The sequence below is a fragment of the Ictalurus punctatus genome, chromosome 9, assembly GCF_001660625.3.
Source record: "Ictalurus punctatus breed USDA103 chromosome 9, Coco_2.0, whole genome shotgun sequence".
NCBI lineage: Eukaryota > Metazoa > Chordata > Actinopteri > Siluriformes > Ictaluridae > Ictalurus > Ictalurus punctatus.
In genome coordinates, this window is record NC_030424.2 from 29,965,491 (window position 1) to 30,037,579 (window position 72,089).

The window sequence follows — 72,089 nt, forward strand, 5'->3', positions numbered from 1 at the left end:
GTCACAAGCCTGAATCGGATCATTACTCGGTTCCACTTTTTTTTTTTTTAATGACTCAGTTAGCCAGTTTAGCTGACCTGCAATACAATACGACTTTAATATTAATTTCAGAACGCGGTTGCTAAGCTAACGAACGTTGCTGTTTGTAAACATTAGCCGGCTACGCAAGCTAGCTAGCTAGCTGACTAGCCGCTAACACGACGCGCTCAACTGCAGAAATAAATAAATAAATAAATAAAAATGACGCACGGCTTTCCTGTTCTACAGAATTCGGACATATAGAGAAGCAGGAAATGAATTAAGGGGAATAAAAATAAAATAAAATAAAATAACGATCAGCCAGCAGCACGAGTATTTACCTTCCAAGAGTCGAGAGATGAGGCTGTCTACGTTCAGTTCTCCCTCCGCCATCTTCTCTACTGAACTTTAGCGCTGCAATACGACACCGAACGTTAGAGGGCGCTGACAGTGCAACATTTATCTGTTTTATTTTTTTATTATTCAGTGACCGCTAGAGGGCGCCGTTAACGCAATCATGCAATGCAATGTAATGTAATGCAATATACGTGATATAATCAGTGGTGGACAAAGTACTGAGAAACATTTATACTTTAAGTAAAAAAAGAAAAGAAAAAAAGACAAAAGTACTGAAGTGAAAGTAAAAAAAAGTGCTACTTTTGAATACCCAAGTGAAAAGTAAAGCTGCGTTCAAGGCGCGTTCACACCTACAGCGACTTGCAGCAACAGTGCGACCGGATTTGGGCGTGTCCAACGACTTGGAAAGTTTAACTTTATGCAAATTTGGAGCGACTCAGTGCAGCGACTACCAATGGGAGTGAAGACGGTAGAGCGAACGTCATCCGTGGCCACCTTCGTTCTTGCTAACGGAAGCAGCGCCATTGTGGCAGAAGCCAATTAGTTTAGCTTAGGATCTTAGCGGGTTTAAAGCAAAAAATATATATAAATTAAATAAATAAATAAATAAACAATATTACTGGCACCCTGTCCAGGGTGTACCCCGCCTTGTGCCCGATGCTCCCTGGGATAGTCTCCAGGTTCCCCGTGACCCTGAAAACGAGTAAGCGGTAGAAGATGGATGGATGGATGTATAAACAATATTGAAACACTCACTTTTTGTTGCAACTGAGCAAAATCCCAGTGTAGCGCCTATCTCGGGTGAAGTGTCCGGCTTGTCGCTGCTTTGCCTGGGAACAAGCAGCACTGAGCCGGACAATTTACCCAGAAAACATGGAAGCCGTGGCCGAAGTGCTGCAGTCTGGCTCCCGGTCACCATCGACCATATAGTGAATGACACAAGTCAAAAGCGGAATGCTTGTTGCACCACCCATGTTACTATGGCAACCGGTAGTAGGAACGCTTACAGCGACTGGCGACTTGCATCAATAAAATCGCCGTAAGTGTGAACGTAGCATCAATGTAGTACAACGAGTTTATCGCCGCCAGTCGCTGTACCACGAAGTCGCAGATAGGCGTTCCACTTTTGACAACAAACCAAATCTCTTGCAGCTAAAATGAAACATTCTGGACAGAGAGCGTTTATATAAAAATTCACCAGTGTATATTTGGATCATATCATACAAGATAAAGGAGAAGCAGTGTGTGGTCTTTGCTGAAGCTGAAGCTCTTTGCACGAAACAATTCAGACCAATTCAGGCAGCATGACGGATCGCGGATCACCGTCTTCACTCTCCCATTGGCTACACCAAGTGGCTCCAAATATGCATAAAGTTAAACTATTCTCAGCTTTTCCACATCACTGGACACGCCAAAGTCTAGTCGCTAACAGTCGCTCACGTCGCTGGAAGTCGCCAGCTCTGACTGAAAAGAAACCGTCTCCGGTCCGGTTCTATTGATATATAGCATATGGTCATTGGCTGTATAAAAAACGAAGAGTTTCAGCAGAGAGGTTTTTTTTTTTAATGATGATGAGATCGTTTCTGGGCAATGACAGTCTAAGCAGTGTTTTATTTTTATTATTATTCTCTTTTCTCCTTCATACTATATCCTTTTGGCTAAGCAAATTCAGAAATTTAATATTCACTGACCAAAAAGAGACGTTCATTTTAGTCTTTACCCATTAAAAAAATGTAATCCATTACATAATGAAAGGCATGAAATTCATGGTATTTAATGAAATTCGTCATAATTTACATTATAATTAATATTAATTTCCTTTAATTTTCTGTCCAAGTGTACATTAATGTAACTTACACCAACAACTCCTTCAGTAATGTCGAAGTTGTTTGAATTTACTGACACCTACTGGTCAAAACATGAAATTACAGCAGATCTCACATTCCTGTTTTGGCCAGGTCTCTGAGGCTCAATTCTGGACTCCATTGTTCATATTTTTCTTCTCTTCCAGTGTTTAACACACCTTAAACACACAGGTAAGGTAACGGAATACCTGATACAGGTGCGTCAGGTGCTGGGAACGAGAATAAAAAAAAACAACAACACTCAAAACCAGCTGTGGCTTTTGAGGACTGGTTTGAGAAAGCCATTTAGAGAAACTGACCAAGATGACAATCATCACAATAAACACACAGAGAGAGAAGACTAGGCTAGCTCACTTTAATAAACAACAAATCATTTTATAATTAAATAAAATTTTTTTTCCATTTTATACATAATAAACCACGTGGGTATTTTTCATTTCGAGAATTGTCTTTGTACTTGAATAGAATTGGGTGCCGGTTTTAAAATTTAAAATTTGCTTTCGGAACCCTGTATCTGAACAGAGCTGAGTTTGTCGCTGCTCTTCTTCTTCCTCCGCTCGCTACAGGACAGAATAAACCAGGCAAAGACTCCGCCCACCACAGCTCCAGCCATCATCAACAGAGCAGCTACCCACGATGCCACTGAGCCGTGGGGGAAGATGGAAGATGGAATAGACACCGTTGGGTCAACAGGCTCAGAGTTAAAACTGTTTAATCGGGTAAAGATGAAGGGATGATCCTGAGAGAGAGAGAGAGAGAGAGAGAGAGAGAGAGAGAGTAAATGCATATACTTTACTGGGTTGCTATTTTCTCTATCTATCTATCTATCTATCTATCTATCTATCTATCTATCTATCTATCTGTCTGTCTGTCTGTGTGTCTGTCTGTGTGTCTATCTGTCTTTCTGCAACTGTCTGGCTATCGCTCTGTATTTGTGTATGTATGTATGTGTGTGTGTGTGTGTGTGTGTGTGTTTACCTGTGAGGGACAGTGTATCTTGCTGCGGTCGAAGGTGAAGTTGTTGTACGTCTGTTTGCTGCCCACTGGCTCCAACTGGCACAGAAGGGAAAAGACAATATGACAATATTAAAGGTGCAATCAGCAAAAATAATAACACGGACTAATAACAATTTATATGGACCAGTGACTAGACATCGAGACAGGGAGTCAAAAGCGAAGCCAAAATGTCTCTGAGGGCCTCTAGTGGCTGGCTGCGGTACAATTTCTAACCCCACCCATTCCATTCTCATGCTAGTGAATGGAGACTGAGCCAAACTTCCATCTTCATTTACGCCTCCACAAATTATTTCCAGGAATAGTGTCCTGTTCAGTTGATTCTCCCCCCAATGTCTTCCCTTACGATAAATGCGTTAGCTCCGTGCTAAATAAAAGGGCGTGGTTAATGAGGTGATCGATGGCTTCGGATCCTCACGCACGCGCGTACACGGACCTCATGAAAGCCGTGTCTCGGGATTAGATGAAAATCACGGAGAGAAGTGACCCCCCTCCCCCCGCCCCCCCCAAATAAGTCGTGTTAAGTGTAAATATCGACTGCTGTATTTATTACGTTCGTTACTTACATTACCGTAAAACAGATAATAATAATAATACAAAAATAATACACCAGCACAACAAATGCTAGACAAAGACCGCTACAAATGTCAGAACGTAAATATTAACGCTCCTTAGCACTAATCATACGTGTCTCGGGTGAGCTCTGGTGATGTGCAGGGGCTGATGGGTAAAATACTGTATTCCAGTGCTGACATAACAGAAGTCGCTTCAGAAACATGTCCTAGTGGCGGATTCTTTCTGACTTCATGTCTGGCCTGAAGTGTGTTTACGTGTTTCTGTGCTCGACATTTGTTCCACGGCGTGAAAGCCATCTCAGCATGGTCTTGTTCTCAGAAGAGTGTGTGTCCGTTTGCGTCGGTGTGTATTTGTGTGTGTGTGAGTGTGTGTGCACTCAGCAGATTGTTCCACTGAGGAAAGGCCATCTCAGCATGGCGACACTGTCAGCAGAATTGTGGGAGTGTTTGTGCAAGTGTGCGTGTGTGTGTGTGTGTGTGTGTGCTCACCATATTGTTCCACAGTGCAATGGCCATCTCAGCATGACCACGATCAGTGAAGTGGAAACAGTCCACTGAGAAGAAGCTCAGGTCTGGCTGCCGGTCCTGCAGGAAACACACACGGGTGTGAGTCCATTTTAGTGTGTGTGTGTGTGTGGATATTGACTAAGATTACTACACTCTTATTGGCTTCTCATAACCTTTTGTCAATGTAGAGTAGTACAGTGTAATAACGTATAGTAATAGAGTAGATACTATACCCTCTTTAGGGGAATTCAAAGCATGTAGCACAAAGCTTTCCTCCCACCATTTACCATGCGCTACCACATGGGAATAAGGCAAGTTTTTAATAAAGTACATTTTTATCTGGATTTAAATAAATAAATAAATAAATAAAGCTAGCACTCCCAATGTTCGATGGAGCACTATTTCAGACCGCAGGGGTGACGTAAGGATGGCCGATTTGGCCACTGATCCTCCAAAACCAAGCTGGAACTTGTCTTTCGAACCCAACTCTGTGTTCAAGCCTGTTTGTTAAAATATTACAGCCAAGACTGGAGTCCAAACAGAACAGATCCAAGCAGCAGGTCATTTACCACTTTAACCAGCGCTAATTCTTTAAGATGCTTCTGAGAACACACCATCGCTCGGTATGCGCGTCAACTCTTTTCCAAACCTTGTGAGGATGGAGGTTTTAAGCGTGTGGATTTATCCCTATTGAGCGAGACGGTGGTGATGGCGGTGAGGGGAAAAACTCCCCGAGATGATACGAGGAAGAAACCTCGAGAGGAACCGGACTCAGAAGGGAACCCGTCGTCATCTGGGGAACGACGGATAGTGTGAAAGTAAAGGAAAGATCGTTATGGTTTAATATGAAGTCTGTGTGTTGAACTAGTCCACTGTTCACTAAAGGAGACCCGAGTGTAGAACTGCATGTGGGGATCGCAGTCCCAAGGCCGTCGCAGCAACCGTAACCACAGCAACAACAGCTGGTATTACTAAAAGTAAGATAAACGGTGTTGAGTCAGGATCGCAGCTAGCTAGAGGACAGCGTCGAGGGATAGCGCTTGTTAAACCCAGTAAGATTCTTGGATTACGGCACCTAGATTACGGGTTAAACGATGAAGTAGCGCGTAATGAACTGCTGCTGAATTTTAAACGTCTACTCTGTCTGTGTTTTTCATAAAGATTGAAAAATACTTCCTGGTCCCGTCTGGAGGAATTTGAGAATCACGGACAGGGTTGAAAAGAATCGAATCCTGTTATTATTAATCTTGTTATTGCTTCCCATCAGCTTTGGTAAGTACGCTGTTCTAGACTGAGACCATGGCCTGAGGGCAGTTGTAGCCAGATTCCCCGTACGCCTTTCCGAAGAACATCTCGTTTTTGCTTATTTTTCCAGCGTATGCGCAGGAGATTTGCTTTGACTGGTAGGCTAGCGATAGATGTTCGGTACGTGTCCGTCCGTGTGCCGGCCAGTTTTCAGACTCACCTCTCCCATCGGAACCACCGTACTTTGGAAGAAAGGCTGCAGAACTACAGCAAAGTCGTCTCTGCTCTCATATTGTCCTCCAAACACCAGCCACTCGGTCTCCGTCTAACCGCAACGACAAGACAACACAGTGTTTTTGTGCCGGAAAGACACCAACCAAGGACGGGTAATGATCATCAAATTCACGGTCAGGTTCATATCCAGAGCTTCGCACAGGCGCACCATCACGTTACTCGCGTCAGGTGTGCATCGAAATACCACCAGAGGACACGTGTTAGACTTGCCGAAGCGCAGTCCTGGCGATTTAAGGCTAAATTATACCCGTTATGCTTTAGTATGTCAAAATAATATGAAAGTCGTGTCTTCATTGCTGTTGTGTTTTTTTTTTGTAATTACACGGACGTATGTTTCATTTCGTTTTTCAAACCTGTATTTGCCGATTGATCCTCTTCATCTCGACCAGCTCGACGGAGTTCTCTTCAGGACGCAGGAAGCACGGACACAGGGTCCTGAATCACACACACACACACACACACACACACACACACACACACACACACACGGTCAATGTGGACAAATAAAACAAAACAATTCTCAATATATTATTTAACAGAAGGAGTGACGTGAGTCATTTACGGTTGTAAGATGGTGCATCCTGTGGCGTTTGACTTTATCTTACGCAGGTCCTCAATCTGGAGGATCTCTACTAAATTGACCAGCACTCTGGGTACCTACACACACACACACACACACACACACACACTCTTCTCACAAACCTGTTTCTTTAGTTCATATTATGAGAATACAGCCTTTTCACGTACTCACCTCGTGATACAGGACGTCCAGAGCTTCCCTGATGTATCCGATGTACTTTTTAGGAGAAAGAGAGGTCTGGATGGACACACACACACACACACACACACACACTATTTAGAAAAAGAAGAATATGCTTTAGCTATATCTTTTTAAACCACAGCACTGGTCAGAAGGTGTTGATTAATTCTCTAGAACCGCGCAGGTTTATATCATCGTTACCGTTTCCATAGTAACAGCCCGTTCACAGGGACGTGTATAGGGACGCTCTAGATTATGAAGTCTGCTCCCCTACTGTAATAGCACATCCCCATCAAGGTTTATTCTTCTTACACAGAGAACTTCACTCTATCAGAGATTTTTTTTTTAAAACGATCTTTTTAAAACCGCGATCGAAGCGTTACTATAGAAACGCTAACCTATGAGAACGAGCGCGGCGATGTGCAGCTGCTCTACTGTCAGAGCTGCTGTTATAGCAGATTAATCAACACCTTCTGACCCAATCACGATCCAGAACTCAGCAGCGCCGTGGTGTAAAGAACATTATTAGTCCTTCTTCTCTGTTTTTCCCCCCTCAGATTTTCAATTCCTGTTTCAAAGAAGGCCATCTTAGTATAAAACGTCAATACTTTTTCCGATTTATTAAAGCGCACCTATTATGCTTTTTCAAATATTCCCTTTCATGTAGTGTGTGATATACGTAGCTCTTTGTGAATGTAAAAAGTCTGCAAAGAGTCAAAAATCAAAGCGCACGACAAACGGAGTTATCGACTCCCAAAAGAAGGAATCGATTCTGAACAGCTGAAACGAGTCGTTAGTGATTCCAGACTTTACTTCCTGTATTAACCCACGTAGGTTTGTCACAAAAAGCCCCGCCTCTGGTCTTCATCGGCTGCTCGCTGACAGCGGTAGACCGATCACGACAGACAGGGACGTCTGACCGATCAGAGCAGCGTATGCGCTCTGAAAGGAGGAATTTAGAACGAATCGTTTAGAACGAATCATTTAATGAATCGTTTGTGACACTGGGGGAGAAAAGGTAACGCTGCTGTTTAAATTATGAGCACGTTGAAGTGTTTTTTGACCTCGGATGCGTGTAAATCTATCGCACGAGAGCTTTAAAACAAAATTAGGCACGTTTCAAATCCTTAATAGGTGCGCTTTAAGTGTTATCGTACAGCATGTGACGTAGTCACGCATGAACAAAACGAATCGTCTTCCGCTCACCGGGTTTTCGCAGTACTGGCACAGGTCGTTACCGCCGACAAACACAGTCACCAACTTCCAGTCCTGCTCAAAGTCCACGCTCTGAGACGAAGAGAACACGTAAAGATAAAACCAGAATGGTTTTAATGTTAGTAAAAATACAGAGAAGTGAAATGAGAGGACAAGTCAGAAGCTCACCGTGCTGTTCTTTAACGCCTTCACCAAGTCCCTGACCTGGCCCGGGATATCACTGTAAACACAGATTAGACACAAAACGTGAACTGTGAGTGCGTCTGTGTACCATGTGAGTGAGTGAGTGTGTGTGTGTGTGTATACGTGCGTGTCTCACATTGCTTTAGCTCCGCTCACGGCCATATTGAAACCGTTGGGCCTCTTGCTGCGTCCTTGCGAGAAGCCGAACACATTCGGGTTGAACTTTTTCAGGATGTCTGCACGAGAGCAAGGATTTCACTCTATGAATTATCATCAGAACCGTACTACAGGATTCCCGCCCTCACGCTTCAATTCAAACTCTATTCTTCGCGACATTCATGGTTCTAAACGCGAGTCGTTCCACCCGTAACCGCTTCCTCCGCGTCTGTTTCACGACCCCGTCACTACCACTGCTCGGATGTCGTACTCGTACTCTGCTCAACGACAGTAACGTTGAATCTAATCTGATCGAATCCGATCCGATCCGAAATCGTACCAAAGACGACGTCGTTCGATAAACAATCAATTATAATCTATTATTTCCTTTCGAGATTTAAAAAAAAACAAACAAACAAAAAAAAACGTAATTTTTATTCAAGAGAGTCCTTCTTCACGTAGCCTAAATCGTCGTCTGATACGCAAACGATCACCGTGAGTCGATCAATATGCAAATTAGTCGATGACATCATCTCGCGGATTCTACTCTACTCCGAGAGCGGTATAAACACGTATTTACTACTTAACAGTATCGATTATTTATTAAGTCTGAAAGGGAAAAGAAATGCTCACGAAAGTCCGACACGATTTTTCAAATTTGTTGTCACGAAGGAGCCGAGAAACGTACGGGGGGGAGGGGCCCAGATTAAGGCTAGTTTAACATCAGCTTTAATCCGAATCTCTCAAATGTTAGCTTGAACGATATTAACACAATGGGCATACAAACTAGCCGAATGCTAAATAGGTAAGGTATGACCGTATACTCACTCGGTAGCGTGGTGACTGTTTCCAGAGTCTCATCGCCTCCGATGCTGTCAATCAAATCACACAGAAGGTTAGAAACCGAAACAGAGATGAGCGATGATTCGTCGTTGTATAACTCACCTCCAGGACACGCCCCTTTCCTCGTTCAGCAGCTGCAGGATGTTTTCCGCTTTGGCGCCAAAACCAGCCTGATAGAAATACGGTGTGTGTTCAGTCTGTCATGTTAACAATGTAATACATACAAATTTGTGTATAAATTTGCATAAACACACACACACACACACACACACACACACACACACACTTACGGTTATCGAGTCTCCGACAGCAGCGACTACGCTGATGTCTCCGGGTCGTAACCTGTGAACTGAGAAGGAGAGACAGATGTGTCACTGGACTGCTCAAAGCTACTGTAGTTAGCATGTAAGGGACGCCAGTTTAGCATCGTACACACACACACACACACACACACACACACACACACACACACACGGTCTCACCTGAGGAAGGCACAGTGTCGGAGGGACCGGTGTGCGTGCATGAGAAGTCACTGCCCCAGTTCTACACACACACACACACACACACACACACACACACACACACACACACACACACAGACAAAAATAAGGAGTAAGTAAGTTGTGCTGCTATAGGAAACTAATCAGAGACGGGGCGGGGCGACGATGCGGAATTACTTTTATCACCTGGACGTTGATTATTTTATTTCTCTTCCACCACAGAAATTTGCTAACAAGCACAAATGAAAGAATATCTATGAACAAATGACACATCATAGTGAGATATTTTTTATCCATTTATAGTTACAGCTGTGCCCTCACTAGGTCACTAGAGAAACCACAAAGCGTAAACTCCTCTGTTCCTGAAGATGTCCCGACGCTACGGCTTTACCTCGGGACACTGGAGACTCCTTCCATGAATAGTAAATAAACTCTTGACTTCCTTACAGAGAACATCACCACGGTGATGATTACACGCGCGTTTTAAGACCGGTTTACGCGGACCGCCGTCTGTACACGTCCCTGTGGACGAGCTGTTACCATAGAAACGATATTAGACCGAGCGCATTAATATACAGTAAACCTGTGCTGCTAACAGAGCCGCTGTTATATAAAACAAACAAACAAACAAACAAATCAACACCTTCTGCCCAATCAGAATCCAGAGTTATATACGTATACAGCGCTGTGATATTGTCATAATACTGATTCATCGAGTCGACAGCCGGATGGTGTGGAGGTTATGGTCCTTACTCACCGCAACCTTGGGCGTGGCTACGTATGCCAGCGCTTTGTTCCCAGTGGTCGGGAAATAAGGGGTGCTCTAAAGTGAAAACGTTACAGAAATCAAGAAATGTAAATACAGCATTTGTTATAATATTACAACAATAGCACACAAGGACAAAGCTCAATCGGTCGACGTCACGGTAACGCCGTTACCATGGAGTGACGCTGTCTGTAGAAATAAAACTGAACTGAAAGGAAATAATAAGAAAATGTGGCTTTAAAAACAGCTTACCGTAGAATGACACTTCATAGTCACGCCTTTGTTGAAGTCCACGGACGTGGTTTTACTGTTTACAGGCTCCAGCTGAAACAACATCATAAACATATCGTAAACAACATGTGTGCAATTATAATCTCAGTATGTATTTGTCTATGTGAACACACACACACACACACACACACACACAGCAGTGTGTCATACCATTATAATTATAATAGTCCAAAAAAGGTCATTTTATTTATGAAATACTGTATATTTTATAGAATTTATATACAAACAATGTTCTTATTATTGGCTGCTGTGATTTACACAACAGTGTGAGATATATATATATATATATATACACACACATACATACAGGTACATTTAAAAAAATGTGAATATCGTAGAAGTGTGATTTTTTTTCCCCGTGATTGAATTAAAAAAGTGGAACGTTCATATATTATATATTCGTTACACGTGAAGTGAAATATCTCGAGCCTTTGTTTGTTTTAATCTCGACGATTACGACTTGCAGCTCACGCGAATAAAACATCCAGCATCTCAGAATATTAGAATGAAGAAGTTATAATACAGAAATGTCGACCTGATGAAAAGTATGTTAATGATGTGATGTCAAAATTTTGTACTTTTTTTTATTATTATTATTGTTATTATTTTTTTTTGACATTTTATGGCTGACGCCCTTATCCAGAGTGACTTACGGTTATCTTATTTATACTACTGAGCAGTTGAGGGTTAAGGGCCTCGCTCAAGGGCCCAACATTGGCAGCCCTGAGGCTTGAACTCCTGACCTTCTGATCAGTAAAAAAATGATTATAATTTTTTTTTTTTTTTTTTAAATAAAACACTACTGGTAACGTTTATCAGCTGCCATGAAGCGACACTGCAGCTATCCTGTCCATAAAACTACCCGCTACATCACTGCAGATTATACACAGAAACCGTGCATTTTTGTCTCTAAGTGTCATACTGCAAAGCAATTTATCACCCACGATGCATACGATCAGTGTGCGTGTGTGTGTGTGTGTGTGTCTGAGATATTCTTAACGCATCTTTGCAGTAATCCTGGTTCATTACAGCAGTATTAGTGAAGTGTTAATACTGAAATATTAATAAGAAGATTTCTGCACAACTCACCATGTTGTTCCAGAGAGCTCGGGCCATGAGAGTGTGAGATTTCTGACTGAAATGGAAACAATCCCCAGCGAAGTAGGAGCGATCGGGCCTTCCATCCTGAGCGAGGTACAAAGAACATGAATAGCTGAATACCTGACATTACCATTACCCTATTTAAAAAAAAAAATATCTGAAAAACGGGGTTATTTTTGGCGCCCTTTACAAAATGAGCACAAATTTCCATATAAAACAAGTACTAATCATTTTAGTCCCAGTTTCAAAGGTTATTCTATATCCTTGGGTTTAGGATTCTTTATCCTGTTTAATATTTAAAAACTACTGTGTAGAAGTTTCATTTTCAACAATTAAAATAGTCTGCTCCTTTTTATAAAGGGGGCCAACAATTGAGTATGGTACGAATCCTGTTTTTATTTTACCGGCAGCACCGGAAAGATCACGTTTCTGAAAAATGGCTGTAAGACCACGGTGAAGTCCGAGCGAGTGTTATAGCGTCCAGAGGCCACCAGGTTTCTCGTTGCAGTCTGAGAACACATGCACAAAGACATGTCATCATCATCATCATCATCATTATGTTTACTTGGAATGGATAAAAAAATAAAATAGGATTTAAAAAAAAAGTTGGACAAATATATTTGTGTAATTGGCTTTTTCTCTGAGCCGGGTGTCCAAGGAAACACTGCTACATCTTTGACAATTTCTGAAATGTCAGGAAAACAGCTTAGTGGAATGATTTTGTCTGGCATCTTTTAACCCCTCACACTGTGCGATGAAAAAAACCAAACTGCTCGCTAAAAGCAAACCACCGTAAAGTGCGAGCACCGGGTTAAAGTGCGTTACGGATCAGAATCCGATTTCTCCCAGAGAGCGGCGTCTCACGAGTTTTCAGAAAGAAACAAACACTCTCAGTTGAGAAGTGAACCTTGTGCTGTTTTTGTCCCTCAACGGTGAAAAGAAACGCAGAAGTCGGATTGTCATTTTAAGTTTTAATGGATTTACAGTCCCTTCTGAAACTGTTGGAACAGCAAGGCCAACTCGGCAAGACGTTCGGGATTGAGACCACGAGATGAATATGAGAAGAGAGTTTTCAAAATTCTAGCCGTTATTTCCTGGCGTTTATACGTAGACGTGTTAAACGACGTAGCACACGGGGCATTTTGCCTCCCGTTTCACTTGTTAAAAAGGATAAACCAACACGAAGATCAGAGAGCTGTCTATGGGAGAAAAGCGAGCTGTTTTGAAGTTAAATGTCTTCAGTGTACAGCAAGAACAAACCAATTGGACTCAATGTCCCAATAGTTTCAGCGACGACTATAACCCCCCCCCCCCCCCCCGCCCCCCCCAAAAAACCTCTCTCCCCACACCTCTGCTTTAAAAAAAAACAAAACTTTCACATTTTTCACATTTAATCCTCCTGGATTGTACCGGATCGCTCTTTTATGACCTGCACTCACTCGGGTTCGGGTTAGAGCATAACTATACTGAAACTATAATCAAATATGCAAAAATTTACGACTTAAATCTTTGAAATGTACTTTTTGTCATTACTAGCAAACCTACAAAGAAATGTGAGTGGACACATCTCGCTGTGATTTCCTGCTGCGAAGGTAAACTCCCATCCCCATGCTAACTCAACCGTTTTCAGAATAAAATAGGTCACTGCGCTACACACCTGATATGCTGTGTTTATTGATTTTAAAGCCTGCAGCTCTGAAGATCCTTCTGCAGGGTTCAGCACACAGGGACATACACTCCTGTAACACACACACACACACACACACACACACACACACACACTATAAGACTTGATCTAAAAGGTGTGTGATATTCTGCATTATGACTCGAAGGTGCATCCACTCACTGCACCACCCAGGTGGGACAGCCGAGCGTGGTGTCCTGATGCAGCCGACGCAGTGGAGCGATCTGGAAAACCTCCACCAGATTCACTAGAACACGAGGAACCTACATGACAAGATACACACACACACACACACACAGACACGCACAGAATGTCACACATCATAACTCCCAGTGAGCCAGCGTTGGACTCTCGGGCTGTAAGTCACTTCGGATAAAAGAAATGTAAAACCGTGTATAACCAACACTACTGTTTTCATTCAGAGTTTGCTTTAATGACTTGTTCATATACTGACTGAAGGTCTTCGCTTTCCCTTTTATTTCCTCAACACAGCACAGTCGGGGGGTGAGCCTCTCGGTGCAGAGGGATATGATAATGACGGACGTGTAGAAGATTCAAAGCAGAGAGCGATTTAATACGGGAAATAAATTTATCTTCACTGGGACTGAGATAAAAGTCACACCTTACCGACTGCAGTTGATACACAGAGAGGCCACACCTCCTCTACTGACACAAAGGCCACACCTCCTTCAATGAAACCTATTGAAACAGAGGTTACGCCTTCTTCAATGAAACCTATGCAAACCAAAGCCACGCCTCCCTCATTGGGATTAACAATTACAGTCGTCACTTCTCCTTCACTTGGACTGATGGAAATAGAGATTAAACGTCTGCTGCGACTCATGCAAGAGGCCACACCTCCATTACTGTAACTGACACATAAACCACACCCCCTAGTCACTGAGACTGGCAGAAACAAAGGCCACACCTCCTACTCTGAGACTGACAGAAACAAAGGTCACACCTCCTACACTGAGACTGACAGAAACAAAGGCCACACCTCCTACACTGAGACTGACAGAAACAAAGGTCACACCTCCTACACTGAGACTGACAGAAACAAAGGCCACACCTCCTACACTGAGACTGACAGAAACAAAGGCCACGCCTCCTACACTGAGACTGTCAGATACAAAGGCCACACCTCCTACACTGAGACTGACAGAAACAAAGGCCACGCCTCCTACACTGAGACTGTCAGAAACAAAGGCCACACCTCCTACACTGAGACCACACCTCCTACACTGAGACTGTCAGATACAAAGGCCACGCCTCCTACAGTGAGGCTGACAGAAACAAAGGCCACGCCTCCTACACTGAGACTGACAGAAACAAAGGCCACACCTCCTACACTGAGACTGACAGAAACAAAGGCCACACCTCCTACACTGAGACCACACCTCCTACACTGAGACTGTCAGATACAAAGGCCACGCCTCCTACAGTGAGGCTGACAGAAACAAACGCCACGCCTCCTACAGTGAGGCTGTCAGATACAAAGGCCACGCCTCTTTCACTGAGACTGTCAGACACAAAGGCCACACCTCCTACACTAGACTGTCAGATACAAAGGCCACACCTCCTACACTGAGACTGTCAGATACAAAGGCCACACCTCCTACACTGAGACTGTCAGATACAAAGGCCACGCCTCCTACACTGAGACTGTCAGATACAAAGGCCACACCTCCTACACTGAGACTGTCAGATACAAAGGCCACACCTCCTACACTGAGACTGTCAGATACAAAGGCCACGCCTCCTACACTGAGACTGTCAGATACAAAGGCCACACCTCCTACACTGAGACTGTCAGAAACAAAGGCCACGCCTCCTACACTGAGACTGTCAGATACAAAGGCCACACCTCCTACACTGAGACTGTCAGATACAAAGGCCACGCCTCCTACACTGAGACTGACAGATACAAAGGCCACACCTCCTACACTGAGACTGTCAGATACAAAGGCCACGCCTCTTTCTCTGTACATCACCACTCTGAAAAGGAAACATCCTCTACTCCCTGCATATCTTTTAGTTGTTTTTTTTTTCTTTTTCCAAACATGAATGTCATATTTAACACTCCATATCTCTTTCACCTTTTGATGTAAGACGTCCAGAGCGTTGCGGATGTTTTTCGCAAAATTATCAGCAGAGTAAAGGGTCTAGAAGAAGATGAAAACATGATATTGATGAAAACAATAAAATAAAATGAAAACTTTATTAATTACATAAAAATGAAATATCCTATTAAAAGTCGGTGTACCGGGTCTTTGCATTGTTCACACAGATCATTTCCTCCGATAAACAGTGTGATGACCTTCCAGTCATTTTGGAAATTAATGCGCTGGATAGAGAAAGAGAAAGAGAGAGAAAGAAAGGGAATGAGATAGACAGAGAGAGAGAGATTTAGATCAAATGAAATAATAAGAATAAATAATGCTAAGACAGATACAGTGTGTAGGATTAGCGTAGTCTCACCGAGTCACTTGTCATTCTGGTGATGAGGGCTTGTGCCTGCGAGAGCAAGTCTCTGAAACGGGAAACCATCTTCAATTACGCATCACACAGACACAACTCAAATCTTCTTTCATTCCTTTGTTCATTTATTCATCTACAGTTGTGTTTAAAAAGCTAGTTATTATATATTCCACCGCCATGCTGATGAATTCTGGATCGTGATTGGTCAGAAGGTGTGGATTAATGTTCTACAACAGCAGCTCTGGCAGTAGCGCAGGTTTATATCGATGCGCTCGTTCGGATACTTTATCGTTTCCATAGTAACAGCTCATTCACTGTACTGCGGATGCTCGGATTAGTGACACGTGTATCCCGCTGATACGGTGAAGATTTCTGTAAGGAGACGTTTATTTAACTTGTACGGAAGGAGTCTCCAGTGTCAGAGCTTCGTAACAGTCCGAGGTAAGGCGGAGAGGAAAAGAGAGAGAGGCAGGTGAGGGAACGAGTATGATGTGTTATTCTTTAATAAAGAAAACATTGCAATTGTTGGCAAATTGCTTCAGTAGAAGCAGAATAATGATAATGAGTCTTTATTGGTCACATATACGTTACAGCAGAGTGATGTTTCTTCACATATCCCAATTTGTTAGGAAGTTGGGGTTAGAGCACAGGGTCAGCCATGATACAGCCCCCTGGAGCAGAGCGGGTTAAGGGCCTTGCTTAAGGGGTAAGTGGTAGCTTGGCAGTGCTGGGGCTTGAACCCCAGAGCCTTAACCACCCCAGAGCCTTAACCACCCCAGAGCCTTAACCACCCCAGAGCCTTAACCACCCCAGAGCCTTAACCACCCCAGAGCCTTAACCACCCCAAGCCACTACTGCCCCAAGCCACTACTGCCCCAAGCCACTACTGCCCCAAGCCACTACTGCCCCAAGCCACTACTGCCCCAAGCCACCACTGCCCCAAGCCACCACTGCCCCACCCATCACTGCCCCACCCATCACTGCCCCACCCATCACTGCCCCACCCATCACTGCCCCATAAATAAAACACTGTGGGACATGTGTAACGTGTAATGTGTAATTAAGTCAAGTTCAAAACGATAAAAGGTGAAGTAAAAGCAGTTCATTTGTCTGATTTGTTTGGTACAGCCGGTACTGACTTGCTCTTGGATCCGCCTACAGCCTGGTTGAGGAACGCCTGCGCTGTTGTGGCTTTGCCCGTCCCGGTGGAGAAGCCGGTGAGCGAAGGGTTATACTTCCTCAGGATGTCTGAACAACAACACAAACTACAGTGAAGGTCTGAACGCATTGTAAAAATCATATACATACATACATATTCTCAAATATATTTTATATATTTATATTTGTGAGTGTGGTCTTTCTTTGTCCCAGAATCTTCATCAAAGTAAAAACCTCCCGCTCATGCATTTTCCCCCCGTATCCTACAGGACCCCTGGTCCCGATACACACCTCTATTGCCTAATATCGACCTGACGCTGTGATGTATTTCCCCTCTGCCTGTAGCATGTTTACTTTCGTTTTTTTTTTCTGCCCTGTCTCCGCCCCTGTCGTGTTATGGGTTGTTCCTTTTGTCATCAGCTCTTCTCGTTTCCCTTTCCCGTTTGTATATTTAAATTGCCGTGTGTCTTAATTCTGGGCGAAGTACCGTGTCTCCGTGTTTTGCCCCCAGACCCGTACCGAGCCTTTGTTCTTTGTCCTCGTTTCCCGGTCCTTTGATCCCGCTCTCGTCCTCGTACCCTGTGTCTGTTTTTTTTTACTATATTTTTGCCTGTCGATTTGGATTTGTCACACGCAACACGACACACGCCCTGTGGAACTTTCTTCCCAGCAGTCTAAAAAAAATACACTCCGGTATCTTTATTTGTATCGGTTTAGAGATTACTCTATATAATATTATATTTGTATTCTGTTCCATCGCTAATATGCACAAGACACTCATTTATTTGAATTCATTCGAGACGGTCCTATAGACACGGACGTTTCCGGCTCCCAGGAAAAGCAGTTGGTTTAGCTGGCCAGACACTAAGACTGGGAGATAGGAAGCTGTAATCGACCGAATTGGAGACGAACGTTACAGACAAAGAGCAGACAAACTAGACATCAGCTGTACGCACTTGCTAAGGTGGTCACAGATGAGAGATCTCCATCTCCGCCGATGCTACAGAGAAAGTCACAACACACAAGACAAACAAATATTAACAGACGCTAATAGTATGTATTAACAGATGTTATTAATCTTATCTTAAACTCAGTAAAAATATTTAGTGGGTTATAAATCTGTGGGTTTTATTGCCGTTCTCAGTGTGTGTGTGTGTGTGTGTGTGTGTGTGTGTGTGTGTGTGTGTGTGTGTGTGTGAGCTTTACCTCCATGACAGACCACGATACTCGATCAAGACGGCAGGAAGGTTATTCTGACCGGCACCCGCTCCATATGCGGCCTGTTTGTAAACAAAGGAAGTGACATCACTAATCATTAGCATGCGGTTAGTTCTATCTATCTATCTATCTATCTATCTATCTATCTATCTATCTATCTATCTATCTATATACATATAACATAATATAAACATTAAAATGTTGTCTAGAAATGAATTTTCGAATATGGTAAGATGTTTTGGTCTGTCACGGCTCAGTAGTTAAATGAGACTCGTTCGCTATACTCTTAACAACAAAGGTTCTTCGGTGGTTCTTTACAGCACCATTGGTTCTGCAAAGAACCTTCTTCTTGTCAAGGACCATTTTTCATTGTATAAGAGCTGTATGATTCTTTGGGGATTAAAGAAGTTCTTCATGGTTCATTAGAGGTTCTTCAGAGCAGTGCATTGGTTCTTCAAGGTTTCAGCCCTTAACAGGTTAAAGTCAACCCTATATATAAGGTTCTCTTGGCATCACTCTTAAGAACCTTACTTTGGTTCCTTAAAGCACTAACTAAGGTTTTTTTCTTTTCTTTTTTTTTAAAGAACGATTATGACATATACCAAGGTTCTTTGTAGCACTGCTGTGAAGAACCCTTTCTGGGATCTCTAAAGAACCTGACAACTTAAAAAGGTTCTCCTATGGCATTAGGCTGAAAACCCCCCCTTTTGTTTTTGGTTCTAATTGGAACCTTTATTTTTACCCAAGGCATGTTTAATGTCTGATGCTTTCTCACGACAAAAGGTTACTTTTTCATCTGCAGTGTTGAGTCAGTTTTATACAGAACCCTGGGGTGCTAGTGTGGTGTGTTCTCCACCTCAGTGTGGTTCTTAAGGCAGGCGAGAACACAGCAATCACACTCGTGTCCGAGGTGGTCTCGGTTCTGCTTCCAGGGGGTGGAGCTTTAACTGATCTAGCTCCTCCTACCTAGGCCTAAGCCAAAAGTCAACGACTCAGTGTGTTTCAGGCTGGATAATTGTGTGTAATGTGTTGATTCATGTTGTACAGCGTTGTGTTGGTTATGGGTTATGGGTTAAGGTTATGGGATGAGTTGGATCAGATCCAGCTCTACCCCGTGGACTTTTGGTTCTGCAGTGACGTCTATCTAGATTTTGGGTTATTGGTGAGATGTCAGTAAAAAGTAAAGCTGCTCTGACCGTCATGAAGCGTGTGTGTGTGTGTGTGTGTGTGTGTGTGTGTGTGTATAACCACATATGGATAATAACTCACCGTGAGCGAGTCTCCTAATGCTCCCACCACTTTGACATCTGCAGGTCGGAGGTAATGCACTACAACGCAAGGAACATCAGGACATCAGGAACAACATTGCTGAGCTTGGAGGATCAGTTCAGAATCTGTCTCTAGACCTGTAATATTCATAAAACTGTGATTTGCTGTATTCAACTTTCTGTGTTTACGACTTCTCGACATTTTTCTGGCCCTGAAATTAGCCCCGCCCCCTCCAGTCAGAACAGAGCTGCGCAGCTCCACTGTTTTCCATCAGAAGCCTTCAGTTTTAATTTAGTGTGTGTGTGTGTGTGCATGTGTGTGTGTGTGTGTGTTTGAGCTTCACCTGAGGTGGGGACTGAGGGAGACGGACTTGTAACGGTGCATGGAAAACTGGTAGCTTTCTTTTGAGACGATACACACAGATAAAATACACATAAACATCCAGAGACTTAAAGAACAAACACACACATATGAGAGAGAGAGAGACAGATATATATATATATATATATATATATATATATATATATATATACAGAGAGAGAGAGAGAGAGAGACTCACAGTAATGGTCTGTGATTCTGCTCTGTGAGAGCCACTCTTTGGCTGCATGACAGGTGAGTTACGCGGTGTGTAAAGATACGGCTTCTCCTAGATAAGAGCAACAGATTTAGTGTGTGTGTGTGTGTGTGTGTGTGTGTGTGTGTGTGTGTGTGTGTGTGTGTGTGTGTGTGTGTGTGTGAGTGTGCAGACAGAGAGACAACACAAAATGTTGCAGAAATGGAGCAAAATGTTACAACACTATAGGGTTATTAAAGTAAAATCATTAAAAAAAAAACCCTAAACATTTATTGCGAATTAAAATAAGATTCATTTAACAAATGAAATTAACCTTATAATCGCATTTAATATATTTATATCAAGAATTTCATTTGCATATCGTGGCCACTAATACGAACAGGAATAGAGTAAAAGGGATGAGAGAGTTTATTTTAAATATATATATAATTTACTAGTGTAATAAAATAATATTATATTGTTTATATTATATTTCATAATCAAAACATCAAAAATCCTCGCGTTTTTCATTTGTGATCAGAAAGAAACGATCAAATTTGAACCACGTTAAAGAAATATAAAGATAAATACTATATGTATATGTATAAAAATGTAGTTCTAAATTGAATTGATTTTTCAGCTAAATTAATAAACGATATATTTCTAATAATATATCATGTAGTAATTAATATGAGGGAACGCTACAAGCTACAAGATCATGGTACTTTGGTATTTTCTTAGCTGTCATAATTAGGAAAATGAAATGATATTTAGGAAATAGAAATTTATATGATATTTCTAAAATAAATAATCAAAAACATTTTTTTTAACCACAAAATGAATACACAATATATGTGTAATAATCCTGTAATTACTATTAGTGAAGCCAATGTAAGGTAAGATAATAATAATAATAATAATAATAATAGTAATAATAATAATAATAATAATAATAATAATAGTAATAATAATAATAATAATAATGATGATAATAATGATAATAACATCAACAACAACAACAACAACAACAATAATAATAATAATAATAATAATAATAGTAATAATAATAACAATAATAATAATAATAATAGTAATAATAATAATAATAATAATAATAATAATAATAATAATAATAATGGTATTACTTTCACGAAAACTCACTCAGGGGTTGTAAAATATAACGTTTTATATAAGAAAGTAATAAAAAGCTCAAGATGGTGCCAGAGAGGAAGTCCTTGACCTTCAGGTCGTTCACCCTGTACTCACGCGTGAAGGACAGGAAACAGCCATGCCCTGCCCCTCCACCTCAGACGCCATTGGCTGCAACTGAAAATAAAAGCGTGTGACTGAGGATCTGTATGATATCAGTAACATTCTGAACGCTGACAGTTGTTAAGATCAGATTATCTACAGCGATGGCCTCGAGTTGATCCACATCTAGTCTATCTAACCTGATCTGGTCTGATTGAATCTAATCTAATCGCTTCACCTTTGTAGTGTTTATCACTAGGGCGTTTTATGAGGCTGCGTGTCTCGTATTGCCAGTTGTTTTATATAGCAACGAGTCGTTGGTTTCTGTTTATGTCTCTGACGTAAACTCACCAGTTTTCTCCACAGCTGCTTGAGCGTCTGCGCGTCTCCTTCCACCTGCGGCACAGAAACATCATTTCAGATCACCGTCCTTACAGACCACTTTAGACCCGAGCGGCCTAGCGAAACGACGCTATACTTAACCTGAGTCGAGAATCTGTCGAGAATTTCATTTATGGATCGGATCGACGTTAGCTGAAATGTTCTCCACTTATTATTAAGGATTAGCACTAAAAGACTAAAAGATCCTTATGGTTCAGCGGCTAAAGGATGCTAAGCGGAGGTCTAGACGATCTGTTAGCTGAACAAAGTTAGCATAACAAGGTTAGCTGAACAAGCTATAGAAAGTTAGCTGAACAAGGTTAGCTGAACAAAGCTAGCTAGCTAAACGTGTCGGTTTTTATACTCTTACTCCAAGTGAGAACTTGGCCTTGGTGCTGTAGTCAGCGTTTCGGTTTGTTAAAGCAATGGAAATGTATTACTTTTATAACTTTTCTTTTCAAACAGACACTTGGATTAGACCAAATTGGACCACTTTTAAAACTCTGACTCAGAGTAAGTAGCTGATTGGATGCTTAAAACTACTTTTTTGTCCCAACTGCTTCATCTGCCCTGTTTTTTTCTTGCAATAAAATATAAAATTTGGGAGATTTGAACTAAAAATAATCATTGAATCATTAGCTTTTAAGTCTAGAGCTATCGATTCGATTTGCCAATAAGATAAATAAAATAAAATGAATTGAAATATTGGGTTATGAATACAAATAGATTTGTTGTTTAGTTGTTTTTTTTTTTTGTTTATTTCTGCTTTTTTAACACTTAAAAAAGGAGAAAATAATAAAATATTATAATTGAAATAAGTGAAAATAATTTAAAGAATAATGAATTTTCATGAATTTATTTGTTATTTGTTACATTACTATGTGAATGTTTCTTTCGTCTTCTTCTTGCGACATGTTTTTGTCCCACATTCCTGTGATTTTCTGATTTTATATTTAAACTGACAGTTTTGATTGCAACAAACTGATTTTTTAAAGGAATCAGTGGCAAATTTACTCCGAAGATAAATAATAAATAGTTATGGTGCTTTTATAATATAATAATAAATAGTTATGGTGCTTTTATAATATAATAATAAATAGTTATGGTGCTTTTATAATATAATAATAAATAGTTATGGTGCTTTTATTGTGCAGTTACAGTTTAAAAGGTCACGTCCTTCCTTTCTGCAAATCCAAGACTGAGTAAAAATCAAATCCGTTTTTTTCCTACTGTGAATTTCTAGATTTTTTTTTTATTGTTATAGAGGAAATAAATCCCCCCCCCCCAAAAAAAAAAAAAAATCAGATTTTAATTAGCAATCAATGTGTGCATACTGACATAAACATACAAGACCGGTTCGGAATCTTTTACAGAGTGTGTGATTTTGATTCCCTGAATCACTGAATCTTTCCATCACATTCACTGAACTGTAAGCGTGTTGATATCTCAGGCTCAGTGTTCTTCAAGCATCCTCAGGGGTTAATGTGTTTAAACGTAATCAGACCTGCTTTACTTTGCTCGGTGCGCTTAATGAGTCTTTAATGAATCACGAATCATTCTGTGAATTTGACTCACTGAATCATCTGAGGAATCGAAGTATGTTGGACTGGATTGCAGCGCAACAGTGAAGTTTTTTCCATCGCTCCATTGATGACGCCTCTGCAGGAGGGCACTTAGATGATCCTACACACACACACACACACACACGCACACACTTTTATGACGGCCCTCAGAAATCCATATACCACAGACAAAGTCGTCCCAAAACTACCTGAATATTAGCCATAATGGCGGCTCTCTCCAGTCTGGGCCATGTCTGTGTGTCTGCGCTGATGCCGTCTTTGCATTCACATATTCTACACACACACACACACACACACACACACACGATAAGGTAATACATTCATTCAAAAAGGTCAACAAAAGATTCATTCTTTTTAGTCAAGAGATGAAGACGTACCTGTCATCAGCTCGGCCTCCCCAAACCACAACATGAACCAGAGTGTGATCCAACTAAAAACAGAAAACTGTGTTCATTTGTTTTCCAAAACTGGCATAAAAGCCACTTGTTAAAGGAATACTTTAACTTAGAGAATTTCCCCAGTGTGGGATCAATAAAGTTTTCATCTGATCTTATCTTATCTTTAAAAAAAACAAAACAAGAGAGATGATGTACACAATTATCCATCGTTTCCAAATGACCTCAATCAGCCAAGACGTGTTTGTTTCCTTCTTTAGCTTTGCTCTGAGGTTATACGGTTTCACATTCAACTTGACTAAGGACTTTTTTTTATTCAGAAACACTGTGCATCATTAATTAATCGTTTAGTAAAGTTGTGCGTGAAAGTTTTCATAGCCAAACCGAAGAGGAATTATTCATCAAAAAGTAAATAAGCGCCGGCAATCGGACGTCAACGACCGAGCGTTTACATTTAGCCACGCCCACAAAACTCCATAAAAGGTCAAGCTCGTACCGTAGAGAGCTGAAAACCGGCGACGTGAGGAATGTGCGCGAGGTCCGTGACGTGTGCTAAATCTTCCAGTAATGCAGCTCAGCCACTGCAGCAAACTCCTCCTCCACGTATACGGCGCCATTACTTTTGTCCTAATCGAACGGCTAGTCTCGTTTGCCGTGATTTATTTCGGGATGGCATTCTTTCAGGGCTGTACTACAAAACAACGTGACGATTCTCACGAAAGCGTTGCCGAAACCGGCGTGTAAGTGAAATAAACGCGCGATTTAAACTCGACCGTGTAATCTGTGCATAAAAACCGACAGTTGTGAGAATGACAGCAGTCGAGGTCGACGTTAGCGGGTCTCTTTATATTGACACCAAAACAACTCGGTTTTAGAAAAGCGTGTGTCACGGTGGACGTTTTGAAGTGGTATTTCATCGTGGCAGGTGTTTGAGTCGTTATACGGTCTGTAGTATCGCACCTTCTCATTCCGGCCCTGCGTTTTTATCTCTGCTTTCGTCTTTATCACTCTGGATTGTTTTGTTTCATACTTTTATCGCTTTATTTCATTCCGTTTGTCAATTATTTTATCGCCGCTCGGATACGGTACGGCACTTTGGCCGACGCTCGTTATCTTTCAAACGTGCTTTATATAAATAAAAGTGAATCGGCTCGTTGTTTACATCAGCATCGTCGCTTTAGCGTGAAAACAACGTCTGAAAAAAACGCAAACGTTTTTTTAGACACCGGACACGTCCTTGCCGACGAACTAGGAAATATCTGCGGCAAGTAAACAAAAACAAAACAACAAAAAAAAAAAACGCCGTCGATTTATCTCTTTAAACGATTCAAATCATTTCCTACGGTCACGCTACGTCAGCGTCCGTGCTTTACTCGGTACCTTCTCGTGCAGTTTATCCAGCGCGGCCTCCACGCTGTGCACCGTCGACTCGACCACTGAAGCAGCCTAAAAGACAAGAACGGACGTTTTCATGCATAAGATCTAAATAAAACGTACGCGGATTACTGGATTATTGCACGTGCAAATTCAGAGATTAAAAAAATGACCCGTTCAAAAGTTTACACACCCTCGATTCTTAATCCCGTGTGTCGGTACCTGGATGATCCACGACATGATGTGTTTATCTTCTGTGAGAGTTCTTCACGAGTCCCTTGTTCGTCCGGAGCAGTTACACTGCCCACGGTTCTTCAGAAAAATCCTCCAGGTCCTGCACATTCCTTACTTTTCCAGCATCTTCTGCATATTTGAGCCCTTTCTAACAGCGAATATATGAGGTCGAGATCCGTCTTGTCACGCCGAGGGACTCGTACACGACTATTACAAAAGGTGCAAACGTTCACTGTTGCTCGAGAGGGCGACACGATGCGTTAAGAGCCGGGGCGGGGGGGTGTAAACTTTTGAACAGGATGATCGGTGTAACTTGTTATAGTACTAAATAAAAAACAGCATGGGACTTTTATGATCCCTCTTATTTTGTATTAATAAATCAGACTGTATATATATAAACCATCATTTTGTGTAGACATTTTGTAGAAATGCCCGAGATGTGTGCTGAACCTGGACTGAGGAGCAACACTCAATGGAGGAATAAAAGCTGGTGATTTTTTAAATGTAATATATTTCTAAAATAAATAAAACCCCAGCTAGTATGAGTGTGTACACCGTATATGAACGCGTGAAGGCTGTGATTGGGACATTTGTTTATTTCTGGATGAGGATGTGATGTGATGTGAAGTGAAGTGAAGTGTGACCTGGCCCGGGCAGACGCAGAGCTCATCCGCCGACACGAAGAGAAGCAGCAGCTTCCACTGAGGAGAGACAGAAAAAAACCTGATGTACTTCTGTAGGTTATTTACAGTGTATCCACCGCATGCACATATCGAGCGGGAGTCGATGGAAATTCCTAATAATCTCATCAAGAGAATTAGTAGGGAAACCTGAGCTATTCGGACGTGCTGTAGAGTAATAGCGGCGTGTGAGACGGCTGCGTGGGAATTTCCATCTAAACGGCGTACCTGATTATCGTCGAGCGTCTCGATCACATCCTCGACTTCCTCGAGCGAACCCCTGCAAAACCAACACGCAGGATCAGATCAGAGTCAGAGAACGAGCATACTTATTACAGGTATAGTGTGTGTGTGTGTGTGTGTGTGTGTGTGTGTGTGTGTGTGTGTGTGTGTGTTATTCAGCACCTCTGTTCTGGTATCAGTGTAGTCAGTTCTGGATTAAAGCCAGACAGAATCTCTGTTGGAGACAAGCACAAAATAAAAATGTTGATTATTTTTCTATGGCAATGCTACTCAGACTGTTTTGTTCCTTATATACTGTATTATTATATACTGTATTTATATACTGTATTTATATACTGTAGTATATACTGTATTATTATATACTGTATTATTATATACTGTATTATTATATACTGTATTTATATACTGTATTTATATACTGTAGTATATACTGTATTATTATATACTGTAGTATATACTGTATTATATACTGTATTTATATACTGTATTATTATATACTGTATTATTATATACTGTATTTATATACTGTAGTATATACTGTATTTATATACTGTAGTATATACTGTATTATTATATACTGTAGTATATACTGTATTTATATACTGTAGTATATACTGTATTTATATACTGTATTATTATATACTGTATTTATATACTGTAGTATATACTGTATTTATATACTGTAGTATATACTGTATTATTATATACTGTAGTATATACTGTATTTATATACCGTAGTATATACTGTATTTATATACTGTATTATTATATACTGTATTTATATACTGTAGTATATACTGTATTTATATACTGTAGTATATACTGTATTATTATATACTGTATTTATATACTGTAGTATATACTGTATTTATATACCGTAGTATATACTGTATTTATATACTGTATTATTATATACTGTATTTATATACTGTAGTATATACTGTAGTATATACTGTATTATTATATACTGTATTTATATACTGTAGTATATACTGTAGTATATACTGTATTATTATATACTGTATTTATATACTGTAGTACATACTGTAGTATATACTGTATTATTATATACTGTATTTATATACTGTAGTATATACTGTATTATTATATACTGTATTTATATACTGTAGTATATACTGTAGTATATACTGTATTATTATATACTGTATTTATATACTGTAGTATATACTGTATTATTATATACTGTATTTATATACTGTAGTATATACTGTAGTATATACTGTATTATTATATACTGTATTTATATACTGTAGTATATACTGTATTATTATATACTGTATTATTATATACTGTATTTATATACTGTAGTATATACTGTATTATTATATACTGTATTTATATACTGTAGTATATACTGTAGTATATACTGTATTATTATATACTGTATTTATATACTGTAGTATATACTGTATTATTATATACTGTATTATTATATACTGTATTTATATACTGTATTTATATACTGTATTATATACTGTATTATTTTATACTGTATTTATATACTGTATTATTATATACTGTATTTATATACTGTATTTATATACTGTAGTATATACTGTAGTATATACTGTATTATTATATACTGTATTTATATACTGTAGTATATACTGTATTATTATATACTGTAGTATATACTGTAGTATTATATACTGTATTTATATACTGTAGTATATACTGTATTTATATACTGTATTTATATACTGTAGTATATACTGTATTATTATATACTGTATTTATATACTGTATTTATATACTGTAGTATATACTGTAGTATTATATACTGTATTTATATACTGTAGTATATACTGTATTTATATACTGTATTTATATACTGTAGTATATACTGTATTATTATATACTGTATTTATATACTGTATTTATATACTGTAGTATATACTGTATTATTATATACTGTATTATTATATACTGTATTATTATATACTGTATTTATATACTGTATTTATATACTGTAGTATATACTGTATTATTATATACTGTAGTATATACTGTATTATTATATACTGTAGTATATACTGTATTATTATATACTGTATTTATATACTGTAGTATATACTGTATTTATATACTGTATTTATATACTGTAGTATATACTGTATTATTATATACTGTATTATTATATACTGTAGTATATACTGTAGTATATACTGTATTATTATATACTGTATTTATATACTGTAGTATATACTGTATTATTATATACTGTATTATATTTATATACTGTACGCCTGGAATAGAAAGTAAGATCTTACCAGACAGCCTGTTCAGAATCCTAATTTCAGCAGACCTACAGCGAAACACACACCGATCATTTATCTTTTAATTACAACAACACGTAATCTCGCAGTGCACAATATCATTATGTACAGCATGTTATACTGTATTTGCTACTTTTTCTGTTTGTTTTTTTCTTCCTTTGGCGTAATTTCATTACATTTTACCATAAAACGACGTTCTCGTCTCCCCCGTTTGCTCTACAAATATACAGTGAAATCTATCTGTTTAGCGGTTCATTATTCCACTTCCTAAATATCCATGTACTGTTATTGGATAATGGTAACGAGTCTTTATTGGTCACGGATACATGACAGCACAGTGAAATTCTTTCTTCACATATCCCAGCATGTCAGGAAGTTGGGGTCAGAGCGCAGGGTCGGCCATGATACAGCGCCCCCTGGAGCTGAGAGGGTTAAGGGCCTTGCTCAAGGGCCCGACAGTGGCAGCTTGAACCCTCAACCCTCCCATCAGTAACCCAGAGCCCAAATTATTATTATTATTATTATTATTATTATTATTATTATTATTATTATTATTATTACAGATTTGATACCAGAAAGAAACCAGTGCAGTTTGTTAAATAATAAAAAAAACAATCACAATAATTAACAACAACAACAACAACAACAAATACTAAAGGTAGTAAACTGTAGCTTTCTATGTGTCTGGTGTGGTACAGTTCTTATTATTACATTTATTATGAATATTTCACCTGGAAAGCTTTATGTAAAGTTCCTTTAAAAGTTCCTCTAAAACACCTGCTCAAATCTTCATTTGTTCTGCATTTATATATATATATATATAAGCAATATTATCATCAGACAATTTCCTCCTGGCTCTCCAGCACTAACAGACGGAAGATTCAGGGATCTGCTGCGCGTGACAGCAAACAAATACGAATGTGAAGTCTTCTCCGACTCTCGTTGGCTGTTTTGTCAGTGCTGTTCCTGCTCCTTCTCGTAAAAAGCACTTCACACCATGTAATTCATCTCTGAGGGTTTCAAACGTAAGTGCAATTCTCTAACAGCGTGGCGAGGACGCTGGGACTGGACCCGTACAGGGTGTGCTCGGCGTAAAGGGAGTTACGTTCGAACGTCTTGTTCGTTCCGAGTCTGTATCTGTAGTCAAATGATCTGTAAGTGGGGTATGCTGTGTGAAGATACTGGACGAGCGTCTGGAAAGCTTTCTGTTTGAAGGTCATCACACTACATTAGATAAGCTCTCGGCTGACTAAGCTTGCTCTTGCGGCACTCCCTTAAGGAGGATGAAAGCTGGAATCGGGGAAATATGCGGCTTTAATTGCGTCTGAGACTTGATAAACAATGATAAATGTGCCGCATTTCTCTTTCCTTGAGTCTTCTATTCTATTATACAGCATCATACCTCATTTCTATTCTATTATTACAGTATTCTACCTCATTTCTATTCTATTATTACAGTATTCTACCTCATTTCTATTCTATTATTACAGTATTCTACCTCATTTCTATTCTATTATACAGCATCATACCTCATTTCTATTCTATTATTACAGTATTCTACCTCATTTCTATTCTATTATTACAGTATTCTACCTCATTTCTATTCTATTATACAGCATCATACCTCATTTCTATTCTATTATACAGCATCATACCTCATTTCTATTCTATTATTACAGTATTCTACCTCATTTCTATTCTATTATTACAGTATTCTACCTCATTTCTATTCTATTATACAGCATCATACCTCATTTCTATTCTATTATTACAGTATTCTACCTCATTTCTATTCTATTATTACAGTATTCTACCTCATTTCTATTCTATTATACAGCATCATACCTCATTTCTATTCTATTATACAGCATCATACCTCATTTCTATTCTATTATTACAGTATTCTACCTCATTTCTATTCTATTATTACAGTATTCTACCTCATTTCTATTCTATTATTACAGTATTCTACCTCATTTCTATTCTATTATTACAGTATTCTACCTCATTTCTATTCTATTATTACAGTATTCTACCTCATTTCTATTCTATTATTACAGTATTATACGTTATTTCTACTCTAATTTACACTATTCTACGTCATTTCTTCTCTATTTTACAGTATTATACGTCATTTATATTCTATTATCTACAGCATTATATGTAAGTTCTATACTATTATTACAGTATTATACGTCATTTCTATTCTATTATCGCGTATTATCCGTCATTTCTATTCTATTATTACAGCATTCTACCTCATTTCTATTCTATTATACAGCATCATACCTCATTTCTATTCTATTATTACAGTATTCTACCTCATTTCTATTCTATTATTACAGTATTCTACCTCATTTCTATTCTATTATACAGCATCATACCTCATTTCTATTCTATTATACAGCATCATACCTCATTTCTATTCTATTATTACAGTATTCTACCTCATTTCTATTCTATTATTACAGTATTCTACCTCATTTCTATTCTATTATTACAGTATTCTACCTCATTTCTATTCTATTATTACAGTATTCTACCTCATTTCTATTCTATTATTACAGTATTCTACCTCATTTCTATTCTATTATTACAGCATCATGCCTCATTTCTATTCTATTATTACAGTATTCTACGTTATTTCTACTCTAATTTACACTATTCTACGTCATTTCTTCTCTATTTTACAGTATTATACGTCATTTATATTCTATTATCTACAGCATTATATGTAAGTTCTATACTATTATTACAGTATTATACGTCATTTCTATTCTATTATCGCGTATTATCCGTCATTTCTATTCTATTATTACAGCATTCTACCTCATTTCTATTCTATTATACAGCATCATACCTCATTTCTATTCTATTATTACAGTATTCTACCTCATTTCTATTCTATTATTACAGTATTCTACCTCATTTCTATTCTATTATACAGCATCATACCTCATTTCTATTCTATTATACAGCATCATACCTCATTTCTATTCTATTATTACAGTATTCTACCTCATTTCTATTCTATTATACAGCATCATACCTCATTTCTATTCTATTATACAGCATCATACCTCATTTCTATTCTATTATACAGCATCATACCTCATTTCTATTCTATTATACAGCATCATACCTCATTTCTATTCTATTATTACAGTATTCTACCTCATTTCTATTCTATTATTACAGTATTCTACCTCATTTCTATTCTATTATTACAGTATTCTACCTCATTTCTATTCTATTATTACAGTATTCTACCTCATTTCTATTCTATTATTACAGTATTCTACCTCATTTCTATTCTATTATTACAGTATTCTACCTCATTTCTATTCTATTATTACAGTATTATACGTTATTTCTACTCTAATTTACACTATTCTACGTCATTTCTTCTCTATTTTACAGTATTATACGTCATTTATATTCTATTATCTACAGCATTATATGTAAGTTCTATACTATTATTACAGTATTATACGTCATTTCTATTCTATTATCGCGTATTATCCGTCATTTCTATTCTATTATTACAGCATTCTACGTCATTTCTACTCTAATTTACAGTATTATACGTCATTTCGACTCCATTTTACAGTATTATACACCAATTATATTCTATTATCGTGTATTATACGTCATTTCTATTCTATTATACAGCATTATACGTCATTTCTATTCTATTATCGTGTATTCTACGTCATTTGTACTCTATTTTACAGTATTATACGTCATTTCTATTCTATTATACAGCATTCTACGCCATTTGCATTCTATTACACAGTAATGAATAAGAAATTGTGCCTGTAAACGTTATAAGCGTCTACACTGTAGCTAAAATTGATAAGTGACAGTTTTCGGCTCTAAGGCCGGGTATTTGGAGTAATTCTCCACATGCTGGTCATCGTGCTTCATTTTGTGTCCCTCTCTCCGTGTATGATCTTGTGTGTTATCATGCATTCTCATCGTGAAGTCTGAGCCTTATTGCTATTGTTCCATGTCTGGTGTCTCACGCTTTAGACCCTCACTAGCATTTTCCCGGTTGTTACGATTATAGAGATTATCCCAGTTTGTTACCGATGATTACTGGATCAGAACAAAATAAACACCACGCTGATTCAACACACTCGGGTCCTGCCTTTCCTCATCACACGCTGCCTCGACGAGAACTAAAAATAACGAAGTCTACAGGCGAGCCCGAAGAATCTTCATCAGCTGATCTGAGGACAGTGAGGACCACGACGTTATCAGAACGTGTGAACGTTATCTGTAGATAACTGGACCAAACAAAAACTACTGAGGGCTGGAACTCTGTGTTCTCATGGCTAGTTACGGTTAGGATCGCAATCAGTGACGTGGCAAACAAACAAATAAATAAAAGAATAACCATCCGGAATGGGTATCAAAAGAAATGAGTAGTTCAGCAAAACGTTCAATTGTTTCAATGCTGTTTCATTTGGGCAAGTTTAAAAACACGACCGTGTTTAAGAACACTGGAAGGATGTTAATTAGAGAAGAAGACTTTCCTTGGGTGACTTCCCTGCTCACAGACTCATCCACCAAATCATCAAAGTCCAGCTTTCTAAAATCTCAGACTCCTATGTCTGGCAGCGCAGCACGTCGAGTCTCCTCCTCTGGCTTATTTCAGCTCATTTTAATGAGAACACATTATGGAAAATTAACACTATACACGTGTTTTTTTTTTCTTTTTTTTCCACCCCTCAAATCTGTTTAGACGGCTCCAGATAAAAACATTCGAGCCCCAACTGACTGTTCTGTAGTTACAAATTCACTCCAGTAATATTTATAAATCATTTCACATTCTTTAATAGGTGTCATGTGATTTAGCATCATGGTCAATCCCTGTAATCACACAGATTAAATCTAGGCTCAAATCCGTAATCCATCCCTGGCTGAGCTAGACTTCCATTAATTGCTATCTACGTGAGCCTTGCTTAGTTTTTAAAAATTTTTTTTTTTATTATTGCTGAACATTTGTTTTATAATGTACACAACATTCAAATGTTTTTGGCAAACTCTTCCACCCATTTTTCCATTATTTTTTGAATCCAGGAAAAAAAAAAGAAAAGAAAAGAAAAGAAAACCTGGACGGCCATGTTCACTTGAATAAACATGAAGTTTAATAGCTTTGTGCCTTTGTGAAATAAACAGCAGTGTGACTGTACCTGTGTGAAGCGGACAGGCCGAGTGCTGACAGCACATGCACGTCTGCAGGCCTCAGCGAGTGAACTGTCGTAAACAACACACTCAGGTTTAGTGCTGACTCACCCCACTACCAGGCTCAGCAATTATGGATTAAAATGTACGTTAAATTATCTTTATGGGTGACGTCGTTGAGTTACATAAGTGTAAATAAATAAATAAATAAATAAATGTTTAAACGCTGTCGACTCACCAGAGGAAGGAAGAGCTGGTGAAGGGTTCAGCTGGGCACAGATCAAAGCCAACTCAGTCAGAGAGTCTGGAAATAAACCAAACAAGGAGCCAAGAATGAGGAAAATGATATTTCTATATAGATCAGTTTAATGCAACATGTAACTAACAAACAAATCACGAACTGAGCATGCATACTTTACTTCTTTAAGCTTAGGAATCAATCTGAGCATGCATACTTTACTTCTTTAAGCTTAGGAATCAATCTGAGCATGCATACTTTACTACTTTAACTTAAAGTATGAACCTGAGCATGCATACTTTACTAATTTAAATTAAAGAATCAATCTGAGCATGCATACTTTACTACTTTAACTTAAAGAATGAACCTGAGCATGCATACTTTACTACTTTAACCTTAGGAATCAATCTGAGCATGCATACTTTACTACTTTAACCTTAGGAATCAATCTGAGCATGCATACTTTACTACTTTAACCTTAGGAATCAATCTGAGCATGCATACTTTACTACTTTAACCTTATGAATCAAACTTAGCATGCATACTTTAATACTTTATCTTAAAGAATGAACCTGAGCATGCATACTTTACTACTTTAACCTGAGGACTCAAACTGAGCATGCATACTTTACTACTTTAAGCTTATGAATCAAACTGAGCATGCATACTTTACTACTTTAACTTAAAGAATGAAACTGAGCATGCATACTTTACTATTCTAAGCTTAGGAATCAATCTGAGCATGCATACTTTAATACTTTAACCCGAGTGATCAATCTGAGCATGCATACTTTACTACTTTAACTTAAAGAATGAACCTGAGCATGCATACTTTACTATTCTAAGCTTATGAATGAACCTGAGCATGCATACTTTACTATTTTAACCTGAGGACTCAGGCTGAGCATGCATACTTTACTACTTTAGCCTGGGGAATCGAACTGAGCATGCATACATTATTACTTTAAGCTGAGAAATCAAACTGAGCATGCATACTTTACTACCTTAGCCTGAGCACTCAAATTGAGCATGCATACTTGACTGAGTTAAGCCAAGAATAAACCTTAGCAGGCACACTTTACTAATTTAACTGATGGAATCAAACTGAGCATGCATACTTCACTACGTTAAGCTGAGGAATCAAACTGAGCATGCATTCTTTACTATGTTAATCCAAGAATAAACCTTAGCAGGCATACTTTACTACTTTAACTTAAAGAATCAAACTGAGCATGTGTACTTGACTGACTTAACTCAAAACTTTCATATGGCGCATGCTTGCATTTTTTATTAGATTTTTTAACCTAAGGAATCTAACTAAGCATGCATACTTTATTAAGTTAACTCAAAATTTCCAAACTAGCCATACATACTTTACTGAGTTAACCCCAGAAAACAAATGAAGCATGCATACTTAATTATGCTAACAGAAAGTATTCAAAGTGAGCATGCATAATACTTGACTGTATTAACCCTCGGAATTAAGCGTAGGTATTTCACCCTCTTATCCCTCATCTATAATCAGTTTTAAACACGGTTCTCTTAATAACAGGTCTCGGGATTGCCTATGTTTAAATCCTCCACATGTAAACGCAGAGCTCGGTAGCTCATGTTATAGATTTCGAGCTTCTTTTAAACGCAGCGACCTGCAGCAGTCCCTGGATTGATCGCATTTTAGGATCTGACGTGGAAAAATGTCTAACTTTGATCTTTTTAAACGCCGTCTGCATGTTTTACTCGATCTTCTAGCCGCACGGCTACGTCGAGGGCACGTTATAAGGTGTGCTCTAGTGACGTGGCCGTGTTTGTTCATTTTATATCTGTTTTATTGTAAAGACCAACTCGGAAAGTCTCTGTACACTTTACTAACTTTACGTTAACTTTACGTTGATTCCAAGACATACTGGGTTAAATTCGCTGGAAGTGAATTCGATGGATCAAGTTGACTTTTACTGAATAAATTCCATAATAATAATAATAATAATAATAATAAAAAGTATTTTGCATCAAAGAAACAATATAGCGATACAATATAGCGATAAATAAATAAATAAATAAATAAATAAATAAATAATAAAAGCATTTTGCGTCAAAGAAACAATATAGCGATACAATATAGCGATAAATAAATAAATAAATAAATTAATAAATAATAAAAGCATTTTGCGTCAAAGAAACAATATAGCGATACAATATAGCGATAAATAAATAAATAAATAAATAAATTAATAAATAATAAAAGCATTTTGCGTCAAAGAAACAATATAGCGATACAATATAGCGATAAATAAATAAATAAATAAATAAATAATAAAAAGCATTTTGCATCAAAGAAACAATATAGTGATACAATATAGCGATAAATAAATAAATAAATAATAAAAAGCATTTTGCATCAAACAATATAGCGATACAATATAGCGATAAATAAATAAATAAATAAATAAATAATAAAAAGCATTTTGCATCAAAGAAACAATATAGCGATACAATATAGCGATAAATAAATAAATAAATAAATAAATTAATAAATAATAAAAGCATTTTGCGTCAAAGAAACAATATAGCGATACAATATAGCGACAAATAAATAAATAAATAAATAAATAAATAAATAAATAATAAAAAGCATTTTGCATCAAAGAAACAATATAGCGATACGGACATGAAATTGAACAACTTTTGCTTTGATTCAATCCAGCGTGATGTACGCGCCCAATTTACGGTCATCAGCTTTATTTGTAAGGTATGAAGATATAATAGAAGTGATGAACATGTGATTGAATAAAATACCTGAGCAAGCAGAGGACAGAAACATCAGGATGAGCAGTTGAGCAGAAGCGACCGAGACTCGAGTTCCCATGATGGAGTGTGTGTGTTTTTTTCCTTTTCTTTTTACACCCTCACCTTTCCTGCTCTCTCTCACACAACACACATACCCACCGCTGTCTCATTATAAACCGGCGTACAAACTGCTGTCTCATTATGAACCACACCCCCACATGCGTACTTGCGTGCGTGTGTGTAAGATGCAACACAAAGCTATTAAACTTTAAAAGGATCCGTAAATGTGTAATGATTGATTAAGGCATTAACTGTAACTGTATGGAAGTCTATGCATTATAAAACCACCTGTATACAGCACCGCCTTAAAGGTCTTTAAAGGGTCAAGGTGAGAATCATTTCAGAAATAAAGCTATCAAGATCAATAATAATATATGATATTTTATCGATAGATTAGACCCATGTCCGTTCGTTTTAATTCTGCTGTGTCAATATTTAACTCGTCCTTTTTGTGTACTAGCGACGCGCTGTTTCTCCAGTATCGACCCTGGAGGTCTGAGCTGCGGTGCATTTATTAGCTGACCCTAAAGTGTTTGTAGTTTTCAGATTCTGCAGTTAAGTGGTAAAAGATGGAACAAAGATGCTTTACGGAATCACCGTCGTTCACTGATTAAATCAACAGTGCTGGTCTACACGAACTGCTCATCGATGACGGCAATACTTTGAGTCTTAATCAGGTGTATCATTCTAGAAATAAAAAAAAGTCAAACTGTGGTTTTTCAGCACAGTAAAGGTCATATAAAGTTTATTAAGTAAGGAATAAAACCCTGTACGTCATACCGTTACAGGAAAAGAATCAAACCTGCGTTGGTGCGATGAAGCAGTGTGATTATTTTCTGATAACAGTACAATTTATTCCTCTTATACACTGATAAGTTCCACATCACTTAGGCATGCTCTCTCTCTGCCCCCCTCTCTATCTCTCCCGCTCTGATACATCTTCTTATCTGATTACTTTTAGAAGTCCCTGTACCTGTTCGGACACAGTGAGCTCTTTGTTTCTACTTAAATCAAGCAATGATGGAACTCTTCCTCCTTTTCTGTATATACAGTGCCCTCTAGTAATATTGGCACCCCTGATGAATGAGCACAGAAAGCTGTGAAAATCTGTCTTTATTGTTTAACCTTTTGATCTTTTGTTAAAAAGATTTTTGGCACCGCTTTAGTCAGTACTCTGTGCTGCCTTCCTTTGCCAAGACAACAGCTCTGAGTCTTCTCCTATAACGCCTGATGAGGTTGGAGAATACATGGCGAGGGATCTGAGAGCGTTCCTCCATACAGAATCTCTCCAGATCCTTCACATTTGGAGGTCCACGCTGGTGGACTCTCCTCTTCAGTTCACCCCACAGGTGTTCTATGGGGTTCAGGTCAGGGGACTGGGATGGTCAGGGCAGGACCTTGATGCTGTGGTCAGTAAACCATTTTTGTGTTGATTTTGATGATGTTTTGGATCATCGTCCTGCTGGAAGATCCAACCACGGCCCATTTGAATCTTTCTGGCAGAGGCAGTCAGGTTTTCATTTAATATCTGTTGATATTTGATAGAGTCCATGATGCCATGTATCCTAACAAAATGTCCAGGTCCTCTGGCAGAAAAACAGCCCAAAACATTAAAGATCCTCCTCCATATTTAACCGTGGGCATGAGGGACTTTTCCATACGGCTACCTCTCTGTGTGCTCCAAAACCTCCTCTGTGTTTATTACCAAAAAGCTCTATTCTGGTTTCATAGAACCCGATCCCATTTGAAGTTCCAGTAGTGTCGGCACACTGAAGACGCTCGAGTTTGTTTTTGGATGAGAGTAGAGGCTTTTTTCTTGAACCCCTTCCAAACAGCTTGTGGTGATGTCGGTGACTTCAGATTGTAGTTTTGGAGACGTTCTGACCCCAAGACACGACTAACTTCTGCAGTTCTCCAGCTGTGATCCTTGGAGATGTTTTATCCACTCGAACCGTCCTCTTCACAGTGCGTCGAGACGATACAGACACTCGTCCAATTCCAGGTGGATTCATAACATCTCCAGTCGACTGGAACGTCTTAATTATTGCCCTGATGGTGGAAACGGGCGTTTTCAATGCTTGTGCTATTTTCTTATAGACACGCCCCATTGTGTGAAGCTCAACAACCTTTTCCCGCACATCACAGCTATATTCCTCGCTCTTACCCATCGTTATGAATGACTAAGGGAATTTGGCCTGTGTGTTACCTCATATTTATACCCCTGTGAAACAGGAAGTCATGGTTGAACAATTTCCTGTTCCTAGTCACCCAGGGGTACAAAAAATTGATATGAAATATCAATGGGAATATACTTCAAATATATTTTTCTCATATGAATTCATAGGGGTGCCACTAACTGCTGCACACCTATATTCAACAAATATATATATATATATATATATATATATATATATATATATATATATATATATATATATATATATATATATATATATATATTTGGATAAACCTGTATTGTGTTTGCAATCTTTTGATATGCATGAGAGCAGAGCATTTTTGTGAAATTTTTGAACAAAAGATTAAACAATAAAGACAATTTTCACAGCTTTCTTTGCTCATATTTAACAAGTTGCCAATATTAGTGGAGGTCACTGTACACGTCTCAGCTGCGGTGCATTTATTTGCTTCTCCTAATGTGTTTGTAGATTCTGCAGTCAAGTAGTGAAAGGTGGTAGACAAATGCTTTACTGAATCACATTCAAGTCAAACTGTGGTTTTTCAGCACAGTAAAGGTCATATAAAGTTTATTAAGTAGGGAATAAAACCCTGTACGTCATACCGTTACAGGAAAATAATCAAACGTGTGGTGGTGTGATCCATCAGAGTTAATTGCACACTGTACTCAAGTTGAACATTAACACTTCCCCATCGTGAGCTACTGCTGATTCACTCCACGGTATTACCGTTCGTAGAGCGTCCGCCGTACACGTCCCTGTGGACCAGCTGTTACTATGGAAACGGTGATGTATTAGAACGAGCGCGTTAATATAAACCTGCACTACTCTCAGAGCCGCTGTTATACAACGCTTTCCTCTGACCGATCCGAATCCAGAACTCAACAGCGCTGTGGGATAACAAATATTAAAACACATCATTCCAGACTAGTAGATTGCTAGTGAAGCTAAAAACAGTTCACACCAATATGCTAAATGTAGTCATGATCATATGATCATCCAGGACATGTTTGGTTTTATAAAGGTAGTTAGCTAGGTAGCTAACGTAGCTAACAAGCGTATTACTGTAGATTTACGCCATTTTCATACCGCATAAAGAGGTCATAAAACGGAACGGCGCACGTTCTTCACACTGTCTGGTAAGGTCATGTCGGCGCCATCTAGTGGACATTGTCTGTATTTTCGTTGTTTTTTTTTTCTGTGTTCTACAGCACGTACGCGGTTTCAGTTCAGTCGTACGACAGTCGGCACACAACGTAAGTTACATGTTAGATTTGATTGTAGAACACGATTCACAGTTAACGTCTCAATCGCACAGCAGAGACTATCACGCTCCGCAGCACTCTTCATGTTATGTTAATCCTCCTGAATCCGCTCTTAGAGATAGTTCACAGAGACCTTCGGAGGCAACACCTGATACGATGAGAGTTAGTGACCACCGGACAATGAGCGTTCGATGAATGCCTAGAAAAGAGGCAATGTATGTTGAATCACTGGGTAGCGCCAATGGATTTGACGATGAGGAGTCAAGATGAGGAGTGTTGGTATCTACCAACCTTCTGTGTTTACCATCCGCGAAAGCCAGGCCAGATTAGAGTGCTTTTTGATTCGAGCGCTCAGTATAAAGGCATTTCATTCAACGGTTCGCTTTAATGATTTGATTAACATGCTTTTAGGTGTGCTACTGCAAAGAAAAGCTTACGATTGACGTGCAGCAAATGTTTTACTCTTTCATAGCCAGAGAGGATCACTGGAACTACATGGCAAATGGTCTGCACTTATATAGCACTTTAAAAAAAACAAACAAACACATTAGCGGTTGCAAGGCGCTAACTTGCCATCAGGAGCAACTTGGGGTTCAGCGTCTTGCCCAAGGACACTTCGGTATGTGGAGTCACGTGGGCCGGGGATCGAACCTCCAACCCTACGATTAGTGGACAACCCGCTCTACCACCTGATCCACAGCCGCCCCAACTACTTCAGATTTCGATGGTATAGAGATAATGACACCAGCAAAGAGATTGTGGAGTTCAGAATGAATGTTCACGTTTTTGGAAACAGTCCATCTCCTGCAACAGCTATTTATGGTCTAAAACAAACAGCTGAACAAAGAGAGAACGAGGATGGAGAAGATGCAGAGCAGTTTGTCTTGAGAAACTTCTACATGGATGATGGACACACCTCGGTGTCTTCTGAAGCTGAGGCATGACAGAGCTGACGACTTAAAGGACGTAGTATTAGACGTAGACCCTCTGCCCCATCAACACGGCTTAGGAGTAAGTTGGAATCTCACTCCTCGAGCCATTCACACGAAGAGGAATCTTAGCTACAGTGAATAGTTTGTAGGAGCCGTTAGGATTTGCAGGGCCTATGCAAGGATCTACGCAAAGAAAAGCATTAGTTAGAGAGCTTTCTGTAGCTCAGTGATTGGGATGCTCCACTCTCTGCACACAGAGAAACTCAGTGGAGGGCGTAGACTGGTGATTTAGTTCACCTTGAAAAACTTAGTGCTCCCAGACCTGGTGTACCAGTGTCACTGACTTCTCTTCTGATGCCTCTACTATAGCCATAGCTGCTGCAGCGTATCTCAGGGCTGTAGAGAATGATAGTCGGTGTCATGTAGGCTTTATGATGTGGGCAAATCAAAGTTAGCGCCAAGGCCAGCCCATACAATACAACGTTTAGAGTTATGTGCAGATGTTTTAGCGGTTCAGCTTGCAGAATTGATAACCAGTGAAATGGGACCTTGATCTATATTCAGTGAAATACTTCAGTGATAGTAAAATTGTACTCGGATACATTAACAATACCTCAGGGAGATTCTATGTCTGTGTATCAAACAGAGTGACACGGATCTGAAAATCAACTAGACCAGAGCAGCGGCATCACACTGCTACCAGCCATAATCCAGCAGACAGTACCAGAGCAGTTTCAGCTGCTGAACTACAGAGCACAAACTGGTTCTCAGGTCCAGCGTTTCTCCGTGAAACACACGTGAGTAAACAGACATCTTATTGATTCAGATTCTGACAGTGAAATCGGACCTCGGATAATAACTTTAGCCAGAAAAGTTGATAAATCCCGACTGGGATCGCAAAGATTCAGCAGATGTTCCAGTTGGAAATCCCTTGTGAGAGGTATGACCAACACTTACTTCACATTGCCGGAACGTTTTCCAGTAGAGCACGAACAGAAACAGTCATAATCAAGCGTGTCCACCAAGAAATCTTCCAAGAGGAGAAGAGATCTCTAGTCAAAGTCCTGTTAAGAGTCTGGACCCCATCCTTGATGAGGAAGGATTGATTAGAGTAGGAGGACGCTTGTCAAATGCGGACATTACAAAAGAGGAGAAAGATCCTCTGATCATTCCAGCCAATCATCATATAAGCACTCTCTAATTTAAACACTACCATGAGAAGGTAGTTCTGGTAGTTCTTGGTAGCACCAAGGTCGCCACGTTACAGAGGGTGCATTGTGCACTGCTGGCTTATGGATCATAAGAGCTAAAAAGCTGGTCTCCAGCATCATCAAAGAGTGTGTCATCTGTAAGAAAAACTGAGAAAATGTCAGGTCTCCGTGCAGATAGACTTACCATAACCCCTCCATTCACAAACATACAGTAGGACTTGATGTTTTTGGTCCTTAGAATGTTGTATCTTGCCACACCTGAGGACACAGTGCAGAACGTAAGAGACGGACAGTCCTGTATACTAGAGCAGTACATCTGGAGATACTTCATGAGAATCTATGTCATCTTCAAGCTTTATTAATGCCTTGAGAAGGTTTCTATGTCTGCGTGGGCCTGACAAACAGTTCCGGTCTGACAGAGGCACGCACTTTATAGGAGCTTGCAAAGAACTCCGAATCAACTCCTGAGACTCAGAATTACTTACTGGATCAAAAGCGTACATGGACGTTCATCTCATATGGAAGGACTATGGGAAAGGATGATAGGAGTAGCCAGACGCATTCTTCATGCAATGCTGTTAACAGACACTCGACTTACACCCGAGGTTCTTACCACATCGATGACCCGGGGTTCCTATTTCAACAGACCCTGAAAAACCAGAGATTCTTTCACCAGTAAATGTTGTTAACTCAAAAAGCTTGTGCAACATTAGCACCACCAGGAGAGTTTAAGGATATGTTTGCGAGTCAATGGAAACAAGTTCAGAATCTTGCAAATACATTCTGGAGATGTTGGAAACAGGAATACTTGTTAAACCTTCAAACTAGAAGGAAACGGACAGATGAGAAACAAAACGTCCAAGAAAAAGACTCTCAAGTAAAGTGCAACAAATGTCCAGTGGGGCTTGTTGGAAAGGTCATTCCAAGCGGAGATGGTAAAATCCATGAAGTTGAAGTGAAAATAGTGAAACAAGGGACTGCCAAAATATATCTTAGACCTGTTTCAGAAGTAAATGTTCTTCTGTCATGTGAAAAATAACCTGATGGGAATCTTGTGTTGATTATGGGCTGCATAATAGTGGTGTAATGATTCATACCAAGTGGAGTGTTCTGCCCATTGTCTGGTAAGGTTATGTCGGCGCCACCTAGTGGACATTGTCTATATTTTTGTTTTTCTGTATTCTACAGCACCTGCGAAGTTTCATCAGTCGTACAAGTCAGCGTGCAACACAAGTTACGTGCTAGCTCAAAGACACCCTTTGCTTTGGTGAACGATATGCCTGTATGTTGATTTAATTCTTTGTAAGCTATTTATAAGAGTATTATTTGTTGGTTCTTGTACGTTTACATTTACAGCATTTGGCAGACGCCCTTATCCAGAGCGACTTACATTGATCTCATTTATACAGCTGAGCAGTTGAGGGTTAAGGGCCTCGCTGAAGGGCCCAGCATTGGTAGCTTGGTTGCGCTGGGGTTTGAACTTGAATAGTCCAACGTCTTAACCACTGACCTACCACTGCCTTGTACGTGTACTTGGAGAACGATGTATGCTCATATTCACGTGTATCAAGACAAATGGATGTACACATTGTAATTTCATTGTTTTTTCGCTAGCTGTCTAGCTTCAGGGTTATATAGTTGTGAGGACAAAACAGCATGAGCTTTTACTTGGCTCACACCTGCAGCTTTTCTAGCGAGTCAGATCATTTGACTCGGCTCACCGATAAGAGTCGACCCTTTTGGCTCCCAAACGACTCATCTCCATAATTTTCGTAATATAATATAATATATATGATATAGAAGATGTATCGGGCAAAAGGCGGGGTACACCCTGGACAGGGTGCCAGTCCATCACAGGGCACAATCACACACCCGTTCATACACTACGGACACTTTAGACACGCCGTTCAGCCTACCGTGCATGTCTTTGGACTGGGGGAGGAAACCGGAGTACCCGGAGGAAACCCCCGCAGCACGGGGAGAACATGCAAACTCCACACACACAGGACCACGGTGGGAATCGAACCCCCGACGTGTGAGGCAAACGTGCTAACCACTAAGCCGCCGTGCGCCCTATACATATACATATATACATACATATATAGGGTTGGTTCTTTGCAATGACTGTAACTATGTCATATGTCATTGTGCTGCTGTGTCCACGATTCATTTCCATTTATCCTGGTAACTGATCCACAAAAAAGAAATAAACAAACAAACAAACAAAAAAAGAAACACGGAGTCACTTCTCACAGATCTTCACAAAGTTCAAAAATCTTCCTTTTTTTCTGTTCAGTATCTAACAAAATGGCCTCAGTTTGCATATTTACATATTGTATTTATTATTTAGTGAGCAGTAATGCGCCCGTCAGAGTATCACAATTATAAACTTGCTTTTAAAGTTGCTTCTGGTATTAAAAATAGGTCAATATTTCAGAAAACATTGCTCGATGGTTTTCTATTACAGCCGAATCTGACTTAAGCTCAAATGCGACTAAATTCAGTAGAGGGCGCTGTGGGTCTGCCAGCCTTCCCCTTCCTGTCTCTCGCTCTCTCGTTCTTCATGTTTCTCACATTTTCTCCCCACCCCTGCGGTGGTCTGATTCTCCAGCACGGTGGAATCGTTTCTGCAGTCTTCATGTCCCAAGATTTTTTACAGTCGAACTCATCAGATTTATTGCTCGTGCAATCTCACGTCAAATCCAATCAGTTTTTATTCTCTGTGTACTGAACTTCAGAACTGTATTATATAGCCTCGGACTTACACGTTACAAACCAAACAACTCTTTGATTCCTGTAAAATGCACAGGCCTAAAAATTCACTCTTAAGAGTCTCCAATTATCCCTTTGTCTTCAGCCGAACACTGCAGCCTTCAGCATTCTTTCCCAGTTACCACTTGAGGGGGGGGGGAAATAACGTTGGCAGGACATCTTCTTCAAACATCATCTGATGCTCACATCACGGGTTTGTTTTGTTTGTTTGATGCAATGTAGATATTTATAATAGTTGTTTCATCATCATCATCATCATCATCATCATTATTCCACCCACAACGCTGCAAAAGAGGAAGAGGATGAGAGAGACAGAGAGCGAGAGAGCGAGAGAGAGAGAAAATAGTGCAGCATAGAAAGAAAAAAAATCTAATAAAAACCTCAGTAACAACACTTAAACATAAAAGGTTCTTCAGTGGTTCTTTACAGCACCATAGCTTCTTCCGAGAACCTTCTTCTTGCCAAGAACCATTTTTCATTGTAGAGGGTTCTTAAGTGGAGCTGTATGAGTCTTTGGGGATTAAAGAAGTTCTTTATGGTTCATTAGAGGTTCTTCAGAGCAGCGTATTGGTTCCTCAAGGTTTCACCCTTAACAGGTTAAAGTCACCCCTATATATATATAAGGTTCTCTGTGGGACTGGAAAAGGTTCTCCTGGCAGGCATCACTCTTAAGAACCTTACTTTGGTTCCTTAAAGCACTAAGTAAGTTTTTATTTTAGAGAACATATGATAACAAGGTTCTTTGTGGCACTGCTGTGAAGAACCTGAGAGTTAAAGGGTTCTCCTATGGCATCAGGCTGAAAAACCCTTTTTGGTTCTAATTGGAACCTTTATTTTTAAGAGCGAATGATAACAACAGCTGAGGCAGCGTGAAAGAAAACGAAAGACAAACATATGTATATGTATGTACGTGTGTGTGTGTGTGTGTGACCAAGAGAACATTTTTTATCTTAATAAAGAATAACACATCATACTTTTCTTTTATCTGTTTATAGTTATACATTTTTTGTTGTCGTAGAATATTCAAGAAATATTCACATTATAGCGGCTATAAACAGCTGTTCTCTCACCACCAAAAAAAAAACAAAAAAAAACAACCCCACGCAGTTTGTCATGTGACCGAGAAACCTCTGACACTGGAGACTCCTTCCATAAATGTTAAATAAACGTCTCCTCCTCCAGGATTTTTAGATATCGTGACGGCAGAAATTAACGCCAAATCAAGGAAACTCTGCAGATATTCGGAGGAGCACAGGTTTGACGTCGATCCGGGCCGAGACGCGTCACGCGACGTCTCCACGGCGCGCATTCGGTCAAAACCGTCTTCGATTCACGTGCGCCGGATACGAGTACAGCTACAGGGTCTCGTTTACCAACAGACATCCCTGCGAAAGGGCGTGCGCAAATGATTTCGTGCGCAAAAAGCTTTTTCGCCCGCGAATATAATCATAAAATAAATAAATAAATAAATAAATAAATAAATAAATAAATAAGTAACCCTCTGTGAAATCCTGTATGGAATGCCTTCTAGAAAACTTCACCAAACCGTGAAAAACGATCATGTGTTAGTGAGCTCACTGACACAAACCTGTGATGTCAGAGCGGAAATTCTGACCAATCAGAATGCAGGATTCGGCAGTGCTAGGGTACTTCACATCAATAACGGTTTCCATCGCTCTCCCGGTCACCTTCACAGAATCTGATGCAGTCACTTAATCCCTTCAAGTGCGCTCTCGTGGCGTCCCCTCTGTCCACACTCGTTCTCTCCGAAGGTCAGAGCTGTGCTTCGACGCAGAAAAGAGCCGCTCGTTTCTTCCGAGGCTTGACGTGAACGTCGGTATGATTGTCCTGTGATGAAGGGCAGACGCTGAAGTGCACTTCGTCGAGTGCTCCGTGCATATCAGCCTTTCCTCGCTCACTCGGCTAAGCCGCGTGAGCTCGATTCGAGTGAGCGAGAAGGAAAATGGATCACAATTTCTGCCAGCGCCGAAAAGGCCTCGTTTATCACACCACTTTCTGCAGCGACTTTAATTTATGACCAGGAAACCAAATTACACCGAAACGATCGGCCCATTTCTTCACTGAACTGAAACCCCGAGTTAAAAAGCAGCACTTTCGCGAGAGCCGGAGAGTGATGGAGTGCAGGGTCTCGTTCGGCATCGCACAGGAAAGAGCAGCGCATCTGCTGTGTTATAATCAACTGTCTGTCTCTCTCTCAACCTGTCTCTCTCTCTCTCGCTTATATGTTCAAGCTTGGGGTGTTTTTTAGCATGACTGTATATTTGTTACAGGGTAGGCAGCATCATGGCGTAGCAGTTCCCACCTCACAGCTACAGTATCCACGGTTCCTTCTCATCGAGGTTCTCACGTTCTCCCCATCATGGTTTCCTCTGCGGTCTCCAGTTTCCTCCAAACTCCCAGTAGGTGGACTAGGGACCAAGTATTCCAGCCTCACTCCCAGCGTTCAAGGTATAGACTCCGGATTCAAAGCGACCTTGACCTGGATAAAGTGCAAGTTACACGTGAGTGAATAAATTAACATTTAATTCCAGATCCGAAGCATGGACTCTGCGGCTGCCTGCATGAAAAAAGGAAATCTGATTTGTAGATAATAAAAGTAATGAGGAATATCACAATTTCTTGTAACGTAACAGTAGATTTTTGTACCTTTGTGTGTGTGTGTGTGTGTGTGTGTGTGCGTTGGCTTGACATGCGCACGCCTGTGGAAATGTGATCGGAGCATCGCTTTGTTGAGCAAGTTTATTATGATTTTTTTTTCAAAACGAAAGAAGATTAAAATAACATTTCGCTCAACGCGTTTTCTTTTTTCTTCTCTAGCGACGTTCCGATTCTTTACTGAAGTGTGAAACGGAGGCTCACGAACACAAACCTCACATCACAAATTCATAGGCTTCAATAACAATACACTATAACTTAATATATCTGTATTGAAATGTATTTAAAGTTGCGCAGTGGAGTTTCATCAATCAGGAGGAGAGAGAGAGAGAGAGAGAGAGAGAGAGAGAGAGAGAGAGAGAGAGAGAGAGAGAGAGGGAGAGAGAGAGAGGGAGAGAGAGAGAGAGAGAGAGAGAGAGAGAGAGGGAGAGAGAGAGAGAGAGTGAGAGAGAGAGAGAGAGAGAGAGAGAGAGGGAGAGAGAGAGGGAGAGAGAGAGAGAGAGAGAGAGAGAGAGGGAGAGAGAGAGAGAGAGAGAGGGAGAGAGAGAGAGAGAGAGAGAGAGAGGGAGAGAGAGAGAGAGAGAGAGAGAGAGAGGGAGAGAGAGAGAGAGAAGAAGTTGTCTCCAGGAATATCAGGATATCGTTATTGTTTTCAGATTTACGTGGTGAAACGCAGCTCATTGGGGAAATAAAGATCGAACGATTCACAATTTCAAGTTACGTTCAAAGTGAAACCGAAATGAAATCGAGCTGCAGAAACGCTACAAGCAAGGAGGTCAGTGTGGAAGTGAGGAGGTCAGTGTGGAAGTGTGGAAGTGAGGAGGTCAGTGTGGAAGTGTGGAAGTGAGGAGGTCAGTGTGGAAGTGAGGAGGTCAGTGAGGAAGTGAGGAGGTCAGTGTGGAAGTGAGGAGGTCAGTGTGGAAGTGAGGAGGTCAGTGTGGAAGTGAGGAGGTCAGTGTGGAAGTGAGGAGGTCAGTGTGGAAGTGTGGAGGTCAGTGTGGAAGTGTGGAAGTGTGGAGGTCAGTGTGGAAGTGAGGAGGTCAGTGTGGAAGTGTGGAAGTGTGGAGGTCAGTGTGGAAGTGTGGAGGTCAGTGTGGAAGTGTGGAAGTGAGGAGGTCAGTGTGGAAGTGTGGAGGTCAGTGTGGAAGTGTGGAAGTGTGGAGGTCAGTGTGGAAGTGTGGAGGTCAGTGTGGAAGTGAGGAGGTCAGTGTGGAAGTGTGGAAGTGAGGAGGTCAGTGTGGAAGTGAGGAGGTCAGTGTGGAAGTGAGGAGGTCAGTGTGGAAGTGAGGAGGTCAGTGTGGAAGTGTGGAGGTCAGTGTGGAAGTGTGGAAGTGAGGAGGTCAGTGTGGAAGTGTGGAAGTGAGGAGGTTGGTGTGGAAGTGAGGAGGTCAGTGTGGAAGTGAGGAGGTCAGTGTGGAAGTGTGGAAGTGTGGAGGTCAGTGTGGAAGTGAGGAGGTCAGTGTGGAAGTGTGGAAGTGAGGAGGTCAGTGTGGAAGTGTGGAAGTGTGGAGGTCAGTGTGGAAGTGAGGAGGTCAGTGTGGAAGTGTGGAAGTGAGGAGGTCAGTGTGGAAGTGTGGAAGTGAGGATGTCAGTGTGGAAGTGAGGAGGTCAGTGTGGAAGTGTGGAAGTGTGGAGGTCAGTGTGGAAGTGAGGAGGTCAGTGTGGAAGTGTGGAAGTGAGGAGGTCAGTGTGGAAGTGAGGAGGTCAGTGTGGAAGTGTGGAGGTCAGTGTGGAAGTGAGGAGGTCAGTGTGGAAGTGAGGAGGTCAGTGTGGAAGTGAGGAGGTCAGTGTGGAAGTGTGGAAGTGAGGAGGTCAGTGTGGAAGTGTGGAAGTGAGGAGGTCAGTGTGGAAGTGTGGAAGTGTGGAGGTCAGTGTGGAAGTGTGGAGGTCAGTGTGGAAGTGTGGAAGTGAGGAGGTCAGTGTGGAAGTGTGGAGGTCAGTGTGGAAGTGTGGAAGTGAGGAGGTCAGTGTGGAAGTGTGGAAGTGAGGAGGTTGGTGTGGAAGTGAGGAGGTCAGTGTGGAAGTGAGGAGGTCAGTGTGGAAGTGTGGAAGTGAGGAGGTTGGTGTGGAAGTGAGGAGGTCAGTGTGGAAGTGAGGAGGTCAGTGTGGAAGTGAGGAGGTCAGTGTGGAAGTGTGGAAGTGAGGAGGTTGGTGTGGAAGTGAGGAGGTCAGTGTGGAAGTGAGGAGGTCAGTGTGGAAGTGAGGAGGTCAGTGTGGAAGTGTGGAAGTGAGGAGGTCAGTGTGGAAGTGAGGAGGTCAGTGTGGAAGTGTGGAAGTGTGGAAGTGAGGAGGTCAGTGTGGAAGTGTGGAAGTGAGGAGGTCAGTGTGGAAGTGTGGAAGTGAGGAGGTCAGTGTGGAAGTGTGGAAGTGAGGAGGTCAGTGTGGAAGTGTGGAAGTGAGGAGGTCAGTGTGGAAGTGAGGAGGTCAGTGTGGAAGTGTGGAAGTGTGGAAGTGAGGAGGTCAGTGTGGAAGTGAGGAGGTCAGTGTGGAAGTGTGGAAGTGAGGAGGTTGGTGTGGAAGTGAGGAGGTCAGTGTGGAAGTGAGGAGGTCAGTGTGGAAGTGTGGAAGTGAGGAGGTCAGTGTGGAAGTGTGGAAGTGAGGAGGTCAGTGTGGAAGTGAGGAGGTCAGTGTGGAAGTGTGGAGGTCAGTGTGGAAGTGTGGAAGTGAGGAGGTCAGTGTGGAAGTGAGGAGGTCAGTGTGGAAGTGTGGAAGTGTGGAAGTGAGGAGGTCAGTGTGGAAGTGAGGAGGTCAGTGTGGAAGTGTGGAAGTGAGGAGGTCAGTGTGGAAGTGAGGAGGTCAGTGTGGAAGTGAGGAGGTCAGTGTGGAAGTGTGGAAGTGTGGAAGTGAGGAGGTCAGTGTGGAAGTGAGGAGGTCAGTGTGGAAGTGTGGAGGTCAGTGTGGAAGTGTGGAGGTCAGTGTGGAAGTGAGGAGGTCAGTGTGGAAGTGAGGAGGTCAGTGTGGAAGTGTGGAGGTCAGTGTGGAAGTGTGGAAGTGAGGAAGTGAGGAGGTCAGTGTGGAAGTGAGGAGGTCAGTGTGGAAGTGAGGAGGTTGGTGTGGAAGAATGGTGTTGATTTGCTATTCCTCTGGAAAGGATGAAGCAGTAACATCACTTGCTTCACTCTGTCGTCCCATTTTACACTGAACCTGAACTAAATATGGTGCCAGAGACAGTGTTGGACTTTCTCATCTGGTAATAAAGAAATCTGTTAAAAGCATTCCTGGTCAAGTTCATAATGTTTTTTGTGGGCAATAAATTTTGTTTGGTTTAGAGCAGGGGTATTCAACTAAAATGTCTAAAAGGTCCAGCTACATAAAATTCATCAGTTATAAAGAGCTGGATAAGTGGCTAATGTAACTGAAAGGTGATCGGTAACCAGCGAGAGTTAATAAGATGAAAAAACCTTCCCTTTCTGAGGTAATGTCTCCAGCTAGTCTCTGGTCCATTGCATTTAGCATGAGTCCACATGTCCCCCCCGTGCATCGGGGGTTTCCGCTGGGTACTCTGGTTTCCTCCCCAGTCCAAAGACATGTGTTGTAGACTGATTGGCATTTTCAAATTGTCCGTAGCGTGTGAATGTGTGTGTGATTGCACCCTGCGATATGCTGGTCCCCCATCCAGGGTGTCCACCACCTTGTGCCCGGCGTCCCCTGGCATAGGCTTCAGTCTCCACACAACCTTATGTAGGATAATCGGTACAGCCGAACACCAGGTCACAGCTCAAGTGAAAGAGTCTTCTGCTTACTTCAGCCCAGAATGAAGAACCAGAGCAAATCATGCCATGTTCAACACTTTTTTTTTTGGAGATCCCACACCTACCACCAGCACCCAGATTGCGTATGCATCTCAAGCATTCCAATGGCTGGTAGCCGACCAGTAATCATTAATAAACAGTTCCCCTAATCACCATCCATCTTCACCATCTTCATACAAAATCCCTTCCACAAATCAGTGGATAGTCAGCATCACTGCCTCAAAGCTCCAGGGTTCTGGTATAGACTCAGGAGCGCTTCCTGAAAATAAATGTATGAATAACCGGATGACAGACCCAATAAAGTCGAAACACTGAAGTGCAGCTTCCTAACCTGAGGCTATTTTCAGGTGCTGGAAAGCTCATTTCTGCTTCTACTTTGGAACTAATGTAAGAGATAGGTTTGCAACCCGAGGAAAAGCAAGACCTTTAGAGTATTTCTCAATACCAAGAACAAGAAGAAAGAACCCACAAGGACACGAGAATGTAGAATGCACCGATACACTTTTTGTACTTTATAATTCACTTTATATAAAAAGGCTTCAAGGTAAAAGGCAACATGGTTAAAACTGTAAGTTCAGTTCAAAACTGGTTTAAAGAAAGATTGTTTATAGCGTTTAATTAAAAAGGTTGTTCGTAAACCATACAAAAATCTATTCGGCGTTAACTAATGCCAAATTGTGCTAGCTAAGTTAATAAAGGAGGCTGTTTTATATATAATTGGAGCCTCAGTTTTATGAAAGATTGCGATGAACTTTTATGCACGAGCAAAATATGAATTACATGCACTGTTTCATTCAAATGAACGAACCTCCATTATGGGTCTGACCTACGTCCTCCATGATTGTGATGATGTCTCAATGAATCATGGGAGTTTGTTCTGATTTGCATTTCACCAATCGATGCATCGTCGGTTCTTGTTCTTATGTCTGTGTATCGGAACGCAATCCTTGCGCGTTAAAGACGACGTGAAGGCGAGGACATGAGGACACACAGTTACGCATGTTGAGGAACCCACTTACTCTCTGGAACACTCCTTTAAAATGCCTGGAGGTTCTCCTGCTAAGAAGTGCTGTGAATGACAGCATCATCCATCCACACCGCAACAGAAACCTCAGCGCCCTCCAGGACATGATTATGAACCTCTGAAAGGTTTCTGCCAACCCCGGGAGACCAAATGGATCTTCACAAATTGCCGTAATAAGCTTCGAATGTGACCAGACACTTTCTTTTCTAAAATCAATGCAGACACATAGGGTGCTCTGTACAGCATCAGGGGTTGAGCCACTCAAGAAGAAAAAGAAAAAAAAATCAATCAGTCAGTCTCACCTTTCTCCATTTCCACCTTCTGTACAAACAACTGTGAACTAATATCTTTTTTCTTGGATTTTTCTTCTTCGGAACCTTTTGTTGAGGAAAAAAAAAACAGAGGAAACACGAGACAACTAAACAATAATGTTTCAGATATGTGATGAAATGTAATGACATTTTCCTCAGAACTGCTCCATTAGACAAATGTCAAGTCAAGTGGCTTTTATCGTAATTTCAACCATATACAGCTGGTACAGTACACCGTGAAATGAAACAACGTTCCTCCAGGACCGCGGCTTTACATAAATAAGGTATAATAATAAGGCCTTCACATTCTATATAAAGTGCGCATGCAAATGTGTGCTAACAACACAGGACAGTACAGTACTACTAAAACAGGACATTACAGTGACCAGTGCAGCGCCGACCGGTACGCAGTTTTAGTGTGGAAGTATCCGATACAACAGGTAATGCAAAAGAATAACAATATCATTAAAAAATGCTGTGAATATAAACAGAACATATTATGACATAGCATTCAGATTAGCTTATACCATATGTGGACAGAGCAGTTACTGCGGTAGCAGCCAGGTAAAGAGTATACAAGGAGTTACAAGAAATTAAACGTGATAGGCAGTCAGTATAGTAATGTGCAAAAACTGCAGGGGGAGTGGGATGGTGTTCAGATCAGTATGAGTGTGTGTGTGTGTGTGTGTGTCGGTCCAGTCTCTGAGTATTGAGGAGTCTGATGGCTTGGGGGAAGGAACTGTTACACAGCCTGGCCGTGAGGTCCAATGCTTCAGTACCTTTTTGCAGACTGCAGGGGGGTGAAGAGTGTGTGTGAGGGGTGAGTGAGGTCAGTCACAATGCTGGTGGCTTTCCGCATGCAGCGTGTGGTGTAACTGTCTATGATGGAGAGAAGAGAGACCCCAGTGACCTTCTCAGCTGTGCTCACGCTGGGTCTTGCTATCCGATATGGTGCAATTTCTGAACCAGACAGTGGAGGTTCGTGAAGGAACGTGGTGAAGTGGGAAATGGGCTTTATCCAGCCTTCGCAGAAAGTAGTAATGCTGCTGCGCTTTCCTAGTTATGGAGCTGGTGTTGAAGGACTAGGTAAGGTTCTCTGCCAGGTGAACACAGAGGAATTGGATGCTCTTGGGCAGGGGTGTCCAATCTTATCTGGAAAGGGCCGGTGTGGGTGCAGGTTTTCATTCCAACCAACCAGAAGCCACACCTGAGTCTAATGAAAGCCAAGCTCAACTGATTAAACAGACCCTTTCCGGATAAGATTGGACACCCCTGCTCTTGGGGATCTCCACGGAGAACCCGTCGATGTTCAGCGGAACGTGGTCATTCAACGGTCCACATTCAGAGACAGGTTTCTGGCTCTGCATCAGTCCATCAGTCCAGGCACTGGACCTCCTCTCGTTGTTCTTGTTGACGAGACTACAGTCATGTCATCGGTGAACTTGATGACGTGATTGGAGCTGAGCATTGCTGCACAGTTGTGAGTCAGCAGAGTAAAGAGCAGTGGACTGAGCACACAGCCCTGGGGTGTCCCCGTGCTCATTGTAATGATGTTGGAGATGCTGTTCCTGATCCGGCCTGATTGAGGTCTCCCAGGATCCAGTTGCAGAGGGAGGTGTTCAAGCCCAGCAGGTTCAGCTTTCCAATCAGGTGTGGAGGAAATATTGTGTTAAATGCTGAACCGAAGTCTATGAACAGCATTCGAATGTATGTGTCCTATTTGTCCAGGTGGGTGAGGGCCAGATGTATGGTGGTAGCAATGGTTCATCTATTGAGCGGTTGGGACGATATGCGAATTGCAGGACGTCCAGTGAGGGAGCAGCAGGGTCTTGATGTGTCTCTTGACGAGCCTCTCGAAGCCCTTCATGATGATGGGTGCGAGTGCAACAGGACAGTAGTCATTGAGGCAGGACACTGAAAACTTCTTATGGATGGAAACAATGGTGGTGGCCTTGAAGCATATTGGAACAACGACGCTGCTCAGGGAGATGTTGAAGATGAGAACATCTGCCAGCTGGCCTGCACATCCTCTGAACACTCTGCCTGTAATTTTTTCTGGTCCAGCAGCTTTCCGTGGGTTGACTCTGCGTAGAGTTTTCCTCACATCAGCCGTGGTCAGACACAGCACAGTAGGGGTGGTCTTCCTCGCTGCCACGTCGTTCTGCACCTCAAATCAAGTGTAGAAGTTGGTCAGCACACCTGGAAGTGAGGCATCACTGTCACAGGCGGGTGATGTTGTCCTGTAGTTTCTGATGGCCTGAATGCCCTGCCACATGCTCCATGTGTCGCCGTGAAGTGACTGGATGTTCTGGGCGTGTGCATGATTTGCCTCTCTGAAGGCCCGGGACAGTTTGGCTCTTGCTGTCCAGCGTGTTCACCCCCTCGCTGCAAAGCCCACATGTTGATGGAATTTAGGGAACACCGACTTGAGATTCGCATGGTTGAAATCTCCGGTGATGATAGTGTCCATCAGGGTGTGCGTCCTGCAGTTCGCCAATAGCCCCATACAACCTCCTTAGCATTAGCGCTAGGAGGAATGTATACTCCGATTATAAGAATGGTGGTGAATTCCTGTAGTAAATAAACTCCACCAGCGATGAGCAGTAACTAGAATCTAGCACAGAGTTCTTGCACCATTCAGTGTTGATGTAAGCACACAAGCCACCACCGTGAGCCTTACCGCTCCGAGCTGCATTTCTGTTGCCATGAAAACAAAGATGCAGCAGTCTCTAAACTCACGTTGTGTTGCCTGATGGAAATGGATGTAGTCCAATTTATTGTCCAGGAAGCAGACATCGGAGAGCAGGATGGATGGGAGAGCTGGCCGGCTAGGGTTCGTTTTTAGCCTATCCCCACCCTTTTGCCATGCTTCTGCTTCCTCGCACACCGCATACGACTTCCCATTCCCCAGCCACCAGCATCAGGCGATGCCATGGACTGGAGGCCTGGTCCCCACAACACGCAGAGATTGCGTAGCTTCTCCAGCAGATCACCATGCAAGTTGGTTGCTGTATGATTTCTGTATTTTAGCAGTGTCTGGCGATGGTAGACACGGACACCGGTTCGCTCCGACGTCCATCTGCTGTTAATAGTTAAAAATCCAAACGATTGACTCGAACGATTCCTCGGACTGATTGTAGGTCACATGTGATGTGATGTTTCGCCAGTTCTCAAGTCAGAACTTTAGTTCCTACATACACTTAGTTCCCATTTATAGAAGTGAATGTGATCCATGTTTTAAAGTGATCCACGACACTGCAGTAAAAAGATGCTCCTGTAATGCTTTATATTAAATGTTGAAAAAAAAGAATCGGGCTGGTTGAAGACGAGGCGTGCTGCTGCTGCAGTTTTCTGAATCATCTGAAGGGGTTTGATGGATCTGGCTGGGCGGCCGGAGATTAGTGCGTCGCGATAGTCCAGTTTTGAGATAAGAGCCTAGACTAGTAGGTGTGTAGCCTGTTCAGCGATAGAGGGTCTGATTTTCTTGATGTTGCACCAAATTACCCCACAGTTGCCATGCAGTTGTTGAAATGTGGTCTGTAACGTTCAAGTGGTCATCGAAAGTCACTCTGAGGTTTTTGGCTGTCCTGGTTAGTATTAACGTTCCCTTACTGGACATGACCACACCACGAATCATCAGTATTATTAATACATTAACTAACACTTGTATTAATTCATTTTTTCAAAAAGTAATACCTGAAATAAGCCAAATAATCAACACGCGTATTAAGAAATGTTTGTCCCATCAACGAGCTGTATTAATTCCACCATGACCAGCTGCTTAATGAACATCTTCATTAAAATTCAGACCGAGCCTGAATAACAAAGTCCAAATTTGCTCCCAAAATCCAAAGGTAAGGAAGCTGCCAACGTTTCGGAAGGTACTGTCATTTAATTTGTGCTTGTTTACATTCTGGGGACTTATTTTTAATCAGAGACTCTCAAAACAGATGAATTTCATTAGCGTTTCATTAAATTTGTGCAAGAATTTCTATCATCTATATTCAAGTGAATTCTAGACTAAACCTGACGATAACCAAATAACTAAAGTAAGAATGAAACTAGTAGAAATTTTTGGTACGAGCTTAGCAGTAACGTCGAAACTGCACGTTTAAATGCACATCGAATCATACATTTGAAATTTAATAGATGGAAGGGAAGAGGTTATGGGTTTTTGGATCTTTTTTTGAGTTTGAGATGGAACTAGAATGGATCTGGATTGTAATAAAACAAAACAATAAAATGAAATAAATAAAAAAAAACTCCATAAGTTTAGTCTTTAAGTCTTTTAATCTTTATAGATGAAGCAAGTAAGCAATGAAGTAGTGTTTTTTAAAAAATGATTATTGAAATTTTTAAGCATTGTTCTTGGCTTTGTCCTTCAGAGCTCATGCTAAGACTCATTTACTGTCTAATGCCCTCCCGAGTGGTTTCTCCTTCAGCAATTCAAACAAGGAGAAGGCTTTCACTGTTTACCTCCTAGCGGTGTTATTGACTCGGGTAGCAGTAGCATTAACGGTGTGTGTGTGTGTGTGTGAAGAGTCTAAAGTACATACTCTTAGATGCACCATACTAACACTGTGACACCCCATGAAAAAAAATGACAGTACGTCTAGTTGATATCAGCATTACAGGCCAAGGGCCACTCAGTGGGTGCGAACGAAGTCGAAATGTTCCATCAGTACCGACACACAGAAAGTTCTGTGTATTCAGAATCGATTTATGAAGCTGCTTAAGTCGATTTTCTTGGCTCCCCAGTCAGATATCATTAAAATCATTACCGTGTTGTTTCCACCTCCGAGGTTGCTAGATGTTTCTTGATCAGACGCGTCCGAGGCGGGGTTTCTCGACAGCGTCCAAACCGCAGCCTTTAAACACAAAACACTCACCGTCAATTTTTCCCCCTTCAAACGTAATACGATAGAACATCAAAGCAAAAGCTCGTTTAAAAGTGAAACGACTATTCCATCGATACACCGTACGAACAATAAGAAATCGAATATCTGGTCATTATATTATTGTCTGCATCATCGGTGCGAACCGAACAACACGGCTTGCGCGCTCGTTATTCAGGAACGCGTAAAACAACACGCGTGTGTTCCGGCACATCCTGTTATTTTACGTTTTTATGCTTTAATGTTGTTGTACTCCAACAGTTAAAAGTGTGCGCAACTTTATCAAGCCACTAAAAATACTACACTGAGGTCGTGAAGTTGCGATCAGTGTAGGGGATCTCACTAGACTTGATGCACTCAGTTTGAAGGATAAGCTGACCAATGCACACATATGCTACACATACCGAACAGCTCGATTTAAGTTCACTTTGATTTATTTCATTTTTTAAAAAAAAGCTTCGGGATTAACAGCGTGTCCTACGGGAAACTCCAGACAACTTTCAGACAAGCATAGCAGCATTTTAATCCAAAATTTCTCACACCGAACTTCAAGACGCCATCGTGCTCAGCCGACGACGGAAGAATTCGGGCTGACAGTCGTACAGTGGAGACACGAGTTAAAACAGGATACCACGGGGACCCAAAAATATCAGTTTGGCTTTGCTGGGATTTGAAATCAAAACCTTGTGTAGCCTAGAAGCCTTACACACTGAACCACCGCTGCTCCGTGACCGACAAAACGCATCTATTGTATTCCCATCACGTCTAGGACGAATTCGGATTTACTGTCATTGCTCCTCTTTTCCCTTTCCATCCATCTCTCCCAGCCTCGAGAAAGACCTGTATTTACTCATTCTGTCTGACAGTCGCTCTCTTCGTCCATCTATCTCTATAAACAACAGTTAATGAAAACCCCCGAGAGGAGTATGTCTATCGCCTTTTTAGAAAATGAAGCCAAATGATTGCAGATCTACACCGAGTCTGATCTCTGCGATAATGGAGATTAATCCCGCTGTCAGCACCCGTCCGCCTGAGCCGAGACACCGTCGGGAGAGAAACGAAGAGCGGAGAGGAGTAAAATAATAAAAAAATAGAACTGAAAAGATTCAAATTAAATCGTAGATTTAGCATCAGCTCTCGTGGATTTTGTCAACAGGGTGCCGTTTCCTCGAAGCTTCACGGGTCACGGATCATAATACTCACCCGTGACTGAATGTTTTCTAACGTTCAGAGTCTAGCTGAAGATGGTACGCAGAGGTCACGCAGCTAATAAACAATCTGTCCTTCTCTCCGGCGCCTTCAGAGGCCTCGAAGACGAGTGGAGTCGGCTCTCATAACCTTCATAATTAAACTGGCCTTACACGTCGCTATAGCAACCTGGGCGCAGTGCTGTGTGAGAGACCAAATAATAATTACACGTTATATATTTCAATTGTTTGGATAGTCCAAGGCTTGAAAATGTTCAAGGAATCAAATGATCACAACACTGGAGGAGAACGTGGAAGGATACGACGCCTACAGGGACGAACGCACAAAACTACAGACCAATCAGAACCCTTGAAATATAAACACGTTGTCGGGTCCGAGCACCTCTCAAGGTCTTCTGTCAGTTGTATGGAACACTACAGCTAAGGATACTATTCAAGTTTGGTGACTTGAAATTTTATGTTAAGTCGACTTTTTGTTTATTTTACAGCGCACTACTCAAATCCAACCCTAAAAAAAACCCCTGCCGAGAGCCGACTGGCCGATGGCGGCCATGTTGTTTAAGTTTGGTGCAGAGAACACGGCAAACCTGGGAAAAGTTTCTCTTTGCTAAACCCCTGTCGCACAGTGCTGATTTTTTAATGCTGCTCGCTGCACAGCCTGAGAAAGATAGAAGAAAGGAGGGAAAGACACTATTTTGATTGTGTGCTGTATCATAGACATCTCAAGGTGTTCTGGAGCAGCACCAGAGACAGGTGAAACACATTCACAGAGACAGAGAACAGATGAACGGCACAGCTGGATGCAGACAAAGCAGAATCTGGACTGGAAGCCTTTTTGCTGTTGAGGAAGGAAGGCGTCGATATAGAACAGAGGGCTGAGTAGCTGATGAGTTGGAAACATGATGGTCCATCTGTTTGTCTGAGCTGCAATAGCTGGTTAGCGACTCACCATTGCTGTGGGCAGGACACAGACACCGCCGAGACAGGGTCGTGGGCAGGCTGGTGGCAGGGTCGAGAGGTCAGGGGCGCTCCCATGGGCACTGGGGAAAAGAGCTATTGGTGCGGTGCAGAAGGTGAGCGTTGAGAGACAGAAATCATGCACCATCAGTAGAGAGACAGAAACTGCTCATCCAGCTGCAGCCTTTTATACTCTCTCGGCTGCTCTGTGACTTGTTAGGGTGAGGAGCTGCTGCAGTCCTTATTGGCCGCCAGCTGTGCTCTATTCCCCCACCCTGCCCGTCTGCCATGTGCTGGTTCACTCTCCAAAACTGTAGTGCTGAAATGCTGCTGTCCATTCAACACCTTGTCAGCAGTCAGCAGTGTGAGGAGCATGCAGTGCCTGGTGTGTGTGCGTGTGTGTGGACTAGACGCCTGCCGTCACACTGGTTTGGAAGATGAGGATCATCGGTACAGACAGGAGCTTTCCATAGAGTCTAACAGGTGACGGACTGACTCGTAATGGGGCTTGGTGAGTTGTATTAACTTTCCTGAATTCCACTTCATCTCCAGTTCTGAAAGCCACCTCCGTTTTCTCCCCTCAGGCACTTGTCTGAGTCGTGCAATAAAGCATGGATTATTGTTGGGGAAATCAGGTTGGGAAAACAGTTGTCTTGACAAAACTTGATACAATAATATCCTTGGGTAACCATGGATACAGATACAGCATGAAATCTTGGTGTTATTTTTGATTCTGACTTCAGATTTGACCAACAAATGAACTCTGTCGTCAAGAGTAGTTCTTATAAACTCTGAGCGGCTGCAAAAAAAAAAAGAAAAGAAAAATCAAACCAGTCCTGGAAAAAGTCATTCACGCTTTCATTTGATTAACCCCAAACAAAGTACAGCCGTTCCTATATCAGCACTGGCTCACCTTCAATTAGTAGCCAGACTGCTGATTGGCACCAGGAAAAGGGCTCACGTCACTCCCATTTTAACCTCGCTTCAGGGTTCCCTGTCCAGTACAGGATCCAATTTAAGGTTCTTTTGTTTGTTTTTAAAGTTCTTAATGGGCTAGCAGGGCACATGATCCTGCTGCCATTAGGGAATACCGTTGCCATGAAGGGGTGTACTTGGTGTGTAGTAATATTTAAGGTGGTACATCTCAAAGTAACCACATGAATGCCAGGACCCAAGGTTTCCTACAGAATATTGCCTAGAGCAGGGGTGTCCAATCTTATCCGAAAAGGGCCGGTGTGGGTGCAGGTTTTCATTCCAACCAAGCAGAAGCCACACCTGAGTCTATTGAAAGCCAAGATTAACTGAGTAAACAGGTGGAATCAGGTGTGGCTCCTGCTTGGTTGGAATGAAAACCTGCACCCACACCGGTCCTTTCCGGAGGAGATTGGACACCCCTGACCTAGAGCTTGCCTTCTTCCCATAGTGCATCCTGGTGCCATGTCTTCTCTAAGTAAGTGATGCACATGCACCCGGCAGCCACATGATGTAAACGAAAATGTGACTCATCAGACCAGGCCACCTTCTTGCATTGCTCCATGGTTCAGTTCTGTTGCTCACATCCCATTGTAGGTGCTTTCAGTGATGGACAGGGCTCAGCATGGGCGCACTGACTGGTCTGCAGCTACACAGCCCCATACACAGCAAGCTGTGATGCCCTGGGTGTTCTGCCACCTTTCTATCACAGACAGCATGAACTTTTTCAGCAGTAGTTCTTCTGTGGGATCGGACCACACAGGTTCGCGCCCCAGGTGCAACAGTGAGCCTTGGGCACCCAATTTCTAGTAGGCTGTATACAACATTTGCATGGTTATACCTTACAAAAAGACTGACGAAAAGTAGGTAAATAAATCTGCTAACTCTGGAGCGAAGCCGAGACTCGCGCTGCTCACGCGCCGCCATCATAGCTTCCACCGTCCCTCTCACAATCACCTCTGTCTTGCTCATTAGGGATCTAAATCTACATCTGGATTTCTGTAAAGTTGCGTTGTGACACTGTCTGCTGTTAAAAGAGCCAATATAAATAAAATTTGAAAATCAAAAGAGCCAAGATGGGCTTTTTCGACCGCTGAGACCGAATCTAATTTCAGTTGTGTCGAATGTGCACTGGTGAGTGAAGTGATATAACTCCCAGCCAGTGAGGAAAACGGTTTGCATTCCAGGAATACTAACTCGGAACATATTTTTGATAGAACAGTCACGTCACTGCACCAGTCTGGAGTTCTACCTGTGCAGCTCTGGTACTCGGTGCGCTTGAAATAATTGAAAACTCCACTGCGGCGTCGTGATCGCGTCATTCGGCCGTAGCTCCTTGAAGCCATCAGCTGGATTAGTCTTTCTTTGTACTCCCCAGAATTTTAAGATCGTCAACCTTTTTGCAGATTAAACAAATCATTCCAGGGAGCGGAGAACGTAGACTTCTCGTCCTGAATCTCAACAATACTCCAGTACGCTTTCCTTTCCATCTTCTGCACGCCGCTTGAAGAGTGCATTTCAGACATCATAAAAAGTCTGTGCGAGAAAAAGTCAGGGCACTAGTTGCATCTCTGCCTGCATCACTGATGTTAAGTGACATGTCCTGTAAATCATGGTGGATCAAGACAATATGGCAGAACATCATGGCCGTCGAAATTAGATTAAAAATGATTTATTCAGTTCTTAAAGTCACACACCTCAACAACAACGACATGTCAATATTATACTCAGAAAGGTTTCTTTAAAAGGTTAAAGGGTATTATCTAGAACAAAGTGGTTGCCTATCAGAAAAGTCTGAAGACTTATGAATGCACACTTTTTATTTTTGGGTCAAAACGAGCTTCTAAAATGTGGAACGTCCAACATTTCAGAAAAGTGCTGAGTGACGTCAAGTGCGTTGGATGTCCTGACCAATCAGATCGCAACTTTGCGGTCGAGCAAGAAAAGCAAACATGGAAGACGAATTCCTCATAGAAAAATACGAGTCTTGTTAGGTTAGTGAGTGAATTTAAAATATATCACATTTAATCATTTGTACAGTAAGCGCTTCATCCTGCTCAGGGTCCGGAGCCTATCTCAGGAACACTAGACATGAGGTGGGAATACACCATCACAGGACACCATGCACACACACTCATTCACACCTGGGGCAATATAGCTTAGCCAATCAATCCTCGGACATGTTTATGGAAGGTTGGAGGAGAGTGGAGAACCCTGAGGACACGGTGAGAACATGCTCAGAAAGTCCACACAGAAACTAACCTGAGCGAAGGGTCTAACCAGGAACCGTGGAGCTGAGAGACAGCAATGCTACCTGATTTACGACACTGAATGGAAAATATGTTAATACTCCAATATAAAAGTGTGTGTATTTGTAGGACGTTCACCAGTATATGACGTGATGTCCCTCGCTAATCAATACAAAGCGGCTCGAATTCTTTTGATTTCCTGCCTCCGAAGACAGACAACCTCCTCGTCACCAGAGGGCCGCCGTTCTTCATTGTGTCTGCATCATTGCTAATAATAAATCGAATATACAGAGCTAGTGAGGTTAGTTAGATAGTCGATACCAGCTAGGACTGGTAAGAACCTTGTGCATCATACAAGCCAAGTTTTTTTTTTTTTTTCATCAGCACAAAAAGCACTCCAGCCAGTGTCTTTTCTGTAAAAAAAAAGAGAAAGAAAAAGAAAAAAAGATGCACCAAAATGTGAAAGCAGCTTTAAAGAACCACTGAAGATAACACTTTTCCTGAAATTCTTCTATTACTATTACTGCTGCTACTAAAATAATAATAATAATAATAATAATAATAATAATAATAATAATAATAATAATAATCCATCTAACCATCCTTCCATCCATCCATCCGTTTTCTGTACCGCTTATCCTCCACAGGGTCGTGGTGGAGCCTGGAGCCTATCCCAGGGAACTCGGGGCAGGGAACAACTGCACACATATTCACACACTACGGATAGTTTAATTCAGGGAGGAAATTGGAATACCTGGAGGAAACCCCTGAGGTAGGGGGAGAACATGCAAACTCCGCCCACACAGGGGCAGAGGTGGGAATTGAACCCCCAACCACGGAGATGTGAGGCAAATGTGCCAAACATAGCCACCATATTAATAATAATAATAATAATAATAATAATAATAATAATAATCCATCCATCTAACCATCCTTCCATCCATCCAGCTATCCATTTTCTGTACCGCTTATCCTACACAGGGTCGTGGGGGAGCCTGGAGCCTATCCCAGGGAATTTGTGACAGGGAAAAATCACACACATTCACACACTACGGATAGTTTGGATTCAGGGAGGAAACTGGAATACCTGGAGGAAACCCCTGAGGTAGGGGGAGAACATGCAAACTCCGCCCACACAGGGGCAGAGGTGGGAATTGAACCCCCAACCGCCAACCACAGCCGCCATAATAATAATAATGATAATAATAATAATAATAATAATAATAATAATAATAATAATAATAATAATAATAATAAATGAGAAATGCCAATAGCATTAAAAAAAAAAAAAACTAAAAACAGTGCTAATTATTCTAAAAGGTGTATTATAAGACAGATGTGTTGTCTTGCTGTCTCTCAGAGTGATATTTCAGCCACACATTAGTGTGCAATTTCAACAAAAACCTGCAGGTAGATTTATCAGAACAGTTTCCCTCCTTTGAGTTTCAGACTCTAATTAAACAGCTGCAGGATTTTATCTCTGATCGACTACCGGGGTCCATGTAAATGAGTTTATCTAAAACACACTCCACAAAGCACACAGACCGCTTTTAAGTGCTCTCTTTTTTTTTTTCCTTCAAAGAGAGCCGGTTGGTATAAATGTGCCAGCAGGACTCCATTTGAGTGAAAACATTCAGAAATACAAGGGGAACTTTCCTACGTCCAAATCATCTTAGTTGCTGTTTACAAAATGGCTTAAAGTGGATTATTTATCACTTTTGTACCAAGCGGAACAACATCAGCAGTGGTTATAAAAAACAAAACATTCAGAATGGTACAAACTACGCATCCGACCCATTGTCCGATCAAAAAAAGTATAGACAATGACACAAAAGGACAGACGACAGCCGCGCTTACTGACTACAAATACGTCATTCAGGATGAATAGATAATGTGTTCTAAGCAGATATGAAGAGGACGAGCGCTATTCCTTTTTAGAAAGTTTGCCAGAAAGTTTTCACTGAGCAATCTGGCTGAGACTAGAGGTGTGCATTGGGTCTCGGATCCCACATGAGCAGGAGACATAAAACTCACTCAATGCATTTACAGCGTTCATTCATTCATCACTACTCGTTACCAGAAGTGTCCTGGGATTTTTAATGAGAGTCAGGACCTCAGTTTAACATCTCATCAGAAATACAGTGCTGCATTAGGGTATGAGGCCCCACACAGACCACAGGGTGGGTGCCCCCTGGTGGCCTCACTAATACCACTTCCAGCAGCACAATTAGTTTTCCCCAGGAGGTCTCCTATCCAGGTACTGACCAGGCACAATGCTGCTTATCTTCAGTGAGAAACCAGGCAAGAACCGCAGGGAGATACGGCTCTGGCTCACAGGAAGAGGGGAAAAGGGGGGGGGGGGTATAAAATGGTCTGAGGAATCTTTCAAACCAGTCATTTGGAATTTGCATAAAAAACATCAGCGTAAATGTGGCCTGTCATGCTGTTTCTGAAATTGTGGTGGTGTGGAGCGTCCACAAAGAAAATGAACGGTCACCGGTTGCTATTTTTTGTCACTCACTAGTGTGAACACAGGGTGACAACACTGATATTTTCATATATGTGTTTTTTTTTTTTTTGCAGCGTTTCCAGAGGCATAGTGTTAAAAATCAAAAGAACACAACAGGAGACCTGCATTGCAGAGGAAAATGCACTCAAGAAACTTTTTATTCTTCTGAGAAATAAAAAATACGCACTTAAAAATAAATAAATAAATAAATTATGCACAGGTCAGAAATCATTTTATAAACGTTTTAAAAATTTTGACTCGTACACATGTCTTTCACTTCGTGTGGATTTTCTGACAGAGAGACACCAAAGTGTCTGTAATTACGCTCGGATTTCACGCTTCTGTCTCTTCGCTCGCTCGATCTTTTATTTATTTATTTTCCCATGTTGGGAATTTATAATTCACTTACCTTGTATATTAACAAAAAACAAAAAAAAAACCAAAGTAATTATCTTTTCATTTCCCCAGTTTGTGTAGAATCAGTGAGACCTCGTCGCTGTAATCTGATGTTCTTTGTTTTTGTTTATTTTCATGAATGTTGCATTTTATTGGAATAGTAATCGGACATAATTTATGTGACATAATATACTGTATCTGCACGCCACAGATATTACGTCTTATAGGGATGAAGAACACCGAAGAAATGTCATCAAGAATGCACGGAAAGAAAGAAAACAGGATTAAACTAAAGATCTGCAACCAGACGTAGCTGGAGACAGAGGATACAGACCGATATCACCTTAAATAGGTGATGTTTATTTGAGGTGATGTTTATTTAAGGTGATGTTTAAATAAATATCACCTCAAATAAATATCACCACCTTTCTGTCACAGTATTCAACACCAAAAACAAGAATACAATCACTGAAACACAATAAATAGAGGACCGGGTCATCATACAGGTCACTAGGTTGGAAATGTGTTCATTTCTACAATAAATTAACCCCTGAAAGGCTACTGGATGAGTCGGTAAAAAACTGAAGGACTTCATGAGTCGACTGACTGTGGTCAGATTTGATTAACAACTGATTATTATGAATGAAAAAATAACATCAATCCATCCATCTTCTATACCACTTATCCTACTGGGTTGCAGGGAACCTGGAGTCTATCCCAGGGAGCATGGGGCACAAGGCGGGGTACACCCTGGACAGGGTGCCAATCTATCACAGGACACAATCACACACTCACACACACATTCATACACTACGGACACTTTGGACATGCCAATCAGCCTACCATGCATGTCTTTGGACTGGGGGAGGAAACCGGAGAAAGCTCCAGGAGAAACCCTCGCAGCACGGGGAGAACATGCAAACTCCGCACACAGGGCAGGAATTGAACCCCTGACCCTGGAAGTGTGAGGTGTGAGGCGAACGTACTAACTGCTAAACCACCGTGTGCTCCTTGGGCAAAACAAATACAAATAAATAAAACCAACAAAAAACATGTAACAAGATAAAATAATATGAACTTTATTTTAACAAAATGAACAAAAAAAGATATCAAATAAAATTTGTAATAAAATATAACGACAGTTTTTTTTTTTTTCGTACACTCTGCCCTACAGACTGTGCATTCCATTATATCCCATAGTTTTTAAACAGCGCTTGAAATATCAGTTGATCTCTGTTGGACTGTAGTACTTTTGGGGTAGACATGTCATCAGCATAGTCAGGGCATGCGTGTAGACCAGTGGACACCAACCCTGTTCCTAGAGATCTCCCTTCCTGAAGACTTTATCTCCAACCATAATCATGCCCACCTGACCATTTAATCGCTGCCTTAAGAAGTACTTCATCAACTAAAACAGGTGTGTTAGATGTTGTTTGGAGCTGTAACCTGTAGGAAGGTACAGTAGATCTCCAGGAACAGGGTTGGTGACCACTGGTGTAGGCCATACTTCCTGGCACTTTTATTGACCATGTGTATAGACCCACCAAAAGTTAGAATTCTCGAACCTTCCTTCGTACTGACCTTTGCTAGAGTTTTACTCATGGCTGATTTAATATTCATGTCTGCTGTCCTGCTCCATCAGGTTAATGACTTCATTCTACTTTATACATGAAATTTTCCTCAGCACTATTAACGGTCCCACTGATGTGCACGGTCATGCACTTGATTTTGTTTTTCTGCTGTGAAGTTTCACACCGAGGACACTCGCATTATTACTCGTCTGGTAGGAGAGCAGAATGAAAGTGGAGCACAAAGAGTGGTGAGGGCAGAGACCTTGGCCTTGGTGGATGAATTTAACCATCTTTGGATCTTATTCACTAGTGATGGAAGCAATGGAGTGCGAGATTAATGAATGGATCGGGTCAGCAGCAGCACTGTTACAGTCTCTGTGCTGGTCGATGGTGCTAAAGCAGGAGCTCAGTTTTTGGGAAAACCCCTAACCTCAAAGATAGTCACTGGCTGTAATCAGTGACCGTTAGATTAAAGTTGAGAATACAGATTGCAAAAATGAGGTTCCTCTGTAAGCTTGCTGGGCTTACCCATTGTGACGAGGTGAGCAGTTCAATCCCAGGAGAACCTTGGAGTAGAGCTGCTGCTCTTCTGAACCGAGAGCCGTGAAATGGATTCCCCATGGTAATCTCTCGGAAGAGCTGTATTACGCATGGCCCATTTGAGAGAGACCTCAGGGCAGACCCAGGATCTCACGGTTATCTTGGGAACATATGTGAATATCCCAGGAGGGGCTGGAATATATGGATGGGGATAGAGAAGTCTGGACTGGACTGGAAAAGCAGACTCAAAATGAATGAATGAATGAATATCCAGTAAGTAACTAATGATATATTTAAAAGCTGTTGAGTTGTCCATCAGTTGGCTTTTAAATCTGCAAAGGAAGAAAGATTTCTCAAACAATATCACCAAAAATAAGCCCAAGACTATGAGCTCCCAACGAGACTTTTAATTGGTTCAACCTTGTTCTGATATTGAACTGCTAATAAGTACAAAGCCTATGAATGACACATTTGAAATGACATCCTCACTGCTGCCAAAAGTCCTGCTTCACACAACAGGCCATTTTAATCTAGATATAATTAATACCTCCCTTTCTGCTCGTGCTTGTTTCAGTTATTTTAAGCATGCGCTAGTGACTACTCTAACTGACATGTTTCGAAATTGGTATTTTTTCTCTCTCAAAAATTCTGGAAAAGGTTATCTACTCTGAACTTCTGACATTTTACTGACATTTCACTAAATATCACAGAATTTGACCTCCTCAACGTAACAAACCACTTATTGCCTGCTGCTGACTTAGAAAAATGAGCCATCCTTTCGCTATTAGGCCTTGTCATGGTTTACTCCGGTTTGCCACGGTTCCTATAGCGACAAGCGCCACGTGATTATGTTCTGGGTTTTGTTTTGGGTCTGTCTCCACCGCCCCACCCCACATCCCATCCATTGGTTTCTTCTTCGATTGTGTTCACCTGTTTTGTATTAGCCCTTGATTAGTTTGCTAAGCGTTAGGGTTAGGGGTACACCCTGGTGTTTCTATAGCTGTGTCCAAACATCCATACTACCCTACTAAACTATACTACAGGCGAAAAGCAGTACGTTAAAGGTGTAGTATTCCCTACTCTGCTGTTATTGGTATGTGTGTGTGTGTGTGTGAATGGGTGAATGAGAAACCCGTTAAGACAATGGGACTGGCATGGAAGAGCTGTCAGAATGGTGGAAAATGGTGGAAAGGCAGCGCGTGTCTATAGGTGTTAATCATTATTCCTTGTGGTTCAACCGTACTTGTTTAACAACCCCTGAGTAACTTTCTGAAGTTTTAACCCTCTTGCCCCGTATGGCCGAAAAACCGGCTTGCCCGTCTTTGATCTATTCCCGTAAGTACGATAGACCGGCTTGGTCGTCTATGCCAATTACCCGTAAGGCCGATATAGCGGCTTTACAGTGTAAACGCTATCCCCGTAAGGCCGGTGTATCGGCATTACTCTGCTATGATTATTTAATTATTATTTTTTGACCCGGAAGGTTGATGACGTCATGACGTCACGACGTGATTACGTTATCACGCCGGCATTACGATGAAGATCCAAGCGTGAATATTGGTGTACTAGTAGAAGTGAACTAAAAATGCTAAAGCGAAAAGCTAATCGTGTTCCAGCTAAAGTTACACCTACAGTGAACACGGGTACATCTAAAACAGTGAAAAAAAGAGAAAACTTACACAGTCACACAGGCCAGAGCGAGGATTCTAGATAGTGACAGCAGAGAAAGTTCAGGCGATGTTGAAACCGAAACCGAAACTGATAGAGACGCAAACACTCATGATTCAGACCCTGATCCGTCTCCATCTTCAGCATCAACCAGTGCGACTGACACTGCAGGGGTCTGGAGTCATGACGGGACCATCTCTGTGCATTCGTGAAAACACTACCTGCTGGTCTGATTATCACCGGAAACTTGACGTTTGGTGCTAAAACGCATTTATTTATTTATTATTTAGTTGAATTTATTCAAAGGCATTGCCCACGCTGATGCTCGTACGGTACTTCTAAATGAGTAGAAAGATTTTACCGAGCATTTTTCGTCATTTCTCTAGTTAAGAATTGTGCTCTAAGTTTAGTAAAAACACTGAACTGCTTCATTTTCAAAGTAATATTACACGAATACATTATTATAAGTTGTTTCAAGGCCTAAAAATGTTCAAATTAAAATGTTGATTTTGGGGCCGATTTCGGCCCGGGAACTCAGGGTTGGCGTGCTGTTTCTCTGGGGAATATAGGGTTGTGGGACATAATACTGTGGGAACTAAGGGGTAAGAGGGTTAAACATGACAAAAACATTGAACTTTCTGTGGTTATTATGACATCGTAGGTCACATGGCAATGCCAACATGGCGGATGACATATGTTTGGATTGTATTTATACTATACACACACACTGATCAGTACATACTCTAGCAAAGGCGTAGCAGTAGGTACCGAATCGAATGCAGTGGGTACTGCCGCAGTACGTGACGGTTACTGTCTTCTTGTGGAGAGAAGTCAAACATTTTCGTAAGGTATTCGTACAGTACCTTGACTGCTGCTGTGTATCATGAAGAGTCCTGGACTGCCCATAATAAACATCACGTAACTTTACACACTTTTGTTCTGTCTCTACCAAGCATTACAGATCTCAGTTCCACATTTGACACTGTGACAGTGGGCGGGGTTATAAAGTACTGTCCATCATGTACTGTACATGGTTTATTTTCTACCTTAAGCACAGACGTATTGCAGTAAAATCAGATATTTCTTCTCCTCCTCTGCTACCGTTCGTTTATGGTGTTCCACAAGGATCTATTTTCGGGCCCACACTCTTTCATCTCTATACACTCCCATATGCTTGTTAGACATAAATATGCACATGCCATCCAACCCTATCTTAATTAGGCGTCTGAATAATTAGCCCCTAATGCAAGCGTATACAGGAGAAATATATATATATATATATATATATATATATATATATATATAAGAGCAGTATTACGGAGCAGCTGTCACGAAGTTTCAAAGGAAGATGCAGTTATACTGTACAGCGCTGGCATAGTTAAAAGCCATATGGGAAGATGATTCGTTTTCTTGAAGATGTTAAGAACTGGATGGTTTTACATTTCCTTTAATTCTACAAAGGCAGATCAAAAATGCTCATTTTTATTCACTCCTTCCAATCACGCTAACAGGCTATTCAAGAGATTTGCTTGTTAAAACCTAAACGAAGGCTCTTGGCATGAGTTTGGACTAAATTAACTCTGTTGTCAAAGTTTTTTTCCGCCCGGGAACCACGGCCAAGCTGAAAACTTTTCTCTCTTTTTCACTTTCACTAATTTCAGTGACTAATGTAATTCATATTCATATAATTGCTCCTTATTGCCCTGTGTGCAGTTAGTACAGAAAACCGCTTCCAGCTTGGTCACTGGCACCAAGAAGAGAGAATGCATTATATTATACCAGTGCTTGCATTGCTTTATTGGCTCTCAGTCCATTTGGAGTTCAGTTTAAATCTCTTATTTGTTTTGAAAGCCCTTAACGGATTGGCGCCTCATATTCATAACATGCGGTTAGATACAGGACATAAGTGCGCACACTCACGAAAATCTAAAGCCGTGTCCACAGCATGGGCTCCTATGCAGGAAGGCCAATGTAAAGAGATCTATCATCAAAATGATAACAGTCTGAAAATGGGAACAAAAATTAAGGTTGAATAAATTTGACTTCACAAAAAGGATCTTAGTCATTGTGCCCTGCGATAGACTGGTCCCCCGTCCAGGGCAGGGTGTCCCCTGCCTCGTGCCTTGGGTTCCCTGGGATAGGATCCGTGTAGTCGGTAGCGGTATAGAAAATGGACGGACGGATCTGAAACATCAGGGTATAAATAATCAAACTAACCATGAG

At 41.1% G+C, this 72,089-nt stretch overlaps 2 protein-coding genes across 2 annotated transcripts in view; both read right to left on the bottom strand.

Moving 5' to 3' along the window:
* ppp1cb (protein phosphatase 1, catalytic subunit, beta isozyme) overlaps positions 1-446 on the bottom strand; it is a 14,836-nt gene extending 14,390 nt beyond the window's left edge. Inside the window, exon 1 of the mRNA XM_017475663.3 lies at positions 360-446. Coding sequence (XP_017331152.1) covers positions 360-411 — 52 coding nt within the window. The 5' untranslated portion in view covers positions 412-446. The remainder of the gene's footprint in view (positions 1-359) is intronic.
* Positions 447-2,580: 2,134 nt separating this feature from the next.
* On the bottom strand, positions 2,581-36,871 carry plb1 (phospholipase B1). Its single transcript, XM_053682614.1, has 42 exons — positions 36,713-36,871; positions 33,920-33,985; positions 33,690-33,753; positions 28,486-28,520; positions 26,357-26,408; positions 26,180-26,231; positions 25,916-25,972; positions 25,044-25,109; positions 23,646-23,698; positions 23,457-23,541; positions 23,261-23,368; positions 21,656-21,700; positions 21,320-21,379; positions 20,060-20,146; positions 19,844-19,901; positions 19,501-19,559; positions 18,220-18,293; positions 17,970-18,013; positions 16,995-17,103; positions 15,856-15,907; positions 15,641-15,721; positions 15,474-15,539; positions 13,537-13,637; positions 13,348-13,429; positions 12,095-12,199; positions 11,679-11,774; positions 10,551-10,622; positions 10,290-10,355; positions 9,515-9,575; positions 9,323-9,381; positions 9,135-9,202; positions 9,018-9,061; positions 8,170-8,269; positions 8,019-8,070; positions 7,842-7,922; positions 6,627-6,692; positions 6,438-6,532; positions 6,229-6,310; positions 5,802-5,906; positions 4,319-4,414; positions 3,219-3,293; positions 2,581-2,979 (listed from the first exon to the last, which is right to left on the bottom strand). The coding sequence occupies exons 1-42, from the start codon at positions 36,780-36,782 to the stop codon at positions 2,728-2,730; spliced, it is 3,201 nt and encodes a 1,066-aa protein (XP_053538589.1). The 5' UTR covers positions 36,783-36,871; the 3' UTR covers positions 2,581-2,727.
* Between the last annotated feature and the right edge of the window lie 35,218 nt (positions 36,872-72,089).

Excerpts from the sequence above, each read along its gene's own strand:
- plb1 (XM_053682614.1), bottom strand. The coding sequence starts at position 36,782 with ATGGGAACTCGAGTCTCGGTCGCTTCTGCTCAACTGCTCATCCTGATG. Across the intron at positions 25,110-25,915 it reads TCTGCGTCTGCCCGGGCCAG|GCTGCTTCAGTGGTCGAGTC; the intron begins GTCACACTTCAC and ends CTTGTCTTTTAG. Across the intron at positions 12,200-13,347 it reads CAATAAACACAGCATATCAG|ACTGCAACGAGAAACCTGGT; the intron begins GTGTGTAGCGCA and ends ATGTGTTCTCAG.